This window comes from Onychostoma macrolepis, chromosome 19 (assembly GCF_012432095.1).
Source record: "Onychostoma macrolepis isolate SWU-2019 chromosome 19, ASM1243209v1, whole genome shotgun sequence".
Lineage (NCBI taxonomy): Eukaryota > Metazoa > Chordata > Actinopteri > Cypriniformes > Cyprinidae > Onychostoma > Onychostoma macrolepis.
This window is the reverse complement of record NC_081173.1, coordinates 3815494-3887582: the sequence shown is the minus strand read 5'-3', so window position 1 is coordinate 3887582 and position 72089 is coordinate 3815494. Positions and strand designations below refer to the sequence as shown.

General features: G+C 38.4%; 1 protein-coding gene across 1 annotated transcript; it reads right to left on the bottom strand.

Moving 5' to 3' along the window:
- Window positions 1–22820: 22820 nt before the first annotated feature.
- phactr4a (phosphatase and actin regulator 4a) lies at window positions 22821–51222 on the bottom strand. Its single transcript, XM_058753022.1, is given in 15 exon segments — window positions 22821–24553; window positions 25918–25994; window positions 26311–26448; window positions 27080–27141; window positions 27272–27327; window positions 27411–27567; window positions 28550–28803; window positions 31172–31667; window positions 33194–33325; window positions 41269–41313; window positions 41316–41831; window positions 43668–44603; window positions 45479–45559; window positions 45784–45936; window positions 50816–51222. Coding segments are annotated over 15 exon segments (3174 nt in total). The 5' UTR covers window positions 50871–51222; the 3' UTR covers window positions 22821–24537.
- Window positions 51223–72089: the final 20867 nt, after the last annotated feature.

The following is a 72089-nucleotide window of genomic DNA, read 5'->3' as shown; positions in this document are numbered from 1 at the left end:
ATGTGCACATATCATTCTATAAGGTCAGTATAACAGCGGACACTCACTGTATGTCACAAATATCAGTCTAAACATCTAGAAATTCTATCTGTTCCTCAAACAATGCTATTAAATGACTTCAGAAGATTTATAGTATAGCTTGCCTGTGTCATATGAACTATGTTTAAAGTACTTGTGCTTTATGAGTCAAAAACAGTCTGGGAAATCTTCTAAACACCTTCTTTGGTCTGCCATGTAACTTCAAATCACATCAGTTTGGAACTTTGAGTGAAATTATAGAAGTTTTAGGGGTGAATTTAAAGTTTTCAAATAAACATGTCACCACAGAGAATATTTGCTTTAGTATTTATCTTTGAACAGTCATTCATTAAACGATTTCCTGGGTGCATGACTGTCTCTGTGCTTTACAGTATTGTTCAAAATAATAGCAGTACAATGTGACTAACCAGAATAATCAAGGTTTTTAGTATATTTTTTATTGCTACATGGCAAACAAGTTACCAGTAGGTGCAGTAGATTCTCAGAAAACAAACAAGACCCAGCATTCATGATATGGACCCTCTTAAGGCTTTGCAATTGGGCAATTAGTTGAATTAGTTGAAAGGGGTGTGTTCAAAAAAATAGCAGTGTGGCATTCAATCACTGAGGTCATCAATTTTGTGAAGAAACAGGTGTGAATCAGGTGGCCCCTATTTAAGGATGAAGCCAGCACTTGCTAAACATGCATTTGAAAGCCTGAGGAAAATGGGTCGTTCAAGACATTGTTCAGAAGAACAGCGTACTTTGAATAAAAAGTTGATTGGAGAGGGGAAAACCTATAAAGAGGTGCAAAAACTTATAGGCTGTTCAGCTAAAATGATCTCCAATGCCTTAAAATGGAGAGCAAAACCAGAGAAACGTGGAAGAAAACGGAAGACAACCATCAAAATGGATCGAAGAATAACCAGAATGGCAAAGGCTCAGCCAATGATCACCTCCAGGATGATCAAAGACAGTCTGGAGTTACCTGTAAGTACTGTGACAGTTAGAAGACGTCTGTGTGAAGCTAATCTATTTTCAAGAATCCCCATAAAGTCCCTCTGTTAAAAAAAGGCATGTGCAGAAGAGGTTACAATTTGCCAAAGAACACATCAACTGGCCTAAAGAGAAATGGAGGAACATTTTGTGGACTGATGAGAGTAAAATTGTTCTTTTGGGTCCAAGGGCCACAGGCAGTTTGTGAGACGACCCCAAACTCTGAATTCAAGCCACAGTACACAGTGAAGACAGTGAAGCATGGTGGTGCAAGCATCATGATATGGGCATGTTTCTCCTACTATGGTGTTGGGCCTATTTATCGCATACCAGGGATCATGGATCAGTTTGCATATGTTAAAATACTTGAAGAGGTCATGTTGCCCTATGCTGAAGAGGACATGCCCTTGAAATGGTTGTTTCAACAAGACAATGACCCCAAACACACTAGTAAACGAGCAAAGTCTTGGTTCCAAACCAACAAAATTAATGTTATGGAGTGGCCAGCCCAATCTCCGGACCTTAATCCAATCGAGAACTTGTGGGGTGATATCAAAAATGCTGTTTCTGAAGCAAAACCAAGAAATGTGAATGAATTGTGGAATGTTGTTAAAGAATCATGGAGTGGAATAACAGCTGAGAGGTGCCACAAGTTGGTTTACTCTATGCCACACAGATGTGAAGCAGTTTTAAAAAACTGTGGTCATACAACTAAATATTAGTTTAGTGATTCACAGGATTGCTAAATCCTAGAAACAAAAATGTTTGTACAAAATAGTTTTGAGTTTGTACAGTCAGTCAAAGGCAGACACTGCTATTTTTTTGAACACACCCCTTTCAACTAATTGCCCAATTGCAAAGCCTTAAGAGCGTGCATATCATGAATGCTGGGTCTTGTTTGTTTTCTGAGAATCTACTGCACCTACTGGTAACTTGTTTGCCACGTAGCAATAAAAAATATACTAAAAACCTTGATTATTCTGGTTAGTCACATTGTACTGCTATTATTTTGAACAATACTGTATATGGATTGCTTGCCAAACTAAACTCCTGAGGCTGGGTTGAGAAAATGAAATTAATTACTGTGGGGAAATCTTGCCAGTCCAGCATATTCTAATGAGTCTCACATCAGTGATAATGTAGATTCCCCACAGGACCCAGAAAGCCTTCGGAGACCCAGAAATGACTACTTCACTGCCTCTACAGACCTCATTTTCCCTTAACACTGACATGCTTTCTTCAAATAAAGAAGCCAGTTTACAAACTCATCTGTATCTGTAACACTGTACCATGTAACAGAAATATGGCTTTGAAATTCTGGGTTGAGTAAGGACACATCCACACAGCAGCAGAATACAGCTGTCAGTCCTTAATACGGCTACATCCACACAGATTTCTGAACTCATAACCATAAATTTTCAGGACAACTGCATTTTCGATGAAGCCCTGCTGTGTGAGGGGAACCGAATTGGAAAACTAGTTGTTTGCTATGTTACACAGTGTGAGAGAAGATAGTCCTACTACATGCAAAGCCTCAGCTGTCAGTGATAACAAGAAACACACAGCCTGAAAGCCTGTAATAAACACTGAAAGTTGTGAGCAAACTCTGTATTACTGACTGGTGACTGAGTGGGAACAGAAAAAGCTTTAATACTGTCAATAATGCATAGTTTGTTCACAACTTTCAGTGTTTATCAGTGTTGAGGGTAACACATTACAAGTAAAGTGAGTTATGTAATCAGATTACTTTTTAAAGTATCTAGTAATCAACACATTACATTTAAATTTACAACAAAATATCTGAGTTACTTTTTCCAAGTAAGTAACACAAGTTCCATATCAGTCAGTCACGTTCGACGTAACGTCAGTGTGACTGACTAATGGGATCTCGCCCGAGAGCCCAATCACCTTCGAGTGTTAACAAAACAAGCCAATGACAGTTGGCATGCGTGTTTCGCCACGGAAGGACGCACATCAGCTTTTCGCTTCGGAGCCGAGCCATTCAGCCATTCTCCTGGGCGCTTCAGCGCTTCTCTAAAAGAGCAATATCTAAAAGAGCTCCATGAGCGACGGGCGTCTTTTTAAAGATGCCTTCCCGCTCGTGTGTTTCTGGATGTGGTCGTTTCCTGGCTTCATCTGACAGTCACGATCGCTGTGTCTCGTGCTTGGGCTTTCAGCACGCTGAAGCAGGGCTCGTGGATGAGTCATGTTCTCACTGTGGGAACATGACCATCGCGATGCTGCGCTCCAGATACCTCCTCCTCAAACTGGGGGGTATCCCCCTTGCCATGCCCCGTTCTAGCTCCTCCGGTTCTCGGAGGGCTACTTCGGCTCATGGTCAGGGTGACCTGAGGATCAAAGTGAGAGCTTCCCCATAGAGTGCATGTCCGCGGGCCTCTCACTCCTCCAGCATATCGCACCATCTGGTGTTCCCGGACGAGCCCTCGAGGCTGGACGATTGGTTCCTGGGGGCGCAGGCCGATCGCCGGCAGCCGCCTCCGGTTCCATTCTTCCCGGAGGTGCATCAGGAGGTGACTAGGTCTTGGAGGGCACCTTTTTCTGCCAGAAACAGGCCTGGCCCCTCCTCCGCCCTCACCACCCTCGACGGTGAGGCGGTTCAAGGGTATGTGGAGATCCCCCCCAGTCGAGCGCGCTATTGCGCTATTGCCATGCAGCTCTGCCCGCAAAGTGCCGCCACCTGGAGGGGTAATCCACGCCTTCCGTCCAGGGCCTGTAAGTTCTCGTCCGCTCTGACGGCCAAGGCTTACAGTGCTGCTGGACAGGCCACTTCCGCCCTGCACACCATGGCCCTCCTGCAAGTCCACCAGGCCAAGGCGTTGAAGCAGTTGCACGAGGGTGGTGCTGACCCAGGTGTGCTGCAGGAACTGCACACAGCGATGGACCTCGCCCTAAGGGTGACGAAAGTCACGGCACGGGCCCTGGGTCAGACAATGTCCACATTGGTGGTCCAGGAGCGCCATCTATGGCTGACCTTGGCAGATATGAGGGAGTCTGACAAGCATCGCTTCTTGGACTCCCCGATCTCCCAGGCCGGCCTATTCGGCGAAGCAGTGGAGGGCTTTGCCCAACAGTTCTCCGCCGCACAGAAGCAGACGGATGCATTTCGTCATATCCTGCCCCGGTGGTCTGCTGCTGTCTCCACCCAGCCGCCGGCGTTGGCGCCCGTGAGGCGCCAGGGCAAGCGGTGTCCCTGAGACGGGCGACCCGGAGTCTCTGGATCCTGCTCTTCAGGAGATGGTGACCGCACCACTCCTTCCCACGGAGGAGGGCCGGGTGGAGAATCTTTTGTTCCCTTTTTATTTTGTTTTATACCCAAAACCTCAAAAAAAGAGCAGTTTCCCTTTTCTCTGGGTCCCAAGAGGGCCAGGATGGCGGTGCACAAGAGACAGTCTCTACACCCCCATCCCCCTCCCCTTTCGCCAGCGGGCAGCAGGGTCCGGTCCGAGGACGCAATGCCTTCTCCGCGCCCCCTGCCCAACCGTGGAGCCAGGTAAATGTTGCACCACGCACTCAGACCCCACTCTGGGACGCACTGCCTTCCGAGTTGGGTCCCTGTGCTCCACTTCGCTGCCCCACCGCGGGTACGTCGGTGGCTCCCCTGGTCCTGCTTTTACGGTCTCTGGAGGCCTGGCTAGTGCTCCTCAGGCCGTCTTGCTGGCTCCTGAGAACCATCAGACTCGGCTACGCGATTCAGTTCGCCCGGCGTCCTCCCAAGTTCAGAGGCGTTCGGTTCACCTCTGTGTTGAACAAAGATGCTCCTGTTTTGCGTGCAGAAGTCGCAGTCCTGCTGGCGAAGGACGCGATAGAGCCGGTCCCTCCAGCCGAGATGAAGTCAGGGTTTTACAGCCCCTACTTCATCGTACGCAAGAAAGGCGGTGGGTTACGACCAATCTTGGACCTGTGTGTTCTGAACCGGGCCCTTCACAAGCTCCCGTTCAGGATGTTGATGCAGAAATGCATTTTTTAATGCATCCGTCCACTCGATTGGGTTGCAGCGATCGACCTGATTCGGGTCAACTGGGAAAAGAGCAAACTCTTCCCTGTGCAGAGGATCTCTTTTCTCGGCATGGAGTTGGACTCAGTCAGCCTCACAGCACGTCTCTCAGTAGAGCGTGCTCAGTCGATGCTGAATTGCCTGGAGTCTTTCCAGCGCAAGAGGGTGGTTCCACTGAAACAGTTTCAGAGGCTCCTGGGGCATATGGCATCCGCAGCTGCTGTCACACCGCTCGGGTTGCTTCATATGAGACCGCTTCAGCGTTGGCTTCACGACCGGGTCCCGAGATGGGCACGGTGACGCGGCACGTACCGGGTCTTTGTCACCCCGTCCTGCTGTCAGACCTTCAGCCCGTGGTCGGACCTTGCCTTTCTTCGGGCAGGAGTGCCCCTAGTGCAAGTGTCCAGGCATGTTGTTGTATCAACAGATGCCTCTGCCATGGGCTGGGGTGCCATGTGCAACGGGCACGCAGCTGCGGGGCTCTGGACAGGGCCCCGACTGCAGTGGCATATCAACTGCCTCGAGTTGCTAGCAGTATGGCTTGCTCTGCGCCGCTTCAAAACGCTGCTACACGACAAGCATGTACTGGTCCATACGGACAACACTGCGACCGTTGCGTACATCAACCACCAGGGCGGTCTACGCTCCCGTCGCATGTCGCAACTCGCCCGCCATCTCCTCCTTTGGAGTCAGAAGCATCTGAGGTCGCTTCGCGCCTTTCATGTCCCAGGCGAGCTCAATCGTGCAGCCGACGAGCTTTCACGTCAGCCCGCCCTTCCGGGAGAATGGCGACTCCACCCCGAGACAGTCCAGCTGATTTGGAGACGCTTTTGGGACGCTCAGGTAGACCTGTTTGCCTCCCCAGACACATCCCATTGCCAGCTGTTTTACTCCCTGTCCGAGGGGATCCTCGGCACGGACGCGCTGGCATACAGCTGGCCTCGGGGCCTACGCAAATATGCGTTTCCCCCAGTGAGCCTTCTCGCACAGACACTGTGCAAGGTCAGGGAAGACGAGGAGCAAGTCCTCTTGGTGGCGCCTTACTGGCCCAATCGGACTTGGTTCCCCAAACTGATGCTCCTCGCGACAGCCCCTCCTTGGCAAATTCCTCTGAAGAGAGATCTCCTTTCTCAGAGAGGGGGCACCCTCTGGCACCCACGTCCAGACTTGTGGAATCTCCACGTGTGGTCCCTGGATGGGACGCGGAGGTTCAAGGTGGGCTACCTCCAGCGGTAGTAAACACTATCACTTCAGCTAGAGCCCTGTCTACAAGACACGTTTACAGGCTGAAGTGGAACCTGTTCGTCGACTGGTGCTCTTCCCGCCGGGAAGACCCCCGGAGATGCCCGATCAGGGTCGTGCTATCCTTCCTGCAAGATGGGTTAGAGCGAAGGCTGTCTCCCTCCACCCTCAAAGTGTATGTTGCCGCTATTGCCGCACATCACGATGCAGTAGACGGTAAGTCTGTCGGGAAGCACGACTTGGTCATCAGGTTCCTCAGAGGGGCGTGGAGGTTAAATCCTCCGCGCCCTCATCTGGTACCCTCTTGGGATCTCCCCACGGTCCTGACGGCCTTGAAGGAGGAGCCCTTCGAGCCTCTGCAGTCAGTAGAGCTTAAGTTTCTGTCATTGAAGACAGTGCTCCTCACAGCATTGGCCTCGGTCAAGAGGGTAAGGGACCTGCAGGCATTTTCGGTCGACGATTCGTGCCTAGAATTCAGGCCGGGTAACTCTCACGTTGTCCTGAGACCCCGGCCTGGATATGTGCCCAAAGTTCCTACCACGCCCTTTAGGGATCAGGTGGTGAACTTGCAAGCGCTGCCCCGGGAGGAGGCAGACCCAGCCATTGCTCTGCTCTGTCCCGTCCACGCCTTGCGCATTTACGTGGACCGCACGCAGAGCTTCAGGACCTCAGACCAGCTCTTTGTCTGCTTCGGAGGACAGCAGAAGGGAAAGGCTGTCTCCAAACAAAGACTCGCCCACTGGATAGTGGAGGCTATAGTCTTAGCTTATCAGGCTCAACGCCTGCCGTGCCCCTTCGGAGTAAGAGCACATTCTACGAGAGGTGTTGCTTCTTCCTGGGCATTGGCGCGGGGCGCCTCGATAGCAGACATCTGTAGAGCTGCCGGCTGGGCGACACCTAACACGTTTGCGAGATTCTATAATCTCCGTGAGCCTGTGTCCTCCCGTGTACTCACCTTAGGTGGCCTGTAACACAGGACCCGCTCGGTGTCGATCACGCTTGCTGCGCCATTCCCCTCTATGGACCGGATACATGCGCTTTTACTGCTTCTCAGTTCAGTTCCCCTTGGCGAACCCTGTTGAAGTTCCTCCCGCACCCTCGGCAGTCAGGCGTGGCGGAGCACCAGACGCCAGGTCCAGCACTCGTGTGTTTGCCCAAGGTCAGCCCTTGTGCTGGGCTAGGTGCCCGTGTGTAGTGATTCCCCTTTGGGTGATCCCACATGTGTATTTTCCACGATGCACGGCCCCTCACGGTGAGCCCGTGTCTTTCCCTGGCAGAGACCTTCTGCCGTCTCTGCTGTGTATTGATCTCACCCCAGGCTGGCTGAGTCTACCTCAGAGACTTCCATATGTAGTGCTGCCTAGGCCAGTCCATATGTGTAATCTCCACATGGTACCTCCTTTATGCAGGATGTGGCTTCCGTAGCGTTCCCCTACTTGGAATACGCTTTCCCAGTGTTATCCATATCCACTGTAGGGAACAGCAGTGGCTGTCATCTCTGCCTAAGCCCTGTCCTATCTTCCGTCCCAACTGGTGTGGGGGGACTTGCTGGCTTCTGCGGGGCACTGGAAGGGGTCAGCAATAGTGGCGTTTTCCAAGGTATCCCATTAGTCAGTCACACTGACGTTACGTCGAACGGGAATAAAAGGAAATAAATGCATTACTTTTCATAAAAAGTAATTAAGTAATGAAATTAGTTACTTTTTTGGAGTAACACAATATTGTAATACATTTCTTTAAAAAGTAACTTTCCCCAACACTGGTTTTTATTACAGCCATTTATTAATAATACAGTTATTTATATAGTACAGTTTATTACGGCATTACTGAAAGCCTGATGCTTTGGCTGTAGCGGGACTGTTTTCTGTGGCAAAAAGTGTTCCCTCACAGATTCCCTCTTATACTCTGGGGTTTGCTTATGCATTTATGCACATGTGCACTCTTCAAAAACAGTACTTTTTGAGAAAAATAAATGAATAAATAAATAAATATGTCAATGTCAACTTTATTTATATAGCACCATTAAAAACAACAACTGTTGACCAAGGTGCTGAACAAAATATTATATAAAATATAAAAATATAAAACATAAATTAAAATGGATGTATTTATACTGAATGGGAAATATAGATTGTAGAAGAAGAAGAAGAAGAAAGAAAGAAAGAAAGAAAGAAAGAAAGAAAGAAAGAAAGAAAAGTGTTTTTGGAACAAAACGACCTGGAATGTGTATGTGCGTGTCTGTGTAGTTTGACTGTAATTTTGAAGACTAAATTTTCTCACCTATATTGTGAAATACTTTGACAACCCACTAGCGAGGACATTTTGCTGGTCCTCTCTAGTTAAAAATGCTTATAAATCAGCCAAAAGATGTTTTATTTAAATCTAGTGTTCTGCATGTTTCTGTGATGGGTAAGCAGGGGTTGGGTTAGGTGATAGGAAATATATTTAACCTGATAGAAAATCATTGGAAGTCTATGCAATATCCTCACTGAGATAGAAAAACAAACTCGTGTGTGTGTGTGTGTTTTAAACAGCATCTTCAGAGTGTCCCCTCAATAAAGTGCACTCTATAAAGGTGATTTTGGACTCAGCTCACATCTCTTTGATATTCTGGACATATTATATTAATTATTATATTATATTATATTATATTATATTATATTATATTATATTATATTATATTATTTACATTTACGTTTAGCAGACGCTTTTATTCATATTATATTATTATATTGAAATTTATTGTCATGAGATATCAACATGTCAGTCCTTGTAGATGTATAGTGGTCTTAATGGGAGTGCACATAATTATAAATATATTTCTCGAACTGATAAATAGCATAGTAATGTAGCCACGACAGAAAGGTAAGTGCATCATTTTATAATAATTCTATGATCCGGAGTCAATTAAAGAGGAGTCCACTTACAACAGTTACCGCATCTGGGGTACCTTTTTCAAGTTTTTTGTTTCAATACATGTGAACTGCTTCCTTCCCATTCCAGGCCTCCATTGCTCCATTTGCAATTCCAAAGCATCACAGAGAGAGAGAGAGATGAAGTACATATGTGAATTGCCTGAGTTTGTGTGTCTAAGAACAGTGTTCGACCATAGCATCTCACCTCACATTGAATATGAAAGTATAACTACTGCAAAAATAGCAAGGTTACAACCTCGCTACTGGGAAAAGTTAGGTAGCTCCTCAGTAGGGAAATGGCTTTACTGATTATTATGATAAAGTTGCAGGGCAGGGCTGACAAGAAGTTTCTGTGTGTCTGTCTCTGTGTGTAAGCGTCTGTACAGTAAGTGTGTGTACAGTATTGTTCAAAATAATAGCAGTACAATGTGACTAACCAGAATAATCAAGGTTTTTAGTATATTTTTTATTGCTACGTGGCAAACAAGTTACCAGTAGGTGCAGTAGATTCTCAGAAAACAAACAAGACCCAGCATTCATGATATGGACCCTCTTAAGGCTTTGCAATTGGGCAATTAGTTGAATTAGTTGAAAGGGGTGTGTTCAAAAAAATAGCAGTGTGGCATTCAATCACTGAGGTCATCAATTTTGTGAAGAAACAGGTGTGAATCAGGTGGCCCCTATTTAAGGATGAAGCCAGCACTTGCTAAACATGCATTTGAAAGCCTGAGGAAAATGGGTCGTTCAAGACATTGTTCAGAAGAACAGCGTACTTTGATTAAAAAGTTGATTGGAGAGGGGAAAACCTATAAAGAGGTGCAAAAACGTATAGGCTGTTCAGCTAAAATGATCTCCAATGCCTTAAAATGGAGAGCAAAACCAGAGAAACGTGGAAGAAAACGGAAGACAACCATCATAATGGATCGAAGAATAACCAGAATGGCAAAGGCTCAGCCAATGATCACCTCCAGGATGATCAAAGACAGTCTGGAGTTACCTGTAAGTACTGTGACAGTTAGAAGACGTCTGTGTGAAGCTAATCTATTTTCAAGAATCCCCATAAAGTCCCTCTGTTAAAAAGGCATGTGCAGAAGAGGTTACAATTTGCCAAAGAACACATCAACTGGCCTAAAGAGAAATGGAGGAACATTTTGTGGACTGATGAGAGTAAAATTGTTCTTTTTGGGTCCAAGGGCCACAGGCAGTTTGTGAGACGACCCCAAACTCTGAATTCAAGCCACAGTACACAGTGAAGACAGTGAAGCATGGTGGTGCAAGCATCATGATATGGGCATGTTTCTCCTACTATGGTGTTGGGCCTATTTATCGCATACCAGGGATCATGGATCAGTTTGCATATGTTAAAATACTTGAAGAGGTCATGTTGCCCTATGCTGAAGAGGACATGCCCTTGAAATGGTTGTTTCAACAAGACAATGACCCCAAACACACTAGTAAACGAGCAAAGTCTTGGTTCCAAACCAACAAAATTAATGTTATGGAGTGGCCAGCCCAATCTCCGGACCTTAATCCAATCGAGAACTTGTGGGGTGATATCAAAATGCTGTTTCTGAAGCAAAACCAAGAAATGTGAATGAATTGTGGAATGTTGTTAAAGAATCATGGAGTGGAATAACAGCTGAGAGGTGCCACAAGTTGGTTTACTCCATGCCACACAGATGTGAAGCAGTTTTAAAAAACTGTGGTCATACAACTAAATATTAGTTTAGTGATTCACAGGATTGCTAAATCCTAGAAACAAAAATGTTTGTACAAAATAGTTTTGAGTTTGTACAGTCAGTCAAAGGCAGACACTGCTATTTTTTTGAACACACCCCTTTCAACTAATTGCCCAATTGCAAAGCCTTAAGAGCGTGCATATCATGAATGCTGGGTCTTGTTTGTTTTCTGAGAATCTACTGCACCTACTGGTAACTTGTTTGCCACGTAGCAATAAAACATATACTAAAAACCTTGATTATTCTGGTTAGTCACATTGTACTGCTATTATTTTGAACAATACTGTACATGGGAGAGAAAGACCAGGGATATTTTTTTAAATTGTTTATCATTTTGTCATGTTTGTCACTTCAGAGTCTTTGTGGTTTTTGGTTATTTTGCTGTGGTGGGCCTTTGCAATAAATGAAATAATTTGGTGAAGTGATATAGAACTGTAATAATAATAATAATAATAAGTTTTATTTATATAGCGCCTTTCCAGAGCTCAAGCACACTTTACAATAAACATAAGAAATGGGAGGAAAACATCGAACAATAAACAGAAAGAAAACAACATCAGAAATCCAAAGAGTAATATACAACATAAAACAAGTAAACAGAAGTTAACTAAGAAAGATAACATTCTGAAAACAAGTGAGTTTTGAGCAGCGATTTGAATTCAGACAGGCTATTGGCAAGACAGAGTGATCTGGGTAGAGAGTTCCATAATTTAGGGGCAACAACACTGAACGATCTGCCCCCCATGGAAGAGAGGCGATATCGAGGGATGGTGAGAAGGCGAGAATCAGAGGACCGCAATGAACGTGGTGTAACTGTGGTCATGACCTGCCTGAGCTTCTTTAGATGTGCAATCACTGAAAAATAATTGCGCAACTTACAACATCAGTCAACCGATCAGAATCAAGCATTCAATGGCTCTGTGGGTGGTAAAATAAAAAACACTGTAGTTCCCTTTCATAGGTTCACTCGACACTGTGTCAGTAGCTGACGCTACGAGGCTACGTTCACACTGCAGGGAAATGTGACGCAAATCTGATTTTTTGCTCACATGTGACTCAGATCTGTTTTTCTCATGGCAGTGTAAACAGCACAAACCGCATGGAATCTGATCTTTTCAATTTCGATTTGTGACACTTCCATATGTGGTGCTAAATCCGATACAGATGTTTTGCAATGCGACCACAGTGTGAACAGTCATATCAGAATTCATGCAACTTTTACATCCCGCTAGTCTAGATCAACATTCATCAGGATTCTGGAGTCACTTCAAAGATTTTACATATCCAGAGTTATCAAGACAGTTGCGAAAGGTAGTCAGTGGAAGAACAGTGATGTGTCAGAACTCAGAAAGTATTACAATGATAACTGTATATACAAGCAAAACATGAGGGCTCATATCATTAAAAGTTTCAAAACTCTGCTCTCTTTTGTCGCATCCTTGTCTTTATTTTTCATAATGCCTGTGCATAGTTTCGCTGGCTTCTGTGGCAGATCACACTATAAGTAAACGCATAATTGCTTACTTTATGTCCTCCGTGTTTATGTCTGTATAATGGTGCACAGCACAAATGTTGCCAAGTCCACAGTTTTCCTGCAGAATTTATTTTTCACTGTTGCTGCAGGTTGTTTTTTAACTATGTGGGTTGAAAAATAATGCAATATTTACCCCTCAGAAAATGATTGGGCTTGTTTTAAGAAACAGGTGCGTGTAAATGTGTAGCATTTATGAAAGACATCAGTCAAACCATTCACAGTCCATGGAACCTCCAAAAGCAACAACCATCCCAAAAGAGATGAACCAAAGGCGGCGATGATCTCCCATATCCCTCACATCTCAGCAGTTCTCTGATAGCCTCATGAGTAACCCAAAAGTCAGCCCAAGCTCAACCCACGCTCACAGCTCTGTCCCAGCCTTTTATAGGAGCGCCATGATTCCGTTCAGGTGTGCAACCACTCCCTTCAGCCAGTCACCTGCAACTCAGAAATAACCGGTTACTCACTGGAACCGTCACACTCTTAAAAATATACCTAAATTACGACCTACGCTCTCAATGTCAAATGCAGAAACATTCATTCATGCGTTCATGACCTCGAGGCTAGATTATTGTAATCCTTTACTGGGTGGTTGCTCTGCACGTTTAATAAACAAACTCCAGCTGGTTCAAAATGCAGCAGCTAGAATTCTTACTAGAACCAAGAAGTATGACCACATTAGCCCAGTTCTGTCAACACTGCACTGGCTCCCTATTAAACATTGTATACATTTTAAGATCTTGCTAATTACCTATATGGCCCTGAATGGTTTGGCACCTCAGTATTTGAGTGAGCTCTTATCACACTATAGTCCTTCACGTCCGCTGCGATCTCAAAACTCTGGTCATTTGATAATACCTAGAATATCAAAATTAACTGTGGAAAAGATCGTTTTCCTATTTAGCGCCCAAACTCTGGAACAATTTACCTAACACTGTTTGGGAGGCAGACACACTCTGTCAGTTTAAATCTAGATTAAAGACCCATCTCTTTAACCTGGCTTACACATAATACACTATCACATTTCTATAATTCAAATCCGTTAAAGGATTGTTAGGCTGCATTAATTAGGTCAACCGGAACCAGGAACACTTCCCAAAACACCCGATGTACTTGTTACATCGTTAGAAGAATGGCATCTACGCTAATATTAGTCTGTTTCTTTTTTATTCCGATGTCACCGTAGCCACCCGGATCCAGTCCGAATCCGGATCAGATGGTGGATCAGAACCTAAGGATGACCTCTACAGCCCTGAACATCAGCGGAGACGAGGACAACTAGATGAGCCCCAGAGACTGATCCCCAGTGAAGACCCTGTCTCCTAGACGGCCATCAGGACAAGACCAGAGGAACCAGATGAGTCCTTTGCACAATCTGACTCTACTTTAGCCTAGATTTAAACTGCTGATTTTGTCTGGCCAGAGGAGAATGACACTATTTTGAGACACTATTTCCCCGTCTAAATACTGTAAAGCTGATGTAAAGAGGCTTTGACACAATTTGCATTGTTAAAAGCGCTATACACTAGTGACTTGACTTAACTTGAGTGTATTATTCTTTTTCTTAAGCTCATTTCAGAATTGCATAGTTCTGCATATTAGCTTCAGCATGAGCAAGGACACACATAATAAGTGTGTTTTGGGTTTTTAGCATGTACAAATCAAGTCACCTTTAAATTAAGTGTCCCCAAGTAAGCAAGCCAGAGGCAACAGCGGCAAGGAACCAAAACTCTGTTGGTGACAGAATGGAGAAAAAAACCTTGGGAGAAACCAGACTCAGTCGGGGGGCCAATTCTCCTCTGGCCAGACGAACCAGCAGGTTGTTCCATGCTGCCACAAAGTCAGATTGTGCAGAGGACTCATCTGGTTCCTGTGGTCTTGTCCCGATGGCTGTCTAGGTGACAAGGTCTTCACTGGGGAACTGTCTCTGGGGCTCATCTAGTTGTCCTGATCTCCGCTGAGATTCAGGGCTGTAGAGGTCATCTCTAGGTCCTGATCCACCATCTGGGCTGGATACGGACAAAATCCGGGTGACTGCAGTGACCATCTGATCTGGATACAGACTGGATCTGGTGGCTACGGTGACCTCGGAATAAGAAAGAGACAGACTAATATTAGCATAGATGCTATTCTTCTTACGCTGTAACAAGTACATCAGGTGTTATGGGAAGTGTTCCCAGTTCTGGTTGACCTAATTAATGCAGCCTAACAATCCTTTAACGAATTTGAATATTAGAAACGTATGAGAGTGTTATGTGTGAGCCAGGTTAAAGAGATGGGTCTTTAATCTAGATTTAAACTGACAGAGTGTGTCTGCCTCCCGAACAGTGTTAGGTAGATTGTTCCAGAGTTTGGGTGCTAAATAGGAAAAGGATCTGCCACCCGCAGTTGATTTTGATATTCTAGGTATTATCAAATGGCCTGAGTTTTGAGAACTGTTTTGACGTGGAGGAATAATGCGATAAGAGATAGCTCAAGTACTGAGGTGCTAAACCATTCAGGGCTTTATAAGTAATTAGCAAGATTTTAAAATCTATACGATGTTTAATAGGGAGCTGGTGCAGTGTTGACAGAACTGGGCTAATGTGGTCATACTTCCTGGTACTTCCTGGTAGTAAGAACTCTAGCTGCTGCATTTTGGACCAGCTGTAGTTTGTTTATTAAGTGTACAGAACAACCACCCAATAAAGCATTACAATAATCTAACCTTGAGGTCATGAACGCATGAATTAACGTTTCTGCATTTGACATTGAGAGCACAGGTCACAATTTAGATATATTTTTGAGATGGAAAAATGCAGTTTTGCAAATGCTAGAAACGTGGCTTTCAAATGAAAGATTGCTATCAAATAGCACAGCTAGGTTCCTAACTGCTAACGAAGAATTGACAGAGCAGCCATTAAGTGTTAGACAGTGTTCTAGGTTATTACCTGTGGGTTTTTAGGTCCAATAATTAAATACAATAATTATTACTCGTCATCCAGTCTTTTATATTGACTATGCATTCCGCATTCGGTATGTTTTGCCGGGCCGCGAAGAAATATAGAGCTGAGTATCATCAGCATAACAATGAAAGCTAACACGGTGTTTCCTGATAATATCTCCCAAGGGTAGCATGTAAAGCGTGAAAAGTAACGGCCCTAGTACTGAGCTTTGAGGTACTCCATACTACACATATGATTGATATGATACCTCTTCATTCACTGCTACGAATTGATGGCGGTCAGATAAGTACGATTTGAACCATGCCAATGCACTTCCACTAATGCCAACAAAGTTTTCTAGTCTATTCAAAAGAATATTTTGGTCGATAGTGTCGAACGCAGCACTAAGATCAAGTAGAACTAATAAAGAGATACAACCACGATCAGATGATAGAAGCAGGTCATTTGTAACTCTAATGAGAGCAGTAAATCTAAAAGTCTAAATCCTGACTGGAAATCCTCACAGATACCATTTTTTTCTCTAAGAAGGTATATAATTGTGAGGATACTACCTTTTTTTACTACCTTTTGACAGAAAAGGGAGATTCGATATCGGTCTGTAATTAACTATTTCGCTGGAGTGTTTGACAAGACTTTCAGACGTGCAAATAAACAAGTTTAACAAGGACGCTGCAGTCTCGCGATCTCAGATACCTGACGCAATGCTTTCAGTTTCACACTAAAACAGCTCACAAACACCTGAATTTAGCTCGTTGTGTTGTAATGAATGGACTGCATGCAATCGCTGGAATATTTTAATCTAAAAGGCTCTAAAAAAAGTGCAAATGTTGTAGTTCTCTGGCCAGATAGTCATTTATTAACAAGCCCTGACCCTGTAATAATCAGAAAAGTTGGTTTAGCTTGTCAGTGTGAGTTAAATGTATGTATTTATTTGTATTTTTAACCGATTTCAAAGTGAAACTGATCGAGTCATTTGGCTTCGCCTGAGGGGAATTGCTCCTCTAATAGTGCAATTGTTCTCAGCCAATGTAAGTCTATGGGAAATTTTTCATTTTTAATAATTAATTATAAAAAAAAACCTGTAAGTCTGCTCAGTCTGAAAAGATATAGCAACAACCTAGAAATCAGGGCCCAGGTCTCTGCCGAGTTTGGAGCTTGTGGCTTTAAAGCCCTAGGAGGAGTAGCGTTTAGAAAATTTGACTCTCAGAAGAAAAATAAGAAGTTTAAATAGCATTAACACTTGTTTCTCTAGATAATGTTATATGAAGCACCATTACTTCAAAGGAGTTATACTTGAAGCCTGCCCTCTGAGAAATACTGCTATATTGCTATAAATTGTAGCAACACCTCCCCCTTTACCTTTTGGATGTGGCTCATGTTTATAACAGTAACCTTGGGGGTTACACGAGTTTTAAAATAATGTAATCATCTGATTTTAGCCAGGCTTCTGTCAAACAGAGGACATCTAGGTTATGATCAGTGATCACATCATTTACAAAAATCGCTTTTGTAGAAAGGAACCTGATATTCAATAAGCCAAGCTTTATCATTTGTTTATCCATATTACATTTGTTTTTTATTTGTTGAACATCAATTAAATTGTTACTCTTTAACTGGTTTGGATGTTTTTTGTATTTTCTAGTTCGGGGAACAGACACAATCTCTATAGTGTGATATCTAGGTGAAAGAGTCTCTATGTGCTGAAAATTAACTGATTTCTGTGACATGAGGCAGCGAGCAGACGGTCGGTTTAGCCAGTCTGTCATACATACAAATGGCATGTTCAACTTCAGGATGAAAGTTCTTCATTCTTGTCTCTCCTTTTCTCAGCCTACTCCTGCAGTGGCTGAGGCGCCACATGAATTAGGATTTTGGGTTTCTGCTGCATAACTAGAGATTTGGACCATTCGTTTGAACTAGCAGAGACCATTTTTAAATACCTTCCACAAGGTGTTTTAATACTTCTAAATACCATCTTTTACTGCTTGCTTCAGGCAGTGTGATGTACAGTATAACCAGTTCACTCTCCTGTAGGTTCAATGCTGGCTTTTCTAGAAGTGCAGATGTGGCCCCTGGCTGCATCTAGGGTTTATGTGGTGGCACAATAATGGTTTGTCTTGGGAGGGCATTCCATGATTCTTGTCCGTTCTTGCTGTATGCTGGGGGCAAGATGGTTGAGACCTTTCCATTTAATACAGGGCCGGAGTGGGACTCATTTTCAGCCCTGGGGTTTCATGCCTTAGACCGCCCACTTTAGTTCACGACTGACTATATTAAAATAATGTAATTAAAACCTCAGTATATACATCAGCAATAGTGGACGGTTCTCTGCAGCCTTGTAATTCATTGTATTTTTGCTTGCTTGTCTTCAACAAAAGGTTTTGTATTTGTATTTTTTTTGTTGTTGTTGTTGTTTTTTAGCAAGGTGCCACTGTTGGGGAAGATAATTACATCATCATTAGGGTTGCCAATTAAATTCAGAAATGGAAAATAAGGGACAATTGTGATTCTTTATAAGAAAATAAGGGATAGCCTAAGGAAAGCTCAAAATATTTACTGTACCATGTCTGCCTGCAGTTAAAACGTTCTCATAAATAAATTTGTTTTGCTTAACCTATTTATGAACAATTATTCTAAAAATAATTTTAATGTCATACAAAAAAAAAAAATGTCATCAACCTGAGTAAATTGTACCATTATAGAACTGTGCCTGCACAAGTAGTGTAGTAGTAATTTAGGAAGTGAAAATACTGTGAAATTGCATACATACAAATGGCATGAAATTTGAAAGCATAACTGGACCTCTATGAAACGTCATTCAATAAAACATTTTTTAAAGAATGGCACTTACATTTTTGTATATATATTTATATATATATTTTTTTTTTTCAATTAAAGAAAACTTAGAGAGTGTGAGTTACTTCTGGTCCTTGGATGTGTACTCCTATAATGAGGTCCAATTTTAAGAATACACTACAAGTTATTTTATATTATGTATTTATTTATTTTTTAATGTAGCCTACTTTTGTTCCTGTATTCAACAGTATTAACTTACAATAGTGAAAGATCTCTTCCCTCAGGTAGACTGATTGTTTTACTGCCTTGCTGATGTTGGGCTCATCATCAATAAGTTGTTTGCATTCGCCCAAACTGATTTGGCAAAATCAAAATGCAGATAGTGAAAAGGAATTGCCATTAGTGCGAGTCCCACTCGCTGTGAAGTGGGAGCTGCCGGCAGATAATTTCACTTGCAAATATGGGACAAACTGCATTCCTCATAGCTTTCATATGGGACACAAAACGGGAAATAAAAAGAGTGAGGCTGCTGTGAGTGCAGGCAGTCTAAGGACAGCATCCATATTTCAACGCCAGTGGCATGACAACACTGGCTCTTGTGGCCAAAAAAACAGAGCGTCCCACCGGAAATCCATCCGGCGCTCCCGATTAGCCAATCCTTCTTGGAACTTGTCCGTGGTATATGGAGGCTTTAACAGGTCCTTCTTTTAAGCCTTTGGAATCAGATACAGATGAAATTCTGCCTCTTTAGTTGGTATTGCTTTTGACCTTGTCATCTCTTAGAAGGATTGGAGATTTGCAGGCCCTGTTGGTCAGTCCTGCATGTCTGGATTTTGCTCTTGATTTTGTAAAGGCCTTGCTTATGCCAGGGCTGGCTTATCTTCCCAAGTATCCTTCAATTTTGTTTCACTCTCAGATTATATCTTGACCATTGTGTTGCAGGAAAGTAAAAGTTTTCATAAAGACTTGCATCGACTACACTTTGGCATGAATCTAATCAATTCTTTGTTTGTTTTGGTGGTTGAGGCAGGAGATCTGTGGCTGATAAGCAAAGGACGTTGCATTGGGTAAGGGATACAGTTTCAATGGCCGATGAGGCATGTGGGTTTACTTCACCTCTTTGGGCAAGAACTCCTCGCCCATTCATGTAGCCTTGCATGAAAAAGTAGTCAGCACAACGATACATAAACAGTGACTAAACCATAAATATAAACTAAGCAACATTAATGATGTATGTGATACACTGTGTTTTTGATGATGACATTAGGGAATGACTGAGGCTAGAGATGGTGGAGCATAATAATCTCCTGAGCAACATAAGCAACTTAGAAATGCTATGATAGGTGTCACATTCCTATGGGTAGATATAGATGAGCTGAGCATCAGCGGATGCATGCTTGACTAACGTGACCTGCCAGAACTGAAGTTCTACACTTGATTTTTATAATATTGATGTTAATTTGACTCCTGGTTCTCAGGTCTTCCCAAGTTCTGTTTTATCTTTGCTAGTCTGTGCTGTCTAGGTTCATAAGCTGATAAATTACTGGCCTTTTCAGCTACTGATACAGTGGTCAGTGAACATATTGTTTATGTAAAGTATGTAACCTTGGTTTCCTGAATAGGCAAAGAGATTCTGTATGGCCAGTCATACTACACAGCTCTGCTCCGCTTTCCTCCTTGATGAAACCTTAGCTGTGATGGCATGGATGCGTTTCTTTTGAGACATGAGTGACGCAATGCCTCATTGGGTGCTAATGACTTGGCATGATTCTATATGGCTTAAGGCAATCGTCACACCATAATATCGGGGTGTTCCCATAATATCAGCTACTGACACAGCATCTCGTTCCCTATTCAGAGTACCAAGGATACATATATCATCAGCCTAAAAAGCCATGCACGCCAAGGACGATAACTACAATGTTAGTTATAACTGTACATTTTTAATAATCATTCTAATTCTATAATAGGGAACTTAACACAACTACTATAATGACAACACTGACAGCCAATGTGGTGTGGCCAATGATAAAGTTATCAATATAATTATTGTTCTTGGTGTGAACAAGCCTTAACTGTAGTATCAGCATGCATTAACGTACTGTAGAATGTGCAGTTACGGTGCATTTATCTGCATTTTACAAGCGGCTCATTGGTTTTAAAATCTTTTTTTTTTCTGTTATAAATATTTATAGACCAATTGCTATTGTTTTGAATTAAAAAAAAACTTTTCCATTATGCAGTCAAATCAAGTTTAGATTTTTGGAACATTAATGGATAGTACCCAGACAGTTGGAAATGAACCCCAAAAGAAGCCGCCCACTTCCATCGCTGAAATCAGTCCACAGACTGATTCTCCATCATTTGTCAGGTTATGCGAGGATATGGGAATATGAAATCAAACTTTCTTTCCATCACATTTTTCCATTTTCTCATGTATATCTATGCTCTCTCCTTTGTCCTTTTCCCTTTTCACTCCTCTTCTGCAATCTGACATTGTATTTCACTTCAGCAATTAATCAGACTGCACTTCGCTGGTATACGATATGTTAGGCTTCACACTTCAGTGCAAAAGAGAGCAGCAGAAGCACTTTAATGAGTCTACTTAAAGTCATAGCTCTCAGCTAATTCTGTATGATTGAATAGTAAAGCTCTTGATATCAGTGACCAATGAGGTGATGATATAGGCTAACTAACCTGTAAAACCTTTCACATTCATTTATGGTGTTGAAAGTATTTTCAGTGCCCTGTCAAAACTCTTAACAGTTTTAAAGGGATAGTTCACCTTTGTTTTGAGATGGAGCGTTAAAGAACACAATACACACTGTAAAAAAACAAAACAAGTTGAGCCAACTTAAAATTTTAAGGCAACCAGCTTCAGCAGATTTTTGAGTTTGCTCAACTTATTTTTGTGGGAGATTCTCAAATTTTTGTTGTATAAACTTAAAACTACAAGTTGAGAAAACTCAAAAATCTGCTGAAGCTGGTTGCCTTAAAATTTTAAGTTGGCTCAACTTGGTTTTTTTTTACAGTGCACACGTCTCCCAGAAATCCTATATAATTCAACCAATCCAATGACGACTTCAAAACTCAATTTTTGTGTACCATATGCATCAGGCATTCAGCCAGCAGTCTGTGGCTGAGGCTAGTTGGAGATAAACTCTCAACTCTCTTTAAAATCATCTTTGAATTTCCATTTGTTGCGGTAGTGTTATAGTCAAGTCAAGTCACCTTTATTTATATAGCGCTTTTACAATACAGATTGTGTCAAAGCATTTAACAGTATATAGCCTTGCTGTTGAAGAGCAATTAGCTGGTGAAGTGAATTGATTTATTTGTAATGTTCAAAGCAGATGTCATAACAAATGTCAGTAGACCGGAAAGATTTTAAAACAAGTAGTTCATTTATAAATTTGTACAACCTTACCTCCTCGCTGTGGAAATACAATGGAATACAGAAGACAAGGAACGCAGCGCTGAAAAGGGGCAGAGCTACATAAAGTCTATAGTATGAAGGTATCTGGATGGGATAGTAGTGTCCATCATTTGCACACTTCAGAATCTCGCCAGAAGTTAGTTAGTGGGTCATCCGGTATGTTTTGCCTACTCTTTTATGAGTAAAGCAAATTCAGACACACTTCTGTTTTTCACCTTCAATGTAGTAGGGAAGTATGTGATTTAGGATGCAGCCCATGTGTTCTTTAGTTCGATGGATTCTGATTGGCTGTCAGGGTTAAATGTTTTGAAATTGATTCCAGTGATATTGTCTCGTGTAACTAAACCTTTAAACCGATGGCAGAAGGCGTGATGACTGAGACTAGTCTCGGTGTCGTTATCATTCGATTTGGTGTGGACGTCCCTATTCTCACAGAATTACAATGATTATTAAAGCTGTAGTTATAGTTATCACTCTTGGTGTGAACGGGACTTAACTGTGGGAAACTTGTGCGAAAGACAGATAAAGTGAGAGCGAGACAGTACGTGGATGAGAGAGTGCAGTGCCGGGGTTGAAGAGGGTTGGAGAGCAGCAGAAAGCCATTAAAAATTCATGATACACGAAAACTTCAAAATGTCATGTTGGGTGGGCTGTTCATAAACATATCAATAAAGGAGCCACAATGGCATTCCCCCTTGCAAGCTTATTAATTAACATTTCAAAAGCCTCTGAGTGCTCATAAAAAAAGCTAGATTTAACTCTGAACCACAGCAGACAGACACTTCACGGTTTAAACACAAGACACTATAAGAACAAGGATCACCATTGCACAACCATTGCTAAATAGTGTTATCAACACATATATTACATCTTATGCATTTACATTTCTTGATCAGGCAGGTATAAGATTCATGAGACAACTGGTAATTCTGAGTGAATCAATAGTGCCCTCTACAGGCCCCAGGTAAATAATGCAAATGGAAAACATCCCAAAACCCCATGACATTACACCATGGTAAATGTTAAAAACAGGGTATTTTTGAAATATTTGTTGGTGTAAGTGAACACATTAAGTACAGATGTAAAAATCAATCAAATGAGGCTTCAAAGGAACACTGATATGTACCATGTATGAGTACACAACTAACATGTCTTGCATAAAACAAACCCAAAAATGAACCAAATGATGCTCACAGTTTAGTTTTAATTAATAGTGAAGTGAATGTACATGTATTAATTGAAAGACCTTTTTAATATATCTTTACATAAAAAAGTAACTATACAGCTGTTTTTGTACCGGATCATTGTATCACTTAACCTGTAGTCATTCTGTTTGCACCTTATAAAAACAGGACAGTGTAATACTATAATTACAATTAAAACAAATTTCTGATGTCAGGAAGACGAGATATACAATACAATCAATCTACAGCATGTCTCTATACAGTGCACAGGCCGTCTGGTGGCAGACAAAACAAAGTGTACCATAAAACCAGCAGTGACGATTTCATTTTTATGTACCATTCAAAAATGCACCAAGATTTTTACAATGACTCCATGACGTAACATCAACCATTTTGTTTTAAATTGTTCAACGTACAGTGGACTTTATCATCATTTACAGCTGAATCTCATCAAACCTGTCTACAACATGTCCAAGTCATATTTCACCTCAAAACAAAAAGTTTTGCTTAAAGAAAATGAAGCTTTAGGATCACTACAATTTTTGGCATTGTGAAAAAAGAAAAGAAAAAAAGAAATCTAATTCCAGTAATATATTAAAAAAAAATAAAAAAAAATTGCATTCTCATTATGGTAATATGTGAAAGTTTTTTTAATATATTGCTTTTAAATGAATGTTTATATGAAAAAAAAAATATTACAGTATTTTACTGTAATAAATATAAAATCTATTACAGTAACAAGAATTACAATTGAGAACAATGCACATGAGTAAAAGCACAAAAAAAAACAAAAAAAAAACTCAAAATTAAAGTATCCAACACTATAATAAGAATAATTAATTAATAAAGGGGGAAAATGTGCTTAAATTATGAAAATAATATCTAGCAATATCTAATAATAAAATCTAGTGGATTCTTATGATTTTTGGGTAAAATATGGCGTGTTCTTGTGGGATTCACCTTGAAATATTTAAAGTGAAGTGCTATGTTGTTAAAAAAAAGAAAGAAAAAAAAAGATATTAAAGCAGGTGTTATCTGTGTGAAAAAGTAAATTACAGTAAAATGCACATAAAGAGAAAGTGAGACCGCGTGCCGACGTCCTGAGAATGTCAAAGATGTGCTTTCAGATCCACACACATCAGTCAGTGTGTGTTCAGCGTGAGAAACAGTGTTACATGCATCTGTGTCAAAAGACTTTCTTCTGTATTACTCGAAGGTCAGGCTAAAAAAATCATGTACCAGTGTTAAGGCATAAGTGAACAGCATATATCATCACTCACACACACACTCATTCACACACTCACACTCACACTCTCAGTCTCTCACAATCGCTCAACACTAAAACAGTTTATCTCCAGTGTCATAATTTCCATAAAAGTATTATTGTTGGGTACACGAGCGTATTCTTGATCACAGAAACGTGTGTACCATAAAGACTATAAAAACACCCCAGTCCACGCTGTGGGAATCATGGGAACTCTACGGAGCGCTGGCCCTCCAAACCCGCTCCCCAGAAGTGTCTGAAGTATCAAGTACCAGCATCCAGCACACACCCGCATCACTTCCTCCTCCTCCTCTGGACTCCAGAGCACTGAGCGGCTGGCCCGACACTCGTCAGTGCAGGCTGGAGGATCATGGGAAACAGGATGCTGGGGTGAGATGAAGGCTTTTAGCTGCAGCTTTCATCCGTCTGGGGCTTCCTCTTCAGAGACGATGATTATGGCCGATGAAACCTGCAAAAAGAATTGAAAGAAGACATGACATATTTGTTATAAAGTCCAGTTGATGGTTAAAGTTCATGTGCACATTATGTTCCAATAACTGCTTTTACTCAGGAGAGAAAAAATACTTTCATTACTATTCTACATTTCTCACTTGACTTTTAAGGAACATTTCTTTTAATGAATTGCTTTTAATGAACACACACACACACACACACACACACACACACACACACACACAACCATTCAAACGTTTAAGTCCACTACGATTTTGTTTTTTTTTAAAGAAATTAATACTTTTATTCAGCAAGGGCACATTAAATTGATCAAAAGTGACCTTAAAGACATTACAATGTTACAAAAGATTTGTATTTACATAAAAATTGTTGTTTTCAACTTTATATTCATTTGAAATATTTCTTGAGCAGCAAATCTGCATATTAGAATGATTTCTGAAGGATCATGGGACTGAATTTCCAGCATCATTACTCCAGAGGAAAAAATACATTTTACTATATATTCACATAGAAAATAGTGATTGATTTGTTACATTATTGCGCATTATCACGGTTTCTTACTGTATTTTTGGCAAGCTTGTTGAGCATGAGACTTTCAAAAACAAGAAAAAAATTCTTACTGACCCCAAACTTTTGAACGTGTCTGCAGATACAGACAGTGTTGGGAAGGAAGGTTAAATTAGTAATTGTTACAGATTTCAAGTTACCCCGTTTAAAATGTAATACGTAGTGTAACTATTTCAATTATTTTATTAAAGTAATGTAACAGATTACATTTGATTACTTTTTGATTAAATTGATAATGAATGCTTTCAACTGTTAATCATTTTGAAACATTTAAAGCAGGCCGGGTTAACCTTAAGGCTGATTACTGTCAGACTTTCAAAATACTTAAACTAAGATAATAAAAATTTAATTTTAAAGCACCGCCACCACAAAATCAGACTTTAGCAGCTCTTTTTACTTAGCTATTATTTCTTGTTTTGATATTAAATCTGTATTTAACCTCAGAACGATCTCTATGATACCGTTTTTGAGATCAAATCTTTGCATAGCTATGACAGGAAACACTGGCATCTAACATTGCCTTGGAGAGAGAAAAAAACTAAATTAATCTAACAAAAATAAAGCATAAACCCAAATAAGAAATAAAGCAGTTATCAAATAAGCACGTGTCTTATTCTGTGTCCTAAACTCCAGAAACATTTGTCTCTCATATTTTAGTGCAGTCTATGCAATTTGGGAAAGAAATCAAATCAAATCAGCTGGGTTAAGGTGTTAACCATTCAAATCTGACTATTCTTGTGCGTGTAAACACATTCATTTATCCCAGTTAAGAAAGTGTTAAAAGTCTCTCACCTGGTGTATATCCTGCTGTCCTCGTGAACTTCCATTTCTGAGCTCTTATACTCATTCAGCTCTTTTCTTATGGCCGCCTGGAAGAGGAACAACATCAACACTGGTTGTATTAAGCAAGTTAGAAAACACCTTACAGTACACCTTAATTAAGATGTCATTTGGTCAAATCAACGTAAAATTCCAGTACTTTAAAGTCAAGATGGTTGAGAAACAGTGTCTCTCACTGTCCATGTGCCTTCTCAAATAAGATTTGTTTTGTCGAGGAGGTTTTGCTGTTTTAATTTACGTGCAAATGTTTTTATGTAACTCTCTACAATTTACATAAGCTGCCATTTAAATGCTGTTATATCGGTCAGCACCAGGGGGCAGCGGAGAGCAGTGATTGGCTCAGACCTTGTCAGCAGGTGTGAGTTTGGTCCAGGGTTTGTCGGCCCGCCGGTCGTAGTCTTGAGCGTGAGTGCACTCCACATACTCATGAAAGCGCAGGATCTTTCTGGCCTGCAGCTCAGCCACCGTAGGCCTCTGGGACAACTGCACACAGAAACACAACAGCAACATATGCTTTCACGCTCTGCTAGATTACTCGCACCAAAATATTTTGAGAAAAAATAAAATAAATAAATTAGTTTACATTCTTTTGTCCATTATTCAGTGACAGTTAAGAAGTCAAATAAGTGAGTAGTCAAACATTTTTACTTTATATTACATTTTGAATAAATTTCATTTCATTTCAATTCAACTCATATACTATCATTCTATTAATTTTTTTTTAAATCAATAAATTATATTTATTAATATTATTAACAACATTTATAATATAATTAATTTTACAATATTATTAATATAATTTAGCAAAAATACTTTTTTAGCAAGGACACATTCAAATGATTTAAAAAAAAAAATGTGATGCAAAATTCAGCTTTGCCATCGAGGGAATAAAGTTATTTTAAATTGTAATAATATTTCACTATAGCACTTATTTTACTGTATTTTTGATTTTACATTCAGACTTGGTGAGCATTGGAGATTTCTTTCAAAAACATGAAAGAAAAATCTTACTGACTCTAAACATTTTAACAGAAGTGTATTTGTCTACAAACAAAAAAAGCGCTTTAGAGGTTTTCATGAGAAACAAACAGATAATGGATGTGTGCCTCCAAACCTTTCTGGTCAGTCTGCGCTTGATTTCGCTCCTTTCTGCCCGTCGGTCTGCTTCATTCTTGGCTGAAACAAAAGAACGTGCAGATGTTAAGAAAATCTTTTCTGGATGCATCACAAAATTGGGAACTACATCAGCTATGACTGACAACAAAAAATGCTATGAGGACAAGAAGGCCATGGATGCAAGACTGACCTTGTAGGATGTTTCTCTGCTCAAGCTCTTGTGCGGTGGGTCTCTGACTCAGCCTCCTATGAGAACATGCAAAATACACAGCGTGAGTGTGGACAGTACAAAGACCCCATAAACACACAGTGAACACACAGTCGCAGACCTTGTGAGGGTGGAGCCGATCTTGCTGCGGATAGCTTCCCACTGCTCTTTGTTGTTCCAGGGGATGTTCTCCTGGTCCTGAGACTGCTCTTTCTCCTGCTGACGCTCCAGCTTTAGAGCCAGAGTATCCTTACGCTTCACACGGCTCGCAAGACCACCTGACAAAATATACGCACAATCCTCATTAGCTGTTTTCACAAACTTGGTATTGATGCTGTGTGTAAACAAAGTTGCAACATTCATGATTTGAGCAGATAGAAGGTTAAAGCACTGATAAAAGATATCTGTTAGCAAAGAGTTTGAGCAAACCACTATGTTCTGAAGGAGATAACACTATTACTCCAGTGCATTTACTTGAATGCCAAAAAAAAATCTACTGCTTAAAAGCACACTATCATTAAAATATTTGGGGTTGGAAAGATTTTTGCATGTTTTTGAAACAAGTCTCTTATTCTCACCAAAGCTGCATTTATTTGACCTATATCTAGTAAAAACAGTAACACTGAAATATTATTACAATTTAAAATTAATGTTTCTATTTGAATACATGTTAAAATAATTTATTGCTGTGATCAAAGCTGAATTTCCAGCATCATTACTCCAGTCTTCAGTGTCACATGATCCTTCAGAAATCATACCAATATGCTGATTTGCTGCTCAAGAAACATTTCTGATTATTATCTCACAATAGTTGTGCTGCTATCTTTCTGAAAAAAATATGACATATTTACTGGATTATTTTGATGAATAGAAAGTTCAGAAGAGCAGCATTTATTTGAAATAGAAATCTTTTGTAACAATGTAACTGTCACTTTTGAGTCTGAATCCTGAATCCGTCTTTGCAGAATAAAAGTATTAACTTCTTCAAAAACAAAATAAAAATGAATGTATGTATGTATGTATGTATGTATGTATGTATGTATGTGTGTGTGTATATTTATATTTTTTTATTTATATATAGTATACTGACCCCCAAATTTTTTATAGTAATTTCTAATAAAGGCAATTATAGTTTTAACACCATATTCACCAGTTTCATGTTTTAAAGTGGAGACCATTACGCAATTTTTTATGCAGGACAGGTACAATATTCCTCAATAACCCTCATAGGGCTGGTCAGACAGAATTAAAGGATCATACTTGTGGGAACATCCTCCTCATCGTCATCATCTTCATCGTCATCTCTGTAATTGATGGGTCCATCAGAATCGCTCTCTTCGCTCTCCACGTTGTCGCTGTTTCCATGTCCCGTGTCTTCAGGGATGACAGTGACCCGTGGGTCTCCCACCAGACCGCGCCGGCTGCGCGGCTCCAGCTCGTGCTGGCGTGTGGGCCGAGGGGCGGGCCGCAGCTTCTGCAGCTCTTCTTCAATGTCAAAATCATCATCCTCAGGCCTAAACAATACACAATCATATAGACACAGTGAACATATACATGTGAACTATTCCTTTAAGGGTTTTATATATATATATATATATATATATATATATATATATATAGAGAGAGAGAGAGAGAGAGAGAGAGAGAGAGAGTACACACAGAGCTGGGTAGCAACTGACTGCATGTAATCTGGATTACGTAATCAGATTCCACAAATTAAGCACTTGTAATTAGATTAAATTACATTTAAAAATACTTGTAATCAGACTAGTTACTTTTTATGGATTACATGATTACATATTATTTACACAATAGCAATAAATTATTCATAATGTATTGATTATCCCTAATTCCTCTTTCATCTTTTAAATTTTCCTTTCTAAAAGAGCCTACTGCTTAGATATAGTCAGAAAGTCTTCCAGTTTTGTTGAAGACAGCATTTGATCACTGAATTTACAAAAAATTATTTCAGGTTTAAGTAGTGCTTCAACTAATGATGAACACATTAATAATGTTTATTTGAATTATCACTCAATAGGTTAACCATGTATTTCTATGTCTTTGGAATGCTTTTGTCTTTCAAACAAATTAAAATAAATTAAAAGTTATTAAATTCAAATCCACAAATTCACAAACATTTGTCATCTAATCCCCGTTCATTAAAAAGATTTACCCCTGAAACTTTAAAATAAATATTTTAATAATGAAGTATCACATTTGCATGTTCGTAGTTCTCTTATGTTGGTTATGGTCACATTACATGACATGCAGGTAAACAAATACAATTTCATTTATTTATTTATTTTTTCAAATTATGATTGATTTTAAAAAGATTGTTTAATTTAATATTTTTAATGATTTAATTAATTATTAGCTTTTCATTAAACTCAAACTCCCTGCAGTTCCTTCACAAACCCCAGTTTGGGGAACCTTGATGTAATGTTTAAAGGGGTCATATGATGTTGCTAAAAAGAACATTATTTTGTGTATTTGGTGTTTATGCGGATTAAGGTTCAAAACCACATTATTTTCCACATACTGTACATTATTGCTCCTGTATGCCCCGCCTTTCTGAAACGCGTCAATTTTTACAAAGCTCATCGTTCTGAGAAGCGAAGCATGCTCTGATTGGCCAGATATCCAGTTCGTTGTGATTGGCCCAATACCTCAAGCGTGAGACGGAAATGGTACACCCCTTACCGTATTGTGATGCTGTGTCCCGCTGCGATGACACAAAATAATAAAACTATAATATAATTATAAACGAGACATTTTTTGCATCCAGTAGGGACATAATTACTGATTATAATGACTGCGTTGCATCGCGCCACATAAACATTACCATGTCTGCATTTGTGATCAGAGAAATGATAAGCACAACTCTATACAACTCAAAACTCGCGTTTGAATAGTCAGTGGCAAATTCTTTAAATAAGAAAACGTACTTACAGGCTGTGAGTCATAAGCGCCAGACTGTCCTTGCAAAGTTGGAATTGCCCCACTTTATAGAAACAGTCTTTGAGCAGCTGGCAGGCTACTCCCAGGTTCAGGAAATAGTCCTCCATTAAAATGTGCAGCACACACTCTAATATTTGGGTTGAACTGTTCTGGAACAGTGTTGTAAATACAACTTAAGCACTGATTTCTAGTTGTGTCCTCTTTTGGAAGCCCAAACAAAGTAGTTTCGCTTTCACAATGAAACACAGCGTCTCCAGGACATGGCGCCGGCGGCAGCAACAATACTACAGCGAGAATAAAAGTCCCGCCCTCTTTCATTACGCATACGTTTAGGCGGTGTTTTGCAAATCTCCCCAAACTGTGACATAGACATGTGGGGGGGCGTGTTTGAATGAGCCATTTTAGGGGGCGTGGTCGAGTCTTAACTTTTATAAAGAATATCTCTTTGGTTTTTAGACTTTAGTCTTTGCAACTTCAGGGATCTTATCTATGCACAAACAGCTTTTAACACTCCAAAGAGAAACGAAAACTTGAAATCGCATCATATGACCCCTTTAATGCACTCCATGTGGCTAACAACAATGAATGGAATATAATTTCTTCATTTTTGTATTTTGATTAATATGGTACAAGATAATCCTATTTAAATCCATGCGATAAATGAGAAAGCTCAAAAAGTAATAATGTAGTCTAATTATATTACCTAAAATGTGTAAAGTAATGGATTACGTTACTAACTACAATTTGTGTCATGTAATTTGGAATCAGTAACGAATTACAATTTAAGTAATCTACCCAGCTCACATAATACATGGCATAATACTAGGCAACATTTATTTTTGGGATGCAAAAAGTAGCAATCTTTTATAAATGTACCAAAGCAGAGAACACTGTGTTCTGAGATGAACTGATTTGCACACTCACAGTCGCAGAGGTTCGATAGTGACTGGAAGAGAGTATCGCCCCCCTCCTGGGGCGTCAGCCAGAAAGTCCGGTGGTGACTCAAACAGAAGCGAATGAGCTCGCTGGGATCCTTCCGGGTTGGGCTGGACCGGCCCAGGACTGTTCAAGGCTCTCTGGATGCGTATGTGCAGAGGTAAGGGCGGCTGCGAGGGCGGCTCTGTGGTGGGGCTGGGCGGCTCCACGTGTGGGACCGCAGGGGGCGGTTGGGCACGGTGAGGGGATGGAGGGATATGGGTTGGTGGAGGAGAGAGCGCTTCTGAGTTTTTGCTGTTGTCTGCTTGGGCAGGGGGCGGGGCAGAAGCAGGGGCTGGAACCGGAATGGAGGCGGGGCCTGGGGGCGGAGCCTCAGGGTGATTGGCCGAAGAGTCGTCTGAGTGGCGCTTGGTCACAGGAGTCATCCTCTTTGGGGGAATGGGAGGAGATCGCTTGACTGGGACCAGGACATGGGAGGGATCCACTGTAGAAATAAACAAAATACAATCAAAATTAAATTCACATAGAAACAAGGGTTAAAGCACATGTGGCAACAACAAATTAGTTTGTACAAAAGTGCCAAGCTAGGATGCCTAAACATTGATTTGCATGCCATGGAATTAATCAAACGGGTATTAGTACAGGATGGGGAGAGATTTGATATTCTAAGATAATAGATTCTACAGATAATATCGTAAATATGAAGAGTTTCAGAGTGTGCAGTGTTTTACCTATTTTTTTTTATGTTAATGAGACATGTTTGAATAAAGGCTTTTTAACATTTTGGAACGGGAAGTAGTGCCTTGGATCCAGTTTTCTATAGATATATTTTTGAACCCAACCACAGAGCACCTTCTGGGATCACTAAACAAGGAGCGCTCCAAGATCTTTTCCTTGAAATGAAGAGTTTCAATATTAAGATCTAAAACATACCACTCTATGCAAGTTCGCGAACATAAGCTAGAAATGAGTTACATTCTGAATGCTGCCACAAGAGACGATGTAGGACCTGTTCACACTGAGGATGATGAATGTAATGACTATAAAATTTTAATAATTGTTAATAATTGGGAAGTCCACATCACAACTATAACAACAGCAGAGAGCAATAATATCATCTGAATCACTTTCAGAACATTTTTTTTTTCGCCAGATGAATGATAACAACCTTGACAGCCAATCAGAATCCACACAACTTTAAAGAGCCAGAACATTTATAGCGGTACACCACCGCTACAGTGAAACAACAAAACTGCAGTGTGTGCTTATAGTAAAAAGAAAATAATATACATCTACTGGTGTATACAGTTGTCATTAGTTATTGTTTTAGGTGTGAACGGGCCTTAAACATTCTACTTCAATGGACGTTTTTCTTTATCAGGCCAACTACTGTCATGGCAGAGCAACAGTTTGAAGAGAATCTTTCTGAGCAAGTTAGTTAAAATGAAACATAAAATCTAATATGTTCCCTAATTAGTTTCTTAATACCATGTTAATACACAGACATGAAGAAAATAACTCCTAACTTGAGTACTGTGACAGTGCAAGTTAAGTATTCACTTGCAACATGATGTTGGCCAAGCTTTAATTTCTGAGATTGCACACTTGAGTAAAGTATGTTTCTGGGCTAAATGTCAAAAATCTTAATCTTACGTGAAGGCCAGTTCCATGTCAAAAACTCAAATGTTAGACACTGAACACTGCCACTCATTACCTGCTGTTCAGTGACAATTTCTCCAAGAGGGTGAAATGTTAGTATAAATGTACATTTTCAGACGTCATCCAGACCGGTTATTCTGTTAATCCTCAATCATGGTTACCTATAATTATCATATCTTTTGAATAGGACGAACTGAACTCCATTCATTAGTTCTCAGTAATCACAGTGATTTGAAGCAGGATCATGGAGATCTTGAGTATGGGTGAGAAAACAAGCATAACTCTGTGAGGTTATTAGAGCATTAGGGCATGCATGCCAGCTGGTGTGGGACGGGACGGCACCAGGGCTACCTGAGCAGAGCTGAGCGCCCCTTTGGCTGAGGTAGGTGGGCAGGGAGAGATAGACACCAGACTCTGCCTGACGTCTCCAGCTCGTCCAGTACTGAGGTGGTGGAGCTTTGTAATATCTTTGTAACGTTGAAGCTTTGGGGTGGATGAAGGGAAATGTGTTTTTAGCATCTCAAACAACAATCACACGCAGTGTTGGACTCTGGTACAGTCCAACAGGTGACACCTATTAAAACCTCCAAGTGCTTAAAGGGATAGTTCACCCAGAAATGAAAAATCAGTCAATTACTCACCCTCATGTTACTTCAAACCCATTAGACTTTTATAATGAAGATATTTATTATTAAACCTGACATATTTCTGTCCCACCTTTGAAAGTTGAAGTGGTTTAATCCAAGTCGTCCAAAGATATGATCACTTTATGTGGTGAACAGATTTAATTTGGGCTTTTATTCACCTGTAAATGCTGAGCAACACGCATACATAGAGCTCATCAAATATGGTAAATGTAAGCGCAAACATTTGGTGTGCGAAAACCAACAAATTTGTTCTTGCATCAATAACTATGTGAATAAAAGACTAAATTAACTCTTTAGCAAACTTGGGATTAAACCATTCAATTCATTTGGATTTTATTGCAGTGTCCTTCTGAAATATTTGAAATATCAAAGCTTTAGCAGAATAGACTTTTAGTGGTGGAATGGAAATCAATCAGGTTTCATTAAAATGCTTTGAAGATGAGCAAAAGTCTTAAGGGTTTGGAAAGACATGAGGGTGAGTAAATAATTATAATTTTATTTTTTTGTAAGCAAGTTTAAACTCTAAGAAAGAGCATCCCAACATGTCAGCCTGTGACTCAACCAATAGCAAGAGTACAATGAAAAGTAGTAGGACGCATACGGTTATTTGCAACTCAAATGGTTTTATCAGGGGTCCATAAAGATACACTTCAGCTTTAAGCTGGTGGATATTGGTGACTTAAATTGTGGTAAAGTCAAACCTACAAAACAAATTTAAAGCCTTTAAAACAGGGTTCCCACACCTTGGTTAACTTCAAATTCAAGGACCTTTCAAGGACTTTCCAGGTCCAATACCCTCAAATTCAAGGACTTAATGTGGGGACACATTTCAAGTGAGAGCAAAGGTTACATCGCGTCACCTTGTAAGATACATTGTTACAGTTTTCATGTGTCAAACACAACTATGCAGAAAAGCTATTTTTTTTTTTTTCACATTTATTTTTGGCCATATGACAGAAATCTGATATTTGTCGTATTTCTGTTTTGCATAAAATTAAATAATATTTGGAACATACTATACTGTATTCTAAAATGATCTGATACTAACTTTTACATGGATTTTATTGAAAAGAGCTTAGGCTCATGTAACCAGAAGTTTTAAGATATGAATATGCTTTTAAGTTTTTCTTGCCTCGTGGCTTTACATTATCTTAACAAGCAAAGCAATTCAACATTACATCCTTTGGATCTCTGGCAAGCCATTCTTTGTAATCTTCTTTGTTGAGCCAAATATCTTGAAACTTGCATTTTCCAGTCATCACGTTTCTGTGATTTCAGCCTACTTTTGCAATGTTTCACGGTGTGTCTGTGAAACGTTGAGGTACCTTCTTAGTAGTTTCGTGTGCGTGTGAACGTCATGGCAACGAACAACACAAAGTACCTCACGTGGGAAACACTTAACGTAACGCATAAATGTGCAACGTAAATCAAGCAAGCTAGTATGCATAAAGTGTTGACGAAATAACACATTAGCGCACAAAATAACAATTCCAATAATATGGAATTTTCAAGGACCTGTATCCATGTGTGTTTATTTTCAAAAACTTTCCAGGGCAATGGCCTCACCCAGTTTTAAAGGGGTCATGAACAGAGAAATCAAAATTCCCTTGATCTTTTGACATATAAGGAGGTCATTGTAGTATTAAAACATCATGTAAGTTTCAGAACTCAAAACTCTCGTTATTCTAAAAACAACTTATATTGAAGGCAGTCTGCCAAAACCACAGCTTGTGGAATGAGCCATTTTATGATGTAATAGTGCAGCTAAACCCCACCTCCACAGAAGATGATCAATGCCTGCTTCTACATCGCTGCCTGTTTAGCCCCGCCCACCAATTCACACCTGTAGTGTAAATAACGGAGAGAGGCAAACGCAGGTCTACACAGAAACCAAATGATAAAGATCCTTTCAATTACAAGAAGATGCTGTTTAGTGCCAAGTTTAAAAAAAAAAAAAAAAAAAAAAAAAAACACAGTCTTTGAATTGCCTTCCTTCTGATCATAATATTAGAAAAGAATGGATGAACTTTAATTTTAATTAAGATCCAGACAGCTTCAGTAAGAACTTGGTCCTTTGTTCACTTCATTTTACCGCAGATTCATTTACAAACAAGGCACAGTTCGACGCAGGATTTTCAGAAAAATTAAAACTAAAAGACGATGCGCTGTGCGGTTATATTAGTCGCAAGTGTGAGTAACTGTTTTTATTACGGAATCACTATTGCTTTGTCTGTTAAACAGATCGTTTGATATGTACGTACTGATTATTTATGCATTTTTAACCAGAATCACAGCAGCGTCCATCTGTGAAGGATGTAGACTGTCAAACGTACTATTGGCCAATCATAGCAGTGGGCGTTTACTTCAGAGTCTACAATCCGCAATGACTATTAAAACAGCGTTCTGATGAGGGGGGTTAAAAACAGGACAGAAAATAGCCTATTACTTCTAAATTATGATGCTTTTTTTTGATGTAAAAATCTTGATAACATTATAAGTGAACCTCAGAGACCAGTACAAAATAATAAAAATAATCATGTTCATGACCCCTTTAATATTTTTCATCATCTCAGTCTCTCAACTGTTTTAGAACGAGAACTGAAATGGGATTGTCCTGGTATCTAGGGGCATCTATAAATGGATCTTGTTGGACAGGGATGGTGTGTGCTGTGTTTCTGACACTTGGGCAGCTGCTGCCTGCCTCTCATGCCACTGGCCACGACATGTCTAAAGTTATCTTCCCTCAAGGACACCTTCAACCATCAGTGTGAGCTCTCTTCTACTTTAATTCAGTTCGCAAAATCTACTGGAACAAACTATAGAAAACCAACCGCATATTAATGCAGCAAATGTATTTATTTTATTTTATTTATCCTTTATTTTACCAGGAATTATCCCATTGAGATATAAATCTCTTCTACCAGGGAGTCCTGGCCAAAATGGCAGCACAAAAAGTTTCACATACAGATTAAACACACATAAAACAAAACAAAACAAAACAAAAAATAGTAAAGTGTAAAAAAGTATATTATGGGCTGAACTCACTGATAATTAAACAAATTAACCAAATATAAAAGGTGGTTACTTTCATGCCAGGTTACTTTCATCCATCATTTGGTTCATGGCTAAGAATTCTTGACGGTTCTGTCAACACTGCACTGGCTCCCTATCAAGCATCGGATAGATTTTAAAATCTTGTTAATTACTTATAAAGCCCTGAATGGTTTAGCTCCTCAGTACTTGAGTGAGCTCTTATCGCATTATAGTCCTCCACGTCCGCTGCGTTCTCAAAACTCTGGCCGTTTGATAATACCTAGAATATCAAAATCGACTGCGGGCGGCAGATCCTATTCCTATTTAGCACCCAAACTCTGGAACAGTCTACCTAACACTGTTCGGGAGGCAGACACACTCTGTCAGTTTAAATCTAGATTAAAGACCCATCTTTTAGCCTGGCTTACACATAACGCACACGCTTCTATTATTCAAATCCGTTAAAGTTGTTAGGCTGCATTAATTAGATCAACGGAACCGGGAACACTCCCCATAACACACGATGTACTCGTTACATCGTCAGTTGAATGGCATCTACGCTAATATTTGTTTGTTTCTTTCCTAGTCTGTTTCTCAGTCCGTATCCGATCAGATGGTGGATCAGCACCAAGAGATGATGTCTACAGCCCTGATCGTCAGCGGAGACCAGGACACCCAGATGACCCCAGAGATATATCCTAGATATATCAACCAAAAATAACAAAATAACTAAAATATAATAAAATACCTAACTACATAATACTACTATTGTTAGAAATTGCAACAAAATTAAAATAGAAATATAAACTTTTGAACTGCGGGTTTCGTCTGGTCAGAGGAGAACTGGCCCCGACTGAGCCTGGTTTCTCCCAAGGTTTTTCTCCATTCTGTCACAGAGGAGTTTTGGTTCCTTGCCGCTGTCGCCTCTGGCTTGCTCAGTTGGGGACACTTAATTTCTAGCGATTATCGCCGATTTGATTGCACAGCTACTATTTAAACTAAACTGAGCTAGACAATGACATCTCTGAATTCAATAATGAAATGCCTTTAACTGAAAATTGAGTGTTTAATCTTATCATTATACATTACTGACACTCTATCCTCCAATTTGATACTGTTAAGTGCTTTGACACAATCTGCATTGTAAAAGCGCTATATAAATAAAGGTGACTTGACAGAAGGATTTTCTGAAATGTCTTTGGAGAAAATGAATGGGAAAAATATAACTGGAACCCAGGTGGCTAGAAAAGTGGGCGGTCTCTGTTTTGCTCTATTGTACTAATAACAACAAAAAAAAAGCTAAGGACAAAAGTACAGGGAGTTCTCATGTCTGTGAGCAGACAGAGCATCAGCTGCTATGTAGGACAAACAGACACACTACAGTCCTACAGGAACATTACACACACATACTTTTTTCCCATCCCTTGCCCAGGTGCAATTACTTTGGCCATTTTTGTATGATTTGTTGAGAAACGGTACATTTAAAACCTGTCAGACAACAAACATTGTGTTTCAGTGTAGCTGTCTGTGTTTCCTCTGAAGTGGCTGGAGCCGGGGCCAGACAGGTAGGTGTGTGTGTGTGTGTGTGTGTGTGTGTGAGATATGAAGCTGCTCAGTGAACAGTGTGCCAGCAGAGCAGCACAAACAGCACAGAGACATGTCTCAGCCTGCCCATCTCAATGGAGCGCTCATCTGCCTCTCTGCTTCAGAGGGAGGGAGCAGCAGACACTAACACACCTGATTCACTAAACACACAAGCCTTCAACTGTTACTAACCGACTTGATTCTAATCAGAGAAAAATTAAGAAAAAAAGATTTCATAATATGTACAGCTGTGATGCCTGTGTGGACAAAGCATTCCCCCTCTCTTTTCCTCTACTTTCCTTTTCTCTTCACTGTCCTATACATTACAAACACACGTCCCATAAAAAAAATAAAAAAATAATTGTAAGCAGCAATTAAAAAAATAAATGAAAGTGACATGATTATTGCGTGTAGCTGACCTTCATCCATAATGCACCTCAATGTTGACAACTATCAGTTCATACTCTTTGCCCAATGCCATAGAAATATCTACATTATGAATGAGTAAGAAATTGAATGATGAACTACAACCCACTGTTATAACAAATAGGATTTTTACCACTGCTATGGGACTGTTATATTACCCATGAAAGCTAGTGTACATTAGTTTTTGTGAAGGTTATCAAAAGTCCTGAATAATTAAATCAGGATGTGATATAGCCAATGTAATATGTACGTAACACTTTTCAATAAGGTTTCATGGATTAAAAGTAATGCAATATGACAATGAATAATATTTTACAGCATTTATTCATTTAGTTTAAAGGTGCTGCATGTAGGATTGACACCCAGTGGTTGCACTGGGTATTGCAGTCCAAATTCAAAATATCGGAGATGGTTTTTTTCACCCGGCCCCTCCTCCTCAGACTTGACACACACGCAGGTTGCCAGATTAACAACACCAACAGGAACGAGCGCACATGCCAATGAATGAAATTAAATACGCTGTGTTTTCCGCCAACTGGCATCCCGGGGTGCCGAAATACAATTGGGTAAACTGGCAGTGGGCGGGTTTCACAAACCATAACAAACACAGACATTCCGGGCCGGAATGCACATTTTCAAAGGAGAATAACTGACTGTAGAATTGTTTTTCAGATAAACAAGTATGTTAACTTAGCATGTTTCTTAAATATCTGCAAACATATTATGGCATTTTAATGCTTTAGTAGAGTCAAAATCCTACATACAGCACCTTTAATGTTAATTTTTACATACACTAATAGTGTTAACAAGCTGAATAAATTAAAGATGTATTATGAATAAACAATTATAAAAAAAAATATAAATGAACTTTAATCTAGTTTAGTGTATAGTTCATTATATTTAATACATTGAATAATGTTAACAAATTGAACCTTAAATGTAAAGTGTTACCAGTATGCTTTTATTCGATAGAGAATTTGGATATAAACAAAACAGCTGTAAGCATAACTGCATAAGTCTGAGTTACATAGTAATGTAATGTCCAATCTAAATCATGTATGTCTCTGTCATGAATGAATGAAGGTTGTATCACCAGTAAAATGAAGCTCTGCTGATTAAATATGAATTAAATATGAATCTGTACTGAGTCAAATCAACACAGTGCGGAATAGTACACAATATAACCGATTACTGATACAATGAAAGAACAGTATGACCACACAGGCAGGTGGTGCATGGAAAACTATCTACAGAATGGCAATCCATGAGGAAGACAATGTACAACAGTCAGGGACATGTACACTATATATGGTATTGGTCCAGACTCAGCTGCTTACAGTGCAGTGCTGCATGACTGGGTACTGAACAGAACAGCCCAGAACTGGAGTCACAAATCATTCTTAAGAAAAGAATAATGTTTTAGAATATTTGTTTTCCCAAGAGCACTGCTCTTACCTTTTTTCTTAAGATTGCTGTAAAGACAAAATTTGAAATCCTAAAAAAGAATATTCTTAAAAATAACTAAATCCTCTTAAAGTCAGGATAACCTTCAACAGGTCTTAAACCCGCTAAAGGTAAAATGTTTAAAGAATATTTGGGGTGGTTTAAAATATTAAGCATTACAACACAACACTAGCTACATATAATAAATATTACTATTACTAAGAATGGCAGTACACGAGTACTCTGAAGTGACACCAATAGTTGGTCATGTAAACAATGATCAGTCATTATGAGTATGCCTGATTTGACTTTCTGTAGAGACAACTCTACAGAAATAACTCAAATAGGGACCTTGTTTTTAATTTTATAATTAGTAGAGAGCTCATATACAGGATGCGCTCACTCTATTAATGCACACACACGCAAACATACAACACATTCACACTTAATTTGCAGGTGAGACATGTCCCCACCGCTTCAAAGTCAATTTTGTCCCCACTTTTTGAAAGCCACTGAAAAAAAAGCATGCAGAAGACATAAGAAGCACATTAAATCTGTCTCCATAATATACATGTAACACAAAATATGTTTGTGCAGACAATAGTGGCATATCCTGGGATTTATGACACAACGTAAATAGTGTGCAGGCTTAATATGATTATTGCGGTAATCTGAAGGCAGCGCAAAAGATGGCCTTTGAGATGTATGGACTTGATCAGTAAGTCTTCAGCAACAATCACAAAACAATCATTTGCTTCTTAGGAAAACAATGTGACATTACTGAGAAAATATTTGATAACTTAAGAATTTTTCAAGAATTGCACTCAGGAATATTTCGATGACCTTATTAGAAACATTTTTCTTAAGTGCTTTGTGAATCTGGCACCAGTTACTTAAGATACAGTTCCCACACACCTTTGAAACAAGTATTTTCCATAATTTTTATAGTTCATAATTCATAATTTAAGGATTAAAAAATATCCTACTGAATAATGATTTTAGAAGTCTAGTAAAATATTTTAGAGCCAAGCATAACCAGAATCATAGAAAAACTGGCATAATGACTATAGAAAGATTGTATTAAATCCCTCTGATATTTCCAGGCTTTGAAATCACCATTTTAAACCCCAGCTGATAGATCCAGGTTTTCCATGGGCGTGGGAAAACTGCTAGGTTACCACACTTTGAACAGGTCATGCACAGCGGAGTCTACTCAAGAAAGCAGCATGAAGCCACATATACTTCACAGTTGCAGTTTTGGGGTGAAAGCAGACAGGACGAATGCCGACTCACCTTGAAGTGCAATGTTGCTGTTGTGATGGGCGGGTTTGGGAGGGGCACTGGCGGCTGTTTAGTGGCAGGAGGGTTGGAGTGAGCGGGGACAGTGGGCGGAGTCGAGTGGGCAGGAAGAGTGGGAGGGGTAGAGTGGGCAGGAAGAGTGGGAGGGGTAGAGTGGGCAGGAAGAGTGGGAGGGGTAGAGTGGGCAGGAACAGTGGGCGGAGTTGAGTGAGCAGGAACAGTGGGCGGAGTTGAGTGAGCAGGCACAGTGGGCAGAGCTTCATGATCTCCTGCTGTTATGGGAGGAATGGGATTACTTCGGGAGGAGTCGTCTACATTTAAAGACACAGTCCGAGGAGGAGGCTTAGCAATGGGGGGAGCAGAGGATGAGGATGAAGAAGTTGACGATGATGATGAAGAGGAGGAGGATGGGACTGGAGCAGTCTCAGTGGAGGAGGAGGAAGAAGCCATCAGCCATTTGGGAGGGAGAATGGCCTGTTTAGAGGGCGGCTGGGAGTCTTTAGTGGAGGCACTTGGTGCAGGTTTGGGCTCAGGAACAAACCGAACACCCACTGATCCTAATGGTGAGCACAAGACACATGCACAAACATACATAAACACAAATAACAAAACACACACAGGTGCACAGCACAATCACAGCAGCAGGCATGAGTAAATCAAGCATGGCATGTGAACAGAGTGACAGTGGAGCACGTTAAAGACCCCATGAAGTTAAAATGGCAGTATTGTGTTTTGAGGGCATCTATATGCCTAAAGTTGACAAAAATAACTTTTAAAAGGTATACTAAGGGATACACGATCGACATATCCTTCAATAGCCAATACAGGAATCCAGCTGTTTCATGGGGTCTTTACCATCGCTGTGCCATGAGCAAAATGTGCATAGTGAAGGTCCGCAGATCTAGCAATTCAACTGCACGAACTGTTTGATCAGCACTCAAACTCTTGAAATAGAGGGTGTACAGCTAAGCTGTCTCTCAAGAACCTGATATAAGCTGCCTTAAAGAGCTTAAGCAAATGTATTTGTGACACTACTGTAAGTGTCTCCTGATAGCAACTTTGATGGATACCACACTAAAGTCTATTATGATCCCATTCATTTGACAGACAGGCTAAAGAGCTAATAAGAGGTGGCAGGCAATATTTAAAAAAGTTATGAAAATATGATACCAATTAGTTTAAATGTTCTTGTTACAAACCTATACTGTAGGTCCAGGGTTATTTTGAATAATATAAAAAAAAAAAAATTCACAAAAAAAAACTTTCAGTTTTGATCTTAGATTGTCAATACTAGGGACACACCGATATTGAACTTCTGGGCCTATACAAATAAACAATAATTGCAATTTTGCATTTAAACTCTTTAAAAACAACTGGAGTGGCTGGTTTATTAAAACACTTAATTAAAAGTAGCTTTGTTTCAAAATGAAACCAATTCTCTAACTATTGTTTTTTCAACAGGCAAAAAAGGTCCATTGTCAATGATCGACGCATGAATCACAGCTCACATAGAAGCCACTTTCAATCAAGCAACTTTCTGGTAATCAACATGGTGAATTTCGATGGTCGACTTGAATAGTGGTTGACCGATATATCGGCAAAGCGATCAATCCATATATTTATTGTACAGATTTATTTTTCATCAAGTTCAAATTATTTTTTATATGTATTCACTTTCAAATTATTTATTTCTAATTTATTAAATGTGACCCTGGACCACAAAACTAGTCACAAGTAGCACGGGTATATTTGTAGAAATAGACAACAATACATAGTATGGGTCAAAATTATCAATTTCTCTTTTATGTCAAAAATCATTAGGATATTAAGTAAAGATCATGTTCCATGAAGATATTTTTAAATTTCCTACCTTAAATATATCAAAACTTCATTTTTGATCAGTAATATGCATTGCTAAGAACTTCATTTGGACAACTTTAAAGGCGATTTTCTCAATATTTAGATTTTTTGCACCCTCAGATTCCAGATTTTCAAATAGTTGTATCTCAGCCAAATATTGTCCTAACAAACCATACATCAATGGAAAGCTTATTTATTCAGCTTTCAGATGATGTATAAATCTCAATTTCAAAAAATGGACTCTTATGACTGGTTTTGTGGTCCAGGGTCACAAATATTATATAAAATAAATACATTTCATTTTAGCAACTGGAAAAAAAATGGGGAAATATTTCATAGCGTGATTCCAACTGAAATGACTTGTCAAATTGTATTCTATTTTCCAGCGCAAAAGTATATTCTTTAATAATTTATCTAGCCCTAGATATATGTGAATATTAAAACGTCTAGTAAGCCTCACGGTTTTGAGCGATGCCTTTATTGCATTTTATGAGCCCACAAATGAGATGAAGAGAGCTGGGTTAGTGTTTTACCTGTCCGCGCCCTTGTTTCCTCTTCTGCAGGTGTGTATCGTGGCAGTGTGCTGCTCTGGATGGCCTCTGAAACCGGCCGGACTTTCGGTCCAATGTCAGACGGGCTCTTCTGAAGAATGGGCCGCATGTCCTGTTCTGACTGAGGCCGGAAGAGTTTCCCGTCAGACACCTGTTTCAGGGGTTCTGGCCTCCTGACATCTCTCCTTTCTCTCTCATCTTTTCTGTCTCTCTCCTCGCGTCTATCCCGTTCCTCTCTTCTTTCCCTGTCTTCCCTCTTCTCATTCTGCTCCTTTCGCTCTCGCTCTCGCTCTCGCTCTCGCTCGTCTACCCTCTCTGGCTCATCCCGTCTTTCGTGATCCTCTTTCCGGTCTCGTGGCTGTTTCCTGTCCCTGTTTTCTCTCCAGTCTTTCTCTTCCCGCTTTTCTCTGTCATTCCTCCTCTCTTTCTCACGCTCATCTCGCTCACCTTTACCATGCCAGTCATCTTTATCCGGCTTCCTTTCTCGTCTGTCTCTGTCATCTCTACGTTCACCTTTTACTTCCCTGTCGTCTTTTCTATCCCGTCGTTCTCTGTCCCTACTCGCTTTCTCATCTCTTTCCTCCCGCCGATACCGTCCCTCCTCCTGTCCTTGTCTTTCTCTCGGTAAAGATCCTGCTCGTCTCTCCACGTCTGACTCCAGTCGGCTGCGTCGGTCTGTTTCAGGCAGTAACCGCGTCCGAGCATCCACGTCCAGCGGCTGACGGTTGCGACTGACGTCGGAGGGCGCTCGGTTGCGCCGCTCCGGTTCGGGTGCGAGGCTGTTCCTCTGTTCTTCTCCTTGTGGCCGTGAAGATGGTGCCTTGACCTCTGACCCTGTGTCTGACCTGCGCTCTCCAGGCACTGGAGCAGTGTGGCCGTTCTTCACTGGAGGAGCTTTGTGATTCACGTCATTACTCTCTGAAACAGATGTGGATAATGGATTTTGAGACAGAATACAACAGAACAAAGACAAACAATGTGCCAGGCTGGATACTAAAAGTATAAAATGATGCTAAACTTAATATTACAGATGCTCAGAAGAGGGTTTTACACATTTTGACCAATTTCCATGACTTTTCCAGGATTATGAAAAGGTCAAAGAAAATTTAGTTTCATTTAAGATCATGTTATTAGCCAGTATAATGTTCTAGAAAAATGTATTTTCTCTACAGATTTTTCCATGACTATTCTTATATATTTTAAGACTTTATCATTGGCTTCTCCAGGACTAAAAATCATGATTTAAAAGTCACCATAAAATCAAAATGGACTTGGTTTCTTGGTTTTAATTGAAAGCTTTAAGCGTTTATTATAAATGATTTATCTGCGCATATCTTTAAATAAATAAATAAATAGTTCTCAATTTTTAAACCAAAAACATTAACATGCCCCCTTGCTGTGACATTTCTTTTCTGATGTTGGACTGTCTCACTGACTTTACTATTCCTGCTCTTCATCGACTGTGAACCAGTTTTAAACACCACACTGCAGCTATGTATTTTCAATATGGAAAAGTCAGAGAATTACCACCATAAAGAAAAAGAATCCTGAGAAAAAAAAATCCACAGCATATTTTTATGTATCATGTGCTGAATTGTCATTAAAATAATGTCACAATGCAAAAACTCTTTATGATCTTACTTTTACTGTTTTTGCATTGTGATGTTAATGACAATTCAGCACATGATGATACATACAAATATGCTCCGTTTATGATGGAATGAATCTCACAAAACCTTTCAAGCAATTAAGTTCAAAACAATGAGACACATGACCATGCTAGGTTGCCGTACCATTCTCTGGGACGTCCTTCAGTAATCCTCGCTCTATCAGCTCCTCTCTGGGCTTCCTCATCGATATCTTCCTCTCCAACACTGATCATTCAGAAATACATTAGACACACAATCACTTAAGCCACTGGTTTTGAAAGACACTGAGTTCAAGAGAATCCTTAATCCTAGTTTCATTAATAACAAATCAAAACGTATTGCTGTAACTTCCAAAAAACGTTCATATCAGAATTCAGTTTTCAACAGAATCAGCATTATAATATGACTGTATTCGATTAGTGTAGTTTGAGAGTCAGTAAACGACAGACCTTCTGACGTTTCCTTGAACTTGTCACTGCTTCTCTTCTTCCTCCACTTCCAGGGTTTGAAGATCTTGCCCAGGCTGGGGAACTTGCTCTTGCCCTTTGCCAAAGAGGTTCCTGCTCCTGGAGGTGCTCCATCACTGTGATCCACTTCATCATCTGGGGAGGAGCAGGAGGAAAGAGAGAGTAGTTGGTTCCAGGCCTGTTTTCTATTTTTATCATGCATTACTTGTTTGATTACATGCCATTAAATAACTGCATGATTTTTACTGTACATTTATGCCATTTGGACATCAACTTGACCACAGCTACTAATAAATATAATGTAGAAACGTTAACTGGTAACACTTTAGTTCGATAGTCCACTTTAGACATTCTACTTTGTAAGTAACTTTGCAAAGCATCAATAACAGTGAGACGTTACATTGATCTACGTGACCCTGAACCACAAAACCAGTCATAAGGGTCCAATTTTTCAAATTGAGATTTGTACATCATCTGAAAGCTGAATAAATAAACTTTCCATTGATGTATGGTTTGTGAGGATCGGACAATATTTGGCTGAGATACAACTATTTGAAAATCTAGAATCTGAGGGTGCAAAAAAAATAGAAATATTAAGAAAAATCGCCTTTAAAGCTGTGAAGTTCTTAGCAATGCATATTACTAATCAAAAATTAAGTTTGATACATTTACAGGAAGAAATCTACAAAATATCTTAATAGAACATGATTTTTACTTAATATCCTAATGATTTTTGGCATAAAAGAAAAATCAATAATTTTGACCCACACAATGTATTTTTGGCTATTGCTACAAATATACCCCAGCGACTTAAGACTGGTTTTGTGGTCAAGGGTCGCATGTGTGAAAATAATAATAACACCAGCACATTGACCGGCCACTGACTCTCTTCAGAAACCTGAGTAACACAACACACCCACCGCACTGCTACACATTCACAGCGAGAGAAAAAGAAAGCATACTCGGTTTCTTATGATAAGACTCAGTACATACTTGCCACAGTGACTGTAATTGCATAAACATTTACAGTCTGTCCGATAACAGTGTAATATTTTGCCAAAATAGATTGAGAAAACAATTACAACTCTTTCAACAGCCTCATGACTCACATGTAACAACAGTGGGCGTTGATTCAGGACAGTTATATGGATACTGAAACTCTTAAACAAGCCATGAGCTCAGTGTGATTTACAAACCACCAAACAGTTTACACACAGTGACACCCAGCCGATTTTCACAAATCTTGTTGCTACTAAACCCTCTACCTGTAGTCATAAGCACAGGCCACATTATGGAATGTATAAAGTGCTTCTGTAAATAATACCATAACCAGACCTAATCATGGCACATCAAGCCACCAGGCCAGTTTCACAGTGTTTCACAACATCCCGCAGGAATCTGAGAGGTGCAACCCTTTAATGTGCATTTCAGACATTCAGCTGGTGACAGTACAGATTTAACCAGCATATAAAGATCAGCACTAACCACAGATCCTGTTAATTAACGTTGGGTTAACATGATTAGCTAGCAAAACAGAGAGCTGAATACAAGTTAAGTTCTATAAAATAAAATAATAACGGTCTTTAGACCTTTAGTTTCTAAACAGAAACAGTAAAGGGAGTCCAGCATTGCATCAGGATACTGATAAAACAATTTCAGAAATGAAGTTTCAAGACATTAGCAGTTTTCAGACTTGTTTTGTTTGTTGGGTCAGAGTTCCTAAATCATAGAGATTCATACAGAGCCCTGAACATACTACTACTACTACTAATAATAATAATAATATTCCCATGAGTAATTAATTTGTGGCACATTATATTAATGTGTTTTGTTTTAGGCCAATTTGTGGCCACAATATCACAACTTCTTTTAACTTGCCGTCATGTCTGGTCTTAATTTAATTGTGATAAAACATTTAAGTTTAATCCGCTTAAATCTATAAAATTAAAGTCAACTTAATCAGCTTGTTTTGCACTACGTAACTGGACAATTAATTTCTAGTACCAAGCATGTTTTTGCATGGGACTGAATTTGGATAGTAAATTGTAAAATTAAGCATAACTAGATGTGTTTTTGAGTAAAGGGAAAAATACAAAAACGTTCTTGTTTTCTCTTTGCTTGCTCCATAGATTTCACAGTACATGCCATGTTTCCCTTGTTTGAACAAATGCTAGGATGTTGTAACATAGGAAAGAGAAGGCTGTGCTATTCACTGTGCAGATGATGTCTATTTAGCATGAATAATGAGACCGTTAAACTGGTCTGAAGACACAAGACAAGGCAGGTTGTGTATGACACACGGGGCGCTTTGGAATGTTTATGGGTTTTGGCAGCTCCGTTGGCCTAGATGCTCTTAACTGATTTGGCAAGGGTTTGACAGCACACAGACCTAGTTTACTTCACTCAAATGGGATTTTTCCACAAAAACATTTTAGAAAAACCTAAAACCTAAGTGGAAAAACCTTTAAAGATGATTTACGAAAACACCCTCAAGTCAAAAACTACAAACTCCTCTGATGAAAGTCTAGCTGTGATGGTGAAAAGGTGTGTGTAATCGCATATTGTTTTATGAAAATTCTGTGAAAATGTACATAATCATTCAGCCCTACAACTCACTCAATTATATGATGAAAGCTCACTTCTGACTGGTCAGTGACATGGCATCCAAAAACAGACTCTTACTGGGAAACTGGGATGCTTACTGGGAAAACGCACTGTCCTCGTGTTGTTTGGAAAAAAAGAAGGGCACAGTGACAAGAGAAAACAAGTTGGCTCATTGTCATGACACCACAACCTTGATAAAAACAGAATAAGAAAGTAATGATAGTGAACGTGACACTATCAAAGCACAGGCCATGATTAACCCAACAACGCCAAGCACTGATCTTCACCTGACAAACACACACACAATCAATGTTTCTAGGAAGCACTGCCTCAGCCTCAATGAGCTCTTTGTTTCAGGAAGGCTGCGCATTCCTCTCATATCAGTGACATACGTGAGAATCGGATCAGACTCGACGGCCTGAACTCACTGAGTGTAACGTACAGCTATGATAATGGTAGAGGACATCACACACGGACGTCGAGGACACAGTGCGTGTAAATAAACACAGAGGTTAAGAGTCAATGGAAGAACTGATCGCGCTACTACAATGATCAAACGTTAAGTGAGAAAAGAGTACGGCACGTGATGCAGTTTGATTAGAGAACAAACAGAAGATTCGCGGCAACACCTTAAAACAACATAAGTCATCAGAAGGTGATTGTCTGAAACTTCTCATTATTATCAATGTTGAAAACAGTTGTGCTTCTTTCAGTTGTGATTTTGTTTTTTGCAAACTTTGATCAATAGAAAGTTTTTAAAAAAGCATTTATTTTAAATAAAAATGTTTTGTAAATGCATTTGCCATCACGTTTGATCAATTGAACGCATCCTTGCTGAATAAAATAATAATACAAATAAATAAATCGGTAACACTTTAGAATAGGGAACACTTATTCACTATTAACTGTTAGAATAAGGTCATGTAGAATAAGACATTAATATGTGCTTAATTAGTACTAATAAATGGCTAATATTCTAGTAATATGCATGCTAATAAGCAACTAGTTAAGAGACCCTAAAATAAAGTGTTACCAAAAAAATCGTACTGACCCTACACTTAGTAGTGTACAAACAAACCAAATTATAAATATATACACACAGAAAGAAAATGTTTTATACAATTATATTATTTATATTATAAAATCTTTAAAAACAATCTTTAATTTTGACAAAAATACATTTATAATGCTGACTGTTGGATGTAATTGATCAGTTATATTCGGAATGGAATGCTGCGACCATTAAAATATTTTTTTAAAAACAAAACAAAAAAAAACATCTGATCCTGTGCACACTAGGCAATGGTAAACATGCCAAACAGTAGAACACTACATTGTCACACAACCTCAGTACACACATTTAACTCTGTGACTGTGCAAGTGTCGCCTATAGTTATCGACTCTCAGATATAACTGGTTGATTTGAATCAATTTAAATCAAGCAGCATAATAGCTCATCAGTCCCATCAAAATAGAGAAAAAAGTAAACTTGATTTCCAATTCATTCAACACTAAGATGAAGTTGAGCGCAATTCAATGTGAGCTGGTTGTAAATGATTTTAAAATACACTGAGCACTTTATTTTTGTGCACTTTGTAGCAATAATAAAAAGAAGATTGATAGTATCTCTGCGTGGAATCTTTTTTGGATACACAGCAAATTAATTTTAAGTATTGAGTGTTTTTATTCTTTTGGGAAGAACTGGCGCATTGAAATTTTGTATATACACCATACAGCAGCAACAGCATAATAATTCAGAACTTAATTTCTGCAAATCATTCATGAAAGCATTATTATACAAGCTTATGTTTTCAAGTTTCAATGCATTTAGGTATGAATTGTTTTATGAATGAGCTTCACAGCCCTCTAATCAGTGTTTTGACGCAGTACAAGAAAGACAAGGCTGTGTGTTGGCTTGAGATTTTCAGAGCTGGAAACGGCATCAACAAGAAACCACTTGAGTCAGCTTGAATCAACAGACAGCACAAACAGGTTTTCTCCTTCAACGCTGCTGCACACAACTCCCGCACCAAACATATGGTCAGACATGATTAAAAAGATGCAATGTAGAAACTGCTATAAAGAGCTACACGTTCTCATATCATCAGTAAGGTCTAATCCAAGAGGAAGCGTGCTTGACAGAAACATGAGAATGTCCGATTGCACAATCACTACATTCCATCAATTCACCCCACCTGCCCATGCCTGTCTCTTACTCCTGCCTTCACGTCGATAAGCGTACACCTGCGATCGCTCAGACTAATGCAGTTGGCATGAGTACGCATAAGCAATAAGACCAGATCCCCTCCAGCGGTAAAAGCAAAATAGGTCTGGCTTTCAAACAAACCGTGAGAAAGCACGTTAAATGCATCCCATCATCTTCATACTCGTCCCGTCTGAAGTGACTCACCTGTAATGTAGGCAGGGTTCGGGTGTAAAGTCTGAGTGCTGACTCCCTGTCCCATAATCTTGCTCTGTACCCCTTCGTCCCGTCCTCTGCCTGTCCCGGGGCCCGCGGCAGGGAGGGCAAACACAGTTCCACTATTCTCTGTAATCCTAGATGTCGAAGCTTGCGCTCGCCCCGTTCATTTGTCCCTCCTTCTTACTTCACAACTTCTGTTTTGGTGGCTCACTCGCTCTGAGTCAACAACTCCTGAAGGTCCCTCCCTCCCAGCAGCCTTGACTTCATAAATAACACACGCCGCTCGTCTGAAGCACGTCAGCTGGCTGGGATGCCGCTCATTCCCGGTGCCGGAGACCGGAGGAGATGGGAGCTGGGCTTTAGGGTCTTGACCTTAGGTTGCTACACACCTTCATTTCCCAAAATGCATTAGACGGTGCAGTGTAACCTGAGAGTGGTTGCAACACGAGTAGGGGCTGAGGTGGAGCGCTTGACTGGCAGGAAGTGACATCACAGAGGGCTCAGGTTACAGGGAGGGAGACAGATAGTGAGGTGGCGGCACAAGCTGATTACTGACGCGTGTGTGGGAGTGAAATGAAGACTGATTGCAGTATACTTACACTGATGCTGAAGAGCTTGGCGTAACCAAATGGGATGAAAAATTCCAGACAATTATGGTGATGAGAAATTAAATTAAGCAACACAATGCGGTAATGTAGTTGGTATAGTCATAGTCACGTCTACTGCCCAGTAACATCTAATGAGAATATGCAAAGTCATACTTTACATGTTGTGAATAGAACATTGTATTTAGCAAAGATGCCACTTTGTGTATTCATTAGGAATTAATAAAAATCATCAGATGAGGCTGTACCTTCACATCTACTGTGGAGACTAATAAAATTGACTTTTTTTGAACAATTCATGACTTTCAAATCAACAGGTGGATGCATGAAATCATCCATACCGTGTGAAAAGTAACCATACATGTGAGGTTTAAATAACACAAACTATAAATAAAATTACATCTCATATTTATGGATCTATGAGGTCATGCACTGATGAAATCAGCCGCAAACTTTTGAACGGTAGTGTATGTAGACATCGAAAGAGGAAGAAAAAACAAAAAACAAAGAGGTAAATCAAAAAGAACTCCCCGTCAAGCTGTGACATTAAATCTCTCCGGATAAGGGAGCTCTCCACACAGGACATGATGTGGCTCGTGTTATCTGTATGTGTGGGAGTCCGGGATCAGAGAGATGGAGCACTGAGACGGAGGAGGACAGAAAAGCAAAGCTGGCTGTGTTTAGTGCCAGTCAGAGCTAGGTTTTGCAGTGAAACACTCACTCACTCACTCACACACTCACACACTCACACACTCACACACTCACACACTCACACACACACACACACACACACACACACACACACACACACACACACACACACACACACACACACACACACACACAAGAGCTGTGCTTGGATAAACTCACTTAAGCTGTCAGCAGACAAAAGCCAGACAAGGGCTGAATAAAGCAAGACAGATAAAACTGGTTCATTAAACAGGATACAAAACTTAATGCTACGCATTTAATGCTCTTTGTGTATATAAACAACTTGTTTAAGTATCAGTTAAGGGATTTCCAAAGCATCCCAATAATAATGACAGAAATAAGAAAAACTCCACCGGTCTGCACTTCAGATAAACAGAGCAGACAGTTTTATTCTGCCAGCAGAGCGTGTTAACAGCACTGCCCTTTAAAGCACTTGAGAGAGTATCCAACTGCTCAACTTTCCCACAATCAGTTTAAACTGAAAAGGGGTTCCACAGTTTTGATAAATGTGCCTTCAGGAACGCTAAAGCTTTAAAATCATCTTCTTGTGTAATGCATATACTGTTTTCACATTCTTATAATGCATGCTTGAATGATTGTGTACTGTGTATGAAAAAAATAATTTTGCATGCTTGCCTCAAAGGCCTTTCCTCTTATAGCATGAGCCGTTTTATTTAGTGATCATGGCTGTGTCAGTTTCTTGTCTCACATCCTTTTTGTTGTCTTCTGATAACCACAAACCTTCAGCCATTTAACTAAAGAAAAAAAAAAGACAAGCTGTTTATTAAAACAGCAGAAACCGAATGAAAAACTTGTATATGTAGAATGTGAACAGGCATAATTAAGAGCCTAATAAGCTTTATTGTTCTACAGTAACAGATACTGTAACTATAACGCAGATAATCCAGGTTTCCAGTGGCTAAATACATGACCTTTCATTTGCAAAACACCAGCGCCATCTGAAGGACACAGTGTGTTACTGAAATTTCATTCAAATCATCCAAATACAAAACAATTTATCCAAACAATAAAATCATTAAACCCAAAGCACAAATCTACCCTGAAACTCTGATATTCTGAGTCTGTGATAAAGAGAATGTGTAGCATTATGAATAATCTTATTTATTGTTCCAAAGAAAAAAAAAAGAAAAAAATACTAGTATTTCCACCCAAAACAACAATGCAATATATAATATCACTTTAGTTCACAATGACTCGGTGTGTGATACAGAGTTGCTCATACTGTCCACCTCGCTCTGAACTGCTTTGGTTAGTTGTTCTTTTGATACACCCATGTGAGGCTTTAGATGCATTCAGCTCATTGTGCTGCTCGACCGCTGACTCACTGGACATTAGCATATGGTTATAATGACTGCTGACCAGTGAAAGAGCTAGAAGAACTGCTAAGAACTGAATCATCATTAGCAAAGTGTATATTATATCATGATGCCTTGCAGGAAGTAAACAGACTATTGTAAACCCAATTGCCACACTTTTTGACCAATGCATTTCCATGTCCTTTCCAGTCAATTGTGATCACTGAATAAACATTTTTTTTTTTTTAGAATCACTGTGATTCAGACCAGTTCTAATGAGTCATTCAGACTGATTTGTGATCCCATAAGACTGGCTCATTAAAAAAAAAAAAAAAAAAGTTTAAGGAAACAATTCACTCAAAAACCTGATCTCATGCAACAGCTAGATGATGAAATACTTTATATATCAGTACCGGTTACTGATGACGCTCACTTTCAAAAGGAATTCAGCCATGATAGAGACAAATGTATCAAACACATATAATGTCCCAGCATTAGACACAACATTGCCTATCTGTATACCTGTTCTCTCCCTCTCTGCTGTCCTGATATCTCTCTCTGCCCCAACGCTCAAGACAAGAGTCACCGGAAGAAACCAGGCCAAAACACTGAGTAAATCCTATCAAGGAAATCTCTTGGACTGTTTCCAAATCACAGCAGAAACTCATGTAAGTAAAGAGTCACTCCACTTCCTGGCACAATCCCTGAATTGAACTTTCATCACTAACAAAAAGTGCCAACAAATACAATGGTATTCTAATTATCTGTTTAATAAATTGGGACCGTGGTGGTGGTTCTTTTTATTTAATTTTTTTTTTAAATTTTTTTCCATGGTATCACAATGCCTTGTGGTTAAGACATTTTTGCTAATTTTAAATGATCCTAAAATGGATTTAAGTACAAATACATATTTTAAATAAATATTCTATTTATTTTTAATAATATTGTATTTATTTACATAAATAAAGACCATAAGGTAACACTTTACAATAAGCTTCATTAGTTAAAACTACTCAATTACATTAGTAAATATGAACTAAGATTGAACAATACTTCTACAGCATTTATTAATCTTAGTCAATGTTAATTTCAGCATTTACTAATGCATTATTAAAATCACAAGTTGTGCTTGTTAACATTAGTTAATGAACTAACATGAACTAACAATGAACAACTGTGTTTTCATTAACTAACATTAACAAAGATTAATAAATAGTGTAATATGTGTGTTGATCATTGTTCGTTCATGTTAGTTAATGTTAACAAATGACACCTTATTGTAAAGTGTTACCGACTATAAATAGTAATTATGAAGTAATTAACAAAGGTTTTAGATTAAGCATGTCACACATGAACAAATATGAATGACCCAAATAGCACAGGTGTATCATAGAATAGTAGAAACATTCTGTAACGTTATAAATGGCTTTACTGTCCCTTTTGATCAATTAAATGCATATTTGCTTAAGAAAAGTATTTAAAAAGTATCTCACGAACACGAAACTTTGAAACAGTTGTGTAAATATTGAAGTATATGAAGTATAATCCCATATCATCACTGTAGCATGATACTGACACAGCACAGATCTTCAGACGATCACACATCTGCTGTTTAATGTTCTCTAAACTCGAAAAGATGCAATCTAGCACTTCAGTGGACAGATTTCTTTGGTACAGACAACAGCTTTCTTTGTTCGAATAAATAGTTCTTAGAGTACACAGACATTTATGGGGAGCAGTTACACATGCTCATATGTGCTGTTGAATATACGCATATACACACCTAAAACAAAAGGAATAAGCCACAATCTGAAGGAAAAAACAGTCTCTACCCACAAACCTTAAAGGCCACTTCTATTTTTAAACGTTCTTCATCGTTATCAGAAAAAAAGCACTTGACCTTCAATGGCAGACAACAGATATTTACCCTATTGCTCAGTCGGCAGACTCTGAAGGGCAGTAAACTAACATTTCTTACCTGATGAGGCAGTCTCCTCTTCTACAGAGTTACTCTCTTTGTCCATAAAGGTGAAATTCCCCACTGAAAAGCGAAGCTACACCGTTGCAAATAAAAAGCGCTGAGTTTCACCTGTGGGTGTGTCGACTGGGCAAAGCGTGATCAGATATCTGACTCGAGAGCCAACACACCTATGCGTCACATGGTCAACCTCCTTTATGAGCCTAACGCTCCTTATGAGCTCAGTGATGTTATAAAACAACACGACACAGGATCACTGGTAACACCAGCTACTCTACGATCAAGAATAAAACCAAACATTGTTTTCTATTAAATATATGTGGTCAAAATTAAAAAAAGAGGCCAAAATGCAACTATTCCAGGACTGAAACAAATAGCCTAATTGAAAGGAAAAAATAAATAAACAAATAAACTCTGCTTATATAATCAATAGTGAAAATGAGTAAAAATAATAACCCATCCGCTTACCTCGGTTTTCCATTCCTGCGTCAAGAACACTGCAGCAGGTAGAGATTCCTGAGAAAATAAGAGACAGATTGCTTGATTAGTCACAAACACTACATATTATTTCACCAACACAATGGCCACAATGTGTTTAAAAGGTTCAGTCTGATATTGAATGACACCGCGAGAAGACATGAACGAAGAGAGTAAAGGGTTAATGCAAAGTCAACGCATCATTGCAAAATAAACAGCAACAACCCAACACAAGCTATCAGCCTGAAGGGGTTTGTTTTGCGATAATGACCAGCTGACTATATAATCACACATATTACTTAAATAAATAAACGGACATTAAATATTGATTTACTTTTTTTGTTCAATTTGATTATGTTTAAAGGAGTGTAGAAAAAGTGTGGAGTGATACGAGTCGTGAAGCAATGTAGAAAACTGGCTGCCTGTGAATGCAGCAACTGACCAATCACGCTCAAGTATCCCACGTACAGTAAATAACTACAGACCTTTACCTGGTAACACATACCATTTCTTATCCATTCAAACATATGATGAAATTCAATATAAATCTAGAAAACTTGCACATTCAAAAGTCAATATAAGACTACAATTCATCAACTATGATAAAAATAGCTTCCAAATAGAGGTTAACTACACTTTTTGTTCCGGAAATCCTTTAATATTCTTAAATTAAAAGTTTATTACAATTACTTTAATTTTCTTAAATTATTACAAATTATTATTAAATTACTATATTTAATATTCTTAAGATTTTAATATTAAAATTATCTTTTAAATCTGATTTTAATATTACAAATATTTTAATTTGATCTTAATGTATTAATATTAAATCCTTTATATTTAATTTTATATTTAGCTTGTATATGCATTTATTATTGAACGTAAAATGTTTTACAAATTTTTTTTTTCTTTCTTCCTTGTTTTTTTGTTCTTTCTTCTTTATGGATTTTACCAAATCCATTTTTTTTTTTTTTTACATCATAGATGTTTTGCCACTTTATTAAACTCAAGAAAATTGAGTTAATATGCATGAATTAGTACACACAGACATTCCCATGATGCACACAATCTGATTACAGTAAAGTACACATATTTGCTAAAACATGTCTAGATTATGATGAATAATCATTAATTGTGGTAAAGTCATCATACCTGTAGACTCTTATGTAATTGCATATGATGTAGTTAATTCTGGACAGGTCTTACTAAGCAGCATAATTGTTCTTCAGGGTATTAAATGGCAGCAATTACTTTGCAATGTTTTCCTGTTTATTACTGTGAAGTTGCTTTGAAACAATCTACATAATCGCTATAAGAAATAGAGATGTAACAGGTAACGGCATAAAAATTTCTTAGTGACCAAAATTATCACGGTTACCAGCATTATCACGGTAATGTTAAAATGTGCTGGAAATGTTTTTAAAAAAATGCACACATTTCTTCACCAAATTTTAGATAAAAAAAAAAAAAAACTAAAACAATAACATTACTAATGATGTCCGGATTTTAAATGACAACAGTTTATCTAATAACATGTGTGCAATGTTCAAATAAAACTTTGAAAATGTTTCATAAAATGGTAAACCTCACATTTCATCCTTCAAATAAAGAAAACGGTTAAGTCAAAATGATAACTGATTAATAAATGATTATATGTATTTTATCTGCTCCAGAAATAATTCTAGATGGTTCAATGACGTGATGCTAATTGTTTTGTGTCCGCATGGTTTAATTAAATTTAAAAGGGTTGAAATTTCAAAATAAATGTGCAAATTAATTGCATACATTCTCTTTTTTGTGGACAGTCTAAAATTTCTTGTTTTATTATGTTGAATTTTTTTTATAAAATTTTATTTATTTTGATAGAATATTTGGGGGATGATTGCAAAAATGTCAATGTGGTGTAACCATAATAACTTTGCACCAAATAACTGATATTTTATAAAAAAGGTGAAAATCTCAACAAAACACCAGATCAGCTAGTTTGGCATAATCTTACTTTAGTACTATTTAATAGTAAATAAAAGTAAATGGAGCACCATTGTTCTGAATATTTTAATTAATTTGGGGAATTATGTGAGTCAAGTCAAATTCCTTGAGTGTCAAGGTGGTGTAACTACCATTCAAGGAGCCATTGTGTTAATATTTTGCAAGAAGATCATGAGACAAGAAATTATATCACAGAGAAGGACCTCTGGTGATACTAACTGCTGCATGCAATGGTTAGTAACTCTCTTTAAAATGTGAGATAATTTGACATTTTTAGGGTATGGTCAGGTATTCTTAGGTATACATGTCAAATGGTATGACCTCAGGAATACACTGATAATTCATCATTATTAAAAAAATGAGTATTAACTTTTAAAATTGCATTTGAAATATTCCCACCAAGGCCATGTACTTAAAAAGGTGTCCATGATAATGCCTGTCAAATTTGATTTTAAATTGAAATGTCAAGTGATGTAACCGGTTACACCATTTGACTTCTATTGCAAGCCTTTCTGTTAGGGGCCATTTTAGTCAAATATCACTAGTTTATGATGCTGATTAAAGATGTAAATATAAACTAACCTACTATTTGAAACTATTTTCAAGTGTTTAATGTTATATTTTTTTGAGAAAGTGGTTCATTATCTACAACTTTTTTTTTAATAAAGCTTTGTAAGTAAGATAAAATAATTATGTTGCACAACATTAGCGTTTTTGAAATATTTAGCTTATATTTCTGAAGTGAATGCATATTTCTATTCCATTCACTTAAAATTTTAAAGTGATAGTTCACCCAAAAATGAAAATTACCACCTGATTTACCTTCAAGCCATCCAAGGTGCATATGACTTTCTTCTTTCAGACGAATACAATCGGCATTTTATATATATATATATATATATTTATTAGGCATGGGACGATAACCGGTTTCAAGGTATACCGCGGTTTGGAAAATTCACGGTTTCAAAACCACTAAAATTTTTCGTTATACCGTTCCTGCGGTATGCACAGTTTTTTTTTAAGTGCCGTCAAAGACAGAAAGTGCAGGACTCCCTCAGTTGTGAGCAGTGAAGAGCGTAACAAGTCACACGACTCCTCCCCCTCCGGATAGCGGTCAGTGAGAGTCACCTGTGTGTAGGATGATGGCCGAATGAGGTGAATCCCTGGAACTTTTACCCCCGTCGAAAAAAAGGCAAAGTCTGCCGTATGGGAATTTCTCGGGTAACGTAAACCAATCATGTTCCATACACAACGATGTTCCGTACAGATGACGTTTTGGCGTCGATTGCTAAATAAATACTTCCAGGTCGTACACAAACAATATATCTGTGTCATCTTCATTTCTCCCTTTCACCCTCGATCAAGACAGAGACCCATTCGCCGGTTGTTTCAGTGTTGAAATAAATAATATTTGGCTTGCTACCGAGGCAGATAACATACCTAATTAACTAGCTAACTTCAACTAGTTTCCTCCCTCACGTTACTTCACAGAGCGGGGAATAGCAGACTAAAGTACTACGTTTCTGCGATTTAGTACAATACACTGGTATCACTTCTATAATTTTAAGCCTCCTGCCATTGTTTACATCTGTTCAAAATCATGTCATTTAAAAAAGAAACAAACTGCTGGCTCTCAGGTGTCTTTGCCACGGTTTGAGTATTATACGGAGAGAGACCGTGTGTGTGTGTGTGTGTGTGTGTGTGTGTGTGTGTGTGAGACACTCGCGCTCTCTCCTTATGTGTATGTGCATACATCTTTGTACCTCACCACTCATAACTTGGACTGAAAGATGAATGTGTAGAAAGTGAGCATATCTCCAAAAACCTTGTTGAGCTGCAGGTTTAATGACTGCATTTTTTACAGAAATTGTTTTGATTTATGTTTTTGATTATTGAGCTGTAGGTTTAGGTTAAGTGACCGCATTTTAAAAAACATTTTTCATTTAGAAGGATTTTTTTTTTTTTTTTTTTTTTTTACAGAAAATAATTTATTTATGTTCTGATTATTGTTGAGCTCCAGGTTTAGGCTAACTTAAGTGACTGCACGTAATTTAATTAACAAGAATTCAATTAGTTATATTAATTATTTAGCCTGACATGTTTACCGTTCCAAAATGTTCTATATGTTTCTTAAAAATAAAATGTATTGTGTTCAGTGGAAAAAACGTTGTTGTTTTTTACCCACACATTTAAAAATAACACATTTTAGAGCTGTAATCGCAATACCGTGAAATTTTTATGTAAGGTTATCATACCGTCACAATCTCATACCGGCCCATGCCTAATATATATATATTAGTGCTGTCAATCGATTAAAAAATGTAATCGCGTTAATCACAGTCATGGACTGTGATTAATCATGATTAATCACAAATTTAAAATACTAGGATTTACTTGTAAATGTGTTGAAAAAGAAATGCATGAAACTAGTTTAAGGAAACAGAACCTTTCACACTTCCGCCAGTTATGAGACATAATCCTTATTATTCTTTTATCATTATTCTTTTGTTTTTATTCAGCCATAAATCAACCTTTAAACTGGCGATAAAATGTTTACCAAGCCACAGTCGCTTCAATCCCAGTATACATTTACCCAACTATTATCAAAAGTATTTCTAAATAAATACAACAAAACATTTCTTGCGACCTTACGTGAAGTATTATGACAAAATGCATTATGAAGAAGAATTGGACCTGTTTTGCAGCTGTATTAGCGCTAACATGCTTCATAAGACAATTTATAAGATTAATAGTACACTTTTACTCAGAACTCACTTCAAACCACCATCGAGTGTTTGTAATAACTTCCTTTTGCGATCACGTGTGGAATTTGGTCGTTTACTGTTGTTAAAATATGCTATTTATAACCTTTTATATTGCTGTACAAATTAGCATTTCAGACGTACACATTCTCAAGAAAATTACAGACCATATCTATCGTAATCATGTGTTTATTATCTTATATAATCTATAGTGGCTGTTGTTATGTTTATTTCTGCTGTGTAACAGCCTTAACATGTGCTCTGCTGAAACTCACGTTGTTTGTGATGTTACACTCGCCTCTCCGTTCTTAAGTTGCCAGATATACATTCCAAGTATAATACACATTAGTAAAAGGATCTATTTTAATTTTTATTTGTTTATATACACTTTGGGCGGCCGCGGTACATTATAAAAGTAGCCCAAAAAACCGCAACCCGCCACGGCTCTGTAATTTTTCCCGCGACTGTATTTTCAAACTAAACCACTTGTGCCGCTATCGTTACCCTGGCAACACTGGTGCTGTACCCTCATCACTCAATGATAGATAACCTTCCGCGCTGCGATGACGGGAAGAAGTTGGGGTCAAACCTTATCATGCGATTAATCTGCGTTAAAAAAATATTAACGCGTTAAAATGTTTTGATTAATCGCATGCGTTAACGCGTTATATATATATATATATATATAAATGCCCTGGCTCTTCCAAGCATTATAATGGCAGTGAATGGGTGATATTCAAAAACTCCGTCCGTCCATCCATCATAAAAAAAAAAAAAAATGCTCCAGATGACTCTGGGGGTTAATAAAGGCCTCCTGAATAATAAATGTAAGCAAAATATCCATATTTAAAACTTTATAAACTGTAATCTCTAGCTTCCGCTAACTGTCGTACGCACGCTCACAGGAGAGTGGTGTTCCAGCAGATGACGTAGGCGTAGCATAAACTCTGGTGAGAAGTGACGAATCGTAGAGGAGAGAGCAAAACAAAACACCGGTCACGAATTAGAAGTACAAAACGAGGATTTGTAAAGAAAATTGAAAAAGAAAATTGTAAAGGATTTCGATATAAGCCAATAGAAGATACATCTTCCTTTGCTGTAAACAAAACTTGGTTTTCGCAAAACTAGCATATTCTCACCAGTGCTTATGCTACGTCTGCGTCCTACTTCATCCGCTGGACACCATTCTCTCGTGAATGCAAGTGCGACAGATAGCAGAAGTTAGAGATTACGGTTAATAAAGTTTTATATATGGATATTTTTCTTACAAAAGCACATTGATTCGCTTCAGGAGGCCTTTATCACCCCCTGGAGCCGTATATATATATATATATATATATATATACACACAGGTGTTTCCCAAAGGATTTTGTGACACTTGTGGCAGCAGGTGATGTCACATATTAATTTGCATATTTATGACGTCATTGCGTCAAGTTTGCGTTCAGAAAAGTTTTGGCACTGCAGGGGCCGGTTGCACCAGCTAGACGTAAAAAAGCTGGGTGTAAGCCCTACACTGGGCTTTGCAACATCCAGCTTTACGATAAATATTTACACCTGTTGCACCAACTAAAACTACGATCAGGCACAACTATGCCCCGCGAAGACGATGCGCGTCCACGTTGACATTCTCTCACAGTTATAGATATAGCTGAGACGACGTTCACGCCGCAGTGGCTACAACTACTAATATAGAACTGAATTACTCAAGACATCATAACACGTGAAGCCACCACGCCATGATTTCATTGAGTAAAGTCCGCATTTTTATATCTGAAGTCTCCCTGCACGTTAAAATAAAATATAAGGAATGCAATACAATGCTTCTCTCTAGTCATTTTTTTTTCTAGCTGACTATCAAGTTTATGTACAATGAATGTCTTTCCTGAGGTAAATGTGACTTTACATGACATTGTTTTACTGACGTCTTTTTGTGGCTGAAAAAACACATTTATAGTTTGTATTTTGTGATAAAACTGACAGAATTTGAAAGCTGATACTTTATTTCTGATTAAAAGCAACAAAGCACAAAACTTACTGTGATTATTGAATGGCAGGCACGCTACAAATAATGAATGGAATTAAAGACGTGAAATATTTCCAAGCATAGGCCTACTGTCCTTCCAAGCAAGATGTCGATTGGTACATTTCTTTTAATAATCCCAAATCATGTAATATTTTACTGCATAATTACAAACTGTACATAATTTTTTTATTAGTTCAATTACTGTCGGCAGAGTGTTATAGTCAACACCGAGCTCCGCGATTGAAATCGCTTATCCTGCCCGAAAAGACCATAAACATTACAGTTCATGTCTGCAGTAATAATTAACTAACAGACATGAATCCTAAAAAGTAATATTGTCCGAGAAAATCATGAGTTTTCACTTTACACCTACCTCTGACTAGGCGTAAGATTTAGTCTCAGACATAGCGCTAAGCCGAGATGGTGCAAAGTGTATAAATTCTACGGACGACTTAAAGTGCATTTTACGTCCAGACTAGTCTTACAACCGGATGTACTGGTGGTGTAACCGGTCCCAGATGTTCACAAGTATACCACAAGTATAAATAGTGACTAAACACGACCCATTAATACTACATGTTAACCAGGAATCACTCATTATAGCCTACTCCTTAAATCCTGATTTATAATCGCGACATAAAATCAACATACAGCTACACTACAAAGCGATTATATGCGGTGGTTTTGGCTATATTACCGTTTTGTTTTATTCAGCGCACTGCCTGCGTTTGAGTAACGTAACAAACTATGCGCATATTAACAGACGAATTACGTTAAAATTTAAAAGTCCAAACAATCAGTAAGCGACAGGTGCTTGAAAACTCTGTTTTGTAAATTATTTATTGACGGCTCTGCTGCGGTACGGCCAACTGAACACGCTGCTTCTCTGCCGCTCACTGCTCAGAAGAACAGACCCTGAGAGAGGCAACACTGCGCCGGGAGCGTCAGACCTCACGCTCGCGGGGCATTACTGGTGACATCTTCCAACTGAACGATAGCTAAGGCTTTTTCAAAAAAAAGTCATTAGGTTTGTCAGTATGCACCTTTTATGGAAAAAAGCCACTAAAAGGGTCTGAAAGTTGCTAAATCGAGTTCTGAAGTCGCGCTCATGTGTGTGAGACGCGGGAACTGATGGCAGGGGGCGCTGGGTTTTTGTGGCAGTCGATGTGGATATTGTGGCGGATAAATCACAAATAAAATAAATCAACGTGTGGGAAACACATATACAGTGTGTGTATGTATATATATATATATATATATATATATATATATATATATATATATATATATATGACTTAATGTAGCAGAAGAATGTGTGGGTGTCTACATTTGATATTTTATAATTAATATGATATAACAGAGCCCCTTTTTCTCCAATAGATGTCACAATACAATACGAAAATTAAAATTATGAGACATGAGTTCACTGTTCACCACTCTGATGATTTCTTGTCAGATATCGTTTCTTAACTGTAATTACAATACGAGATGAGTTCACTGTTCATCACTATGATAATTTTGTGTTGCCAGATATTTTTTTAAGCATTGAACAAAAAAAAAAGCACTTCAGCTGAACTTATTGACAGTCGACTGGCGTAACCAGTATTTTTCATAAAAATATAATTATATACAGGAGTATAGTATAATAACATGGTTTTAACATTTCTTTACATAATTTGTCAGATTATTTAGAAAACAGAGCAGCATACAGCAACAGTTTTCAGCATATGTCCCACCAAATATTGCAAAAACGCATAAAAATTTACATTTAGAGATAACTAATAAAATCTATTTTCGTCTGATATTTTAAAATGAAGTATTTATTTCTATGAGTGAGTTTACTTGCGATGTAGGTGGATAAAATATTTAATATTTCTCATTCTTTGGCAGTTACACTATTTGATATTTTCAGGTACATTCAGTCTTAGCTTTTGTAAAAAATGGTGCATATGTCATTTGTAATTACATAAAATCAACATAAACACTGTGTACATTTTAAAATACCTGATGCATGCTTTTAAAACAAGTTTTTTAAAAGATTTTTGAATTTCTCATCTTGCCAACCCCTTTTTGTCACTGACCCAGATACATTGTCTGAATTTTTTCAATGTGTAGAAAGCTTGTTTTTCATCAACCAGCCAAAATTTACAACAGGGCATGCAAATACAGTCTGTTTTTTGGTCAGACAAACACTGCACACAGGCTAAATGTAAATGTAACTCTCTGTAAATCCACTCTCTGGATGTTTCCATGAAACCTATTATATTATATTAATATCCATAATATTCATATATTAATGTGTATAATTCCCTTAGCACTCTTTTAAAACCTCCCAGCCATCCGCCATATTTTCACACAAAACGAAACTACTCTGCGTGCACATGAGACTGTTACTTAAAACTCTGCTTTATGCTGGACAAAATATATGTATCCTTAGCTGTTCAAATCATGATAATCTAATATGGTTTTATTGATAATTAAAATATGAAATGGTAATACTAACCATGTGGGATTTTATCATGATTTATCGTCAAACCGGTAATTGTTCCATCCCTAATAAGAAATAATGGTTACTTGACTTGCATATTCCTTACAGCATGAAACTACTCTCACAATAAACATTATTCAGGATGTCTTACGTAACTGTGGAATTTTAAAGAGTTGCCGATTTCTTAACTGGTTTAATTGTGTCTTTAAGATGAGTATTACCAAACACAACTAAAAGCAAATATTTTTTTACACAACACAGATTTTTTCAAACTATACAAAAATACGCTAATTAAATTGTAGTGTTTTTTTCTGTATGTTTTTGTGTTACTGTATATCAGACTGGCTCAATTCTCAAACTGTTCTCTGCCTTTCAACCAAACAAAAGGGGGGTTCAATCTGGAAAGATCGGTTCACCTCTGGCCATAAAAACTGCTGGTCTCGAACGGCATAGGAGAGCAGAGGGTGCAGAAATGCTGGTGCTGTCTATGATAGTCCCACTGAGCAATGAAATGACCTTGCACTGCATTACTCTGTATGTCTAAATATATAAAACAGAGAGAGAGACGCAACATGCAAGAGAGAATGAATCATCAGGTTCAGTTTCAATAGCAGCAAAGGCACAACAGAACATCAAGAGTTGATATATGCCGGTACACATGAATCACACCGGTACTTTAAACAGAGCAACAGAAGTGGCAAACCGCCTGCAAAAACACAAGTGTTTGTTTTTAGACTGGTTATAGTCATGTAAACAACATAGACTTGAGAAATGAATGATAACTTAACTCTCCTACAGTACGTGTAAACACAGCGAGTTCATCTGGTTGAGCACCAGGACTGGGCTGACAATACTGATTTCTCAATCATAATCGACTGTCATTTTAATGAACTGATATCAATTCTTCAAGAATGGATCTTGTAATCTACAACATTTTCAAATGCCTGGACAAAACTTCATTAAACATTTGTAGTAAGCCTTCCATCCAATCAATCACAATAAACTTGTGTTACTTTTGACATGAAAAAGCATCAGCTTTCCAAATTCAGTCAATTTCAACACAAAATTCAAATAACACCCACTGTCTTGACGCTCTTTGATGTGGTGTGACAGATCGATGTGAGCTCAATTCAAGTGGCAGCGAGGAGCACACATGAACCAATCATCTGTTCCTCTTTACTACTAGTTATAGTACAAAATGAACATGAATGAGGTGTTGAAAGAAACCGAACAATTTACTGAAATATATCATGTGGCCGAATACTAAACAGTTTTTAGCGTTTTTTCCCCCATATGCATTTTGCCAATTTTTTTATTTTTATTTATTTTCTACCATTGCATTGAATTAAATAGCCATAATGTTATTTTTACTGTTTTGTCTTGCTTTTCAAAGAAAAAAAAAATCAATTACAAAACAATTTAAAAATATTTACTTAACACTGATTTTTTTTTTTTTTACATTCAAGCAGACTTAGCCTATACCAACAAAGCACAACTTAAAGTTAATAAGTTAGTAAAATAATATTATTTGCCTTTTTTTTGACCCCCTTCTTGAATCAGGCAAGTATCTTTTACTGTACAAATTAATGCAGCCTTGCTGAGCAGAAGAGAAATATTTTAAAACATTAGAAAATATTACATATCCCAATTTGAACACTACATGTGAATGTTATAATATTATTATTGTCTTACTTTTTTCATTTTATTTTACAGAACAACAGTAAAATTGCAATACAAAATGTATGAATGTTGATGGAGTAGGCTACTTCCTTTTGCTCAGCTTTTATTTTGGCAGAAACCCACAGGAAGTCCTCAGTGCTTCAGTGCGCTCAGAGACGGAACAGATCACGGACATGTAAAGTCATCTTTTAGCTGAATGTATGCGCCTAAATGGTCAAATACACGCAAAAATGTGTCAAAATGTGGCGCTTACTGATTATTCACGTAAACCCTCGTCGGTTATGTAATAAATTAATGTAAACAGATGAGAATGAAAATACTTGTGTAACAGTAAATTGGATCCAGCGTGCTATATTCCTGCTGCCAACTGTGTGCTTAAAATGAATCAAAGAACAAAAGACAAAGACAAAATAACACACTGTTCTTCACAGAAGGTCTTTTAAAAGGTGTTTAGCTTTAATAAGAAACAAAGGAAGTTTAATTCTTACAGTGAAGACTATGCTGTTTTATTTTACATTTGATTATTCAATTTAGGCTGTTAACTGAATACTTTAGACGTACATTATTTGTAAAAAAATGTTTTGGTTATATGGCCCACTAATAATCATGTTAAATAATCGTGATTACAATATTGACCAAAATAATTTTTGTCATAATCGAGCAGCCCTAACACAAACACATAAAAATATGGTTCTTCAGTGGTTCTTTGGGGTGGTTGAGGTGCTATATAGGCACCAGTACCATAATAAAGAACCTGTTGAAGCCAGTACGGTTCTTCAGTGGTTCTTCAACATGGTTAAGCTGCTATATAGCACCACTGCTGTTTAAAGAACCCTATTTCCTGAAGATAACATGGTTCTCAACCTTTTTGCCCCCAAGACCCCCTATAAGGAAATATTCCAGGGCCCCCGCATGAGACTTTTTGACCTCAGAAAAGCATTAAGTGACTCAAAACAGCTTTTGCCATTGTAGTAAATGTCCATTAATAGCAAACATTTAAGTTTTTTTTTTTTTTTTCCTGTGTGTTTTATTATGTGATATGTGAATGTATAGTATTATCTGTTCGGATGTATTTTCTATGCCAGTGTCAAAGATGAATTTCTGTTCAGGAAATCTGTACAGAAAATAAAGTTAAACTAAACTAAACATATGAGAGTGGAGTTACATATCTAAAATCTGAGGAGACAGGTGAAGACAGGTAAAGTGGTTCCCTTATGATTACGAGCCAATGAACCACCTTTAGTGGTATTTAGCACCATTTTTTTTAAAGTGCACTGTCACATATTCAGTATATTTTTTACTTAACTTGATGTCTTCATTAATTAATCTGTGTGTGAATCTCATCTGTCATGTTTATATTTCAATGACGAATTGGAAAAGAAACAATCATATAATTGAAAAGTTTTTTATACAAATTGTTGTAAATGTGCAACTTAAATGTTTGTATACAATTTTTTTACAGCATTGTTTTCCCTTAAAGGGGGGGTTTCATGCACGATGAGTTATTTACACTGTTAAAGAGTTGGATTATCATGCTAAACATAAAAAAAAAAAAAATGATTTGGACGTATAACAGTATTTCTGTGCCAAATACACACTTCCAGGTTTCTTACAAGTTTCGGAAAAAGTTTTTTTCGTCCGTGGCTCTTCATGACGTAATCAGGTGTGGAACTCCTTAAATGGGCATTTCTCCTGGAAGTGCGCGCCCAAGCACACATTGCACACAGCGCAAGAGCAAGATCAACGCGCTTCATTCGGCAGCACTGCACGGAACTTGCTCGGGAAGGATGTCTCTAAAGAAGTGTGTTTTTGGTTGTAAGGGAAAAATAACCTTGTTCAGCTTCCCGAAGAACCCAGCGTTACATAAACAGTGGATGCATTTTGTTTTTCCGGGGCAGCAATGGAGTTTGCAAGTGTGTTTGTTGATGAAAGTTTTATAAACAAGGCCCAGTTCGATGCTGGATTTGCACATCGTTTAATACTGAAAGATGGAGCAGTCCTAGCTATAAAAGATCCCACTCATGATTCAGAACTGCAGACGGTAAGTGAAAGGGCATCAGATGTCTGTGTTTTGTTGGCGATCTGCGCTCAAGTGCTTGTCACTCTTTAACTCCGCCCACGGCGCACCTCCAGGAGCTCGGGTGTTTTCGGAAATAATCGTAAAGCTGTATTTTTCTTTTATAAATATGATAAAACTAAAGACTTTTTGGAGATATGAAGGATGCAGTGGTACTCTATAGGTACTCAAGATCAACATGAGATTGGGTGAAACTGTGTGTGTTATGCCCTCTTTAAGAAAAACTGACATGCATATCTAAATTAATCAATACTAAATCATATTGAAAGGTTGTGAATTGAAATCATGAAATCTGTGTCAATACCAAGACATACCAAACACTGGCCGACATCAGGCTCTGGGCTCCAGAACATAAATAATTGGAGGTCATAAAGTGGTTCATAAATATAACCGCCCATGAAACTCCAACTTTAAATAAATAAATAAATACATAAATACATACATGAAGTAAATACAATTTTAGGTAGAATTATTCATAATAGCACATATTAACAAAATACATTACATTGGGGTGTGCTGTTAAATTTACTCACACAGTCACATAAGTAAGCAATTACATAAGCCATGATGTGGCTATGAATATAACTGAACACATAATCGACAACTTGCTTGAGGCATCTGTTTGTAAAATCTAATTTCCGGTTCAAAATACCGACCAAAACAATGTAATGGTGAGGCTGCACTGCTGACACCAATCCACTGATAATAAATAACTGTAAATAATTAGTTGAGATTAAACAGTCAGCAATTTTACTAGTGGAAAGGTGATTACATTTTGAAACATTTTTTGCCTTTTGTACTTCCACAGAAAGTTAAACGCTTCCCTCTGTAATTGCACTGCTAAATTTATTCAGAAGTGTTGCTGCTGTTCACAGAATCAGAATCAGCACAGAACACACTATGCATACTGTTTGTTTCTATAGTGTGCTGTTGGGCCTCCACTAATAAGCCTCTTTAAAAAGAACGTCGCTCTCTGTTCTCTTCTCTGTACGGCTGGAGCAGCTTTAAGCACCAGACTAATGTGCCCTATGAACCCTGGGACAGCAGATGTGAAATATCCCCTTGCACCCAGAGCAGGATCAAGGTCAGCAGATCTAATCTAGATCCTTCATCAGCACAAGCTGATTGAAGTGTCAGACTGTCACCAGGACAGCTCACATGTGACCAAAATAGGTAGATGTTCATAGAGTGGGGGAACCATGACGTCACTTTGCATGCGGATCAGCGGTTAGCAAGAAACTGTTTCCCTCGACAAAAAGCCAACGGGATTTTTCCACAGGTTTTTGGATTATCGCAACAAATAAGCTCCGTGTTCAATCATAGTTCATGAAACTTCCACGTTTTGTCCATCAAGATAATCTTCACAAAATAATATAACTTTAATGAATTTTGAAGCCTAAATACAAACGCCAGAACTTAAAAGCTAAACGTAGGCTATAAATGAACTACAGCACCACAGTCGCTCATCTTCAATGTCACCACCATTACGCTCCCGACAACTTATTCAAACTTATTTTTAACATGTTCAGTGAAAAGGATTTACTCTGTATATGAATTTTAATCCACGCTACATGAACCTTTTCATATAAACTGGAATAAATACAAAACTACAGCCAAACTAAAACTGAAATGAGACATTGGTAATAAATAGTATTGAATAAATGAAATAATCTTAACTAAAGGACATATGAAAGCACGTATTTCTGTAAATTTCGAAGTAAGGTGCATTAAAAGTAAATAAATGATTAATATAAATATTTCAATTAAAAACATGTCTCCACATACTATTCAATAAAATTCTAGTGCATTTAATCTATTAAATAACAGCAGAGTGAGCGAGTTTTTGGATATGGTAAGATTAAACTTATTTTAGTTAAAGTACCACATTTCAGATATCGTTTTGTTAGGGAGAGTACACAAAATGTTATTTTATCCTTGCTTCTAGAAAATCCTCAATCTATGTGCTTTCTAACAGCTTCTTGTGGCCATAAACATTTCATTTTAACGTGGCTTTAAGCAGTATGCATCGTTAAAGTTTAAATTTCACCGTGACTAAGCTGGTAAATGTGGTGTTTACATGGAATAATCGTATGAGTTTACCTAATGGTACGAACCCAGAGTCTCCGTATCAGTAGGAAAGCGATAAAACGAGCATCTTCCCTCCGAAGGATTGTATTGCATTTCGGGGGAAAGCAAAAAAACATTGTCGAACAACAATATAAAATGCTGTAAACTATTAATTGGCTATTCTATAATTAATTGTACTATAAATTATACTACAACTGGAAAATATTGTAAATTGACAAACTGTTCGGCATGATTTGTTGCCAGTGACACAAAAGGACCAGCTCATGTAATTCCATAAAAGTATTTACAACATCTGCATCATACTGTGATTTAAAAAGGTTTATTTAAGCTTTAAAGTTGTCCTTCCAATGCAGGTGTTTTTATAAATATGCAGATGTTTCATGGACACGTTCACTTGGCTGATCATGAAAACCATCAGCAATGAAAAAGGAAGTGCCAACCATGCATGACAACATTAATGAAACCCTATCCTAATCTACTAATAGCAAAACAAACAGATGATCTTTTCTCTATAGCACTCCAGTGGTCATTGACAGGGGAACAGAGAATGTAAAAACAAAAATCAACAACCAATTAACCACTGACTAAACAAAGGGCTTCTGTAAGTTTTAGGTAAATTAAAAAATGTAAGACCTTTTTTAATAGCAAGTAAACACAACGCGTTCTAGTGTAAAAGTCTAGGAGCAGACAATGAGTTGTATTAAAAAGATTCCCATTGTAAATGTCTAAAGGTCCTCAAATCAGATATATTTACTTGAGAAGCAAAATGATTCAAACAAGAACGATTATTTTATAGTGGGCTAAATTATAAGGTTAAACAAGTTTTAATTTCCCATTGACAGATCTGTTCATATTTTATGCAAGAACTCACTTAATTTTACACATGCATCAAGTTAAGAAATATTTTTTATTATTATTATTTTTTTTTTTACAGTGCATAAGGGTACAGCTGAACAAACAGCCTTTCAAAGTAAAGATACTTTAAAAAAAAAAAAAAAAGTAATTCTTGTCCAGCATCTATTGTTGTTGCTGTTCTGTTTCCTTTTGAGCCAATATTGTCACCTT